We start from the raw sequence: 72,089 nt of genomic DNA, 5'->3' as shown, positions 1-72,089 counted from the left end.
CCTTCGGTTTTTTTTTTTTTTTTTACTCGGCTCACTTTTAGTTTTACATTATTCACTGTCCTTTCTTTGACCGTTTTTTGTAAATTTTATGTAGCAAAAAACATATTTATGTGGGATTTTGTTAGAATTGTCTCAATAAGTGGTATCATTATACGAAATATATAACTTTTACTCATGGAGGATTAAAGTTGTTGATGGTTAAAGGTTTGCATCGGCAAGCGTGATAGAGTATTGTAGGCGTCGAATGAATTGATCTTTTAATTGCTTAACAAGTGTGAATGTGCTTGGAAATTGTAGGAAGATGTGGAATCGATATTGAATCAAATAAGACAAAGGGCAAAATAGGGAGTCGTCAACAAGTCTTTTACGGAACTTGTAAATTAACCGTTCATGGATCATTAAATGAAAGAAAAAAAACAACTATGAGTAGGGATGACAAATCCGAAGGCAACAACGATTTCATCCATGAAAGTTGCAACCCAATCTCAATTCATGAAATTGTTAACTCCATGTGGTTATGAATGAAACATGGGGGGGGGGGGGTTGGGGTGATAGTACGAAATTAAATTAAGAATACAATTTTACCCGTATTGGCCTTTATTGCAACATGTATATTTGCAATTGAAATACATACAAACAAGTATTCAAAGTTTCAAACTGCCTCAAACTAGATTAGTTTAAGTTGGTTTAATATTAATGGACATATAGTTGTTAATATTGTGATCACTTTGTTAAATAGCATATTTAATGAGATTTTAAACCGGTTGTCCATAATTTTCTTATAAATAATTAGTTTTAAATACCGGATAACATGCGATTAATATTATTAGAAGCTACCTAGCAATGATATTACAATTAAAGCATTAGGTGATCATGCAATTAAAGCATTATAGCAATAAAATCATGGATAACAAATGAATAACATGTGACAAATAATATTGGAAGCTACCTAGCATGATACTAGCAACAATAAAAAAAATCCTAACAATACACCCCAAAGCAATAAAAATAATTAATGTAAATAAAACCAAAAGAATTAAATAATACTCATTTTGATGGCGCAACTTTTAGTACTACTTCATACATCAAATCATTAATAAACTTCTAAATAATTTAAATCAAAAAGAAATAAATTAAATTACAGAGTTAGAAAACTTAATATCACCTTGAAATTATACCTTTACGCCTTAATCTAAAAGAGAACCTTCGAATCTTGTTTCGAAAATCAGATTACGTATTTGAATAAGGGTTAAAGGAGGGAGCCTAAAACAATTCACCGGAATTGTCACGTCTAGGCTCAGAATATTGAAGGTCTTGAAAAACTAGCCGTCAGATTATTCAAAATTAACCCAAAGTTGTTTCGAATTGTCCTTGATGATTATCAGAAAATAGCTCGGTATTTATATACTAAAGAATGCAAAACGATAGAAATTTTTATAGTGTTGCACATGTTGGTGCAATGCGTCATGGTGTACTTATGCAGTGCGCCACACTGGAATTAGTGTAGTACCCTGCATTTTTAAGCATTTTATAAATTAAAATGTATTTTCAAGAATTATTGAGCTTATATTATTTTTAAATGGGGCAAAAAGTATTAAAATAACGATTTTAAATTAATAAGTGTGACTTACTTAAAATATTACAGAAATAGTGAGTCCTTATGTTTCCTAAAGTTTGAGGGACGAGGGTAATCTTGTCAATTTTATCATTAATGGCAAAGTAGAAATTTGGATAAACATAGGATTTGAAAGGCTTATTTTTTGACTCAATATCCCATGCTCAGTTTGTATCTTAAAAGGTACTCCCTTTGTCCTATTTTTTTGCCCAATTATAAATAAATGGGTCAAACTTTAAATATTTTGACCATAACATTTCATTTTTAACAAGATATAATATAGTCATGTGGGGTCTTATTAGATTTGTCTCATGCATTGTATATTTTATTTATATCAAGTTGTTATAATTTTTACACGTATAGAAATAAAGTTATTTACGTTTTAAAACGCATCTTGGATATTGTGAAAATCAGATGGGGCAATAAAATAGGGACACATGGAGTAATACCCTGACTTTTACTATTTTCTCTTTACTTTTGAGTTTTGGCCAACCACTGACACCACCATCGGCACCATCGCCCGGTGGCGACTACAGCGGCAGAATCGACCACAATTTATTGGAGTTTTGTAAAAATAATTTTAGTTCAGTAGAAATAAGTTTAGTTCACTAAAAAGAATTTCAATGTAGTAAAATTCAGTAATTTAAAGAAGATATATATATATATATATATATATATATATATATATATATATATATATATATATATATATATATATATATATATATATATATATATATATATATATATATATATATATATATATTAGAAAAATCAGTAAAAATAGTTTCATTCAATAAAAATAATTTCATTTGGTAAAAATAATTTTAGTTTAGTAAAATTAATTTTAATTTGGTAAAATAATTTAATTTCAGTAAAATAATTTAAATTCAGTAAAAAAAAAAAAAGGTAAGATAACAAGGTTTTAGAGTTTACACTTGGTCTGCAAATTTAGTCGAGCTCATTTATTACTAGATGAAGCACGTGCGATGCACGATTTGTTTGTAATTTTTTAAAACAATTTTTTTTTTGTATTTATAAATTGTGAATTTCCATTCATTGGTTATATATTTAGATAAAATTTCTAATTTCAAAAGATATTATATTATATTTAATTAATTTAAACTTTAAAATCTCATTCACCAATTTTCCTTATGTGGCATTTGAATTATTTAATTATAAAAGAAATTATAAATTTTTATTTGATTGGCTATCACTAAAATTTATAATCCTACATGCCGTGTTAAGAAATTTAAATCCTATATGGCTCTCTAAAAAATCGGGAAAAAGCTCCCCTTTATATATATACTAGTTTTGTGCCCGGGCAATGCCCGAATTGTTGATAAATTTTAGGATAACTTTTTTGGTTTGAATGTTAAATATGGTCAAATAATTCTTTTGATGATGCATAATAGTAGTACATTTTACCGTTTATTGCTTCCATTGTTCTTAAAATAAGCTGAAAAAAATAATAATATGATTAGCATAATAAAAAATTATTGAAATGCTTTTCTAATGAAAAACCCGTAAAGTTCTAAGACCTTGTTAACATTGATCTGAATTCACTTCAAAATTCTCTTGTACCGTACGGTTTCTGTTGTGTCCTAATTTTAATAATTTTTTACTTCTTTAATTTCATTAACAAAATCACAAACATATACAAAAATATTACAACCGAATATGAAGAATACCTGATTCTAAAGCTTTAACGGTAAATCAATGGTAGACTTAAAAAAAAGTAATGATACATGAACATATTTATAATTGTAATTACATGGTTATTCGTATAAGTGTAAAATTCTATTGTTAATTGGATATTCATATTAATTATAATATGTGGTGTGTTACGATAAGTAAAATTCTATTGTCAATAAAAAGATAAATTTTTTTTAAGAGAATTATAAATTATTTTATGTATATTTTTTTATCCTAAACAAATCTATCCAATCTAATCTAATGTAACATCTAATCTAATCACACTAATGTCTATTTTTCGCCTACATGGCTCGACACTTGGCGAAAAACTGAAATGCCAGTTGTCGCTGTCTCAGCTTGGCTGCGAGACCGGCTTTATTTATTATTGATATGATATTAGATTTGTAAACTAGTTTTATGCCTGGGCGATGCCCAAATGGTTGATAAGATTTAGGATAAACTTTTGGCGCGAATGTTAAATACAGTCATATAATCCCTTTTGATAATTTATATAGTAGTGTATTTTTTGTAGTTTTGTTTGTAAATATATATCTACTATTGACTTGAAATTATTATTATTATTAGACTTAAATTATTTTTACTGACTGAAAGTTTTTTTAGCAAACTAAAATTATTTTTACTGATTAGAACTTATCTTTACATATTCTCTTTTTTTTAATAAATTAAATATACCTATGTTATTATTAACTTGAAATTATTTTTATTGAACTTAAATTACTTGAAAGTATTTTTACTAATATTCACTATTATTTTTTAAAAATAAATTAATGTATTATAAATGGATCTTATTTTAAAAAGCTTTTTTAAACGAATTTTATTATGGAAATAGAACCAAGTTATAGGATATTTATTAAAAGTTATGATTAATTTAATTTGTATATATGAAATATTAGAAGTGTATCGATAATAAATCTCTAAACAACAATTTTATTTTAAAAAATCTATCCAAAATTCATTTACTTAACATCATATGTGTCACAATAATACCTAGTTTTCGTCTGACACTTGGCGAATAACTAAATGCCAAGTGTCGACGTCTCGTGACCTGGCTGCAAGACCGGTTTTATTTATTAGTGAAGTGATATGATATGATATTAGATTTGTAAACTTTGTTTGTTCAATATATAGTTGAGTCCATGTCAAAAAGAAAAATGAAAAAAAATTTGTATTATCATTTTAAGAAAGTATATAGAATTAAATTGTATTTCATGTATCGGGAGACGGGGAGAGTTATACCGGACAAATAACCTATACAAAATACAAATTCAAATATTTAAATATCACCATTAATACAATAAACTAAATTTAGTTTAGATTAGTTGTAAAAAAAATAAAAAATAAAAAATAAAAAATAAAACCCTTAAAATCTTAAACTACTCTAATCAATTAAAAATTAAAAATGACTCTTATAGTGTGAGAATCAATACCACCTATTCTGGTATCCAATAGCCGTATCTCAATCGGAGAAGGAGGAATTGAAGAGAAGCAAAGCTATAAAATATAAACAAATAATAATATAATAATGATAATAGTCGGTGTTAATTGTTAAGTAGCTAACCATTGAATTTGATTGGCAGAAGGGGTACGCATTGTTAATATTAAATATATCTTTTTTGGCTGAGAAAAAATTAAATATTCTGCCTACTGTAATATATTAAAATTTATTTTTCATTACATTGCGATCCATAGGTTGGGACTTCATAAAGCCAAAAGTCATTTAATTTCAAAGATTTGCATATTAAATGATATTGGATTTTTTTTTTTTAGGAAATTTATTGATATTGGATTATATTTATATTTGTTTTTTTCAACTATTAAATACTTTGTAATTTGTATATTATAATTAGGGGGTGTAAATGAGAAAAAACACTAAATTATAGCATGTGTTAGGCAAAATGTAATTGTAGAGGTAGCTGTTACTTGTGATAGTAGTTATTGGCTGTATGTATAGTTTTTAGCTATCAACTAGATTTAGTTGTGAAAATAAATAATTAAGTTGAGTGTTTGGTAAACTAACTGTGACTGCAAAATTCTACAAATATAGAAGTAAAATTCCAACAGCTACCTACCTTTTCACAAAAGCTGATATTATTAACTTTCACAAAAGCTACTCCAACCTACTCCCACCAGTATACATTGCCAAACGCTCATATTTTTTATTAAGTAATGGTTTGAAACCACTAAAAGCTACTTAAAATTTAGTGTCGAACACTGACAACATTAACATAAATATAGTAGTTAGTTAATGGAAAACTTGTTTATTTTTGTATATTAATAAGCTCGTTAATTAAATATACTAGATTAGTGCCCGTGTGATGCACAATAGTAATAATTTTTTCCCATAATTAATTTGTGATATAATATAAAAATGATCCAACTCATGTAGAATAAACAAAAATGCAATGCATATAAGAAAGATGAAGTATAATAATAAGGTAAAAATTATTAAAACTACAATTGAGAAGAAAAAAAATTATTGTTGATTAGTTAGGTTGAAAGTATTTAAAAATAGTATACATAATATTACATTAATGATGCATGTTATTCCCAATAAAGCTATACTATGTAGATGCCTTATGGCTTTTCATCAATGAATTAATTTAGTTCCAAAAAAAAAAAATTAAAACCTACACAATGTACATCATATATTGTATTGGCGGGAATTTTTTAATGATAGCTTGACATATGTCCAAAATGATCGATGTAAGCATGGCCTGTTTTAGTAATATTTAATAGATTTTTTCAAGGAAAAAAAAGTTTTAAGTTAGTAAATTATTACAGAAATATTTAACATAAAACTAATTCAATTATGATTGGTTCATAAGATTTCAAATCAACACCATGAATAGAATTGTTTTTTTTTTCTCCATTGAACACCACTATTGTACAACTATATATATAAAATGGTAAATTCAATGTTAATATTGTATTTTTGGCTCCATTATTTTATGTTCTTCACCATATTTCAACCTTCCAAATTATAGCTTATTTTCCCTTAATTAAAAGGTCTCAAAATCTTGTGTAACTATTTTAAGTAAATAGAACACGGAATAAAAAGGAATACAATCATAATAAAGATAATATATAAGATTAAAAATAATAATATTACAGTTCTATTATATAAATATTCCAAAAATAAAAGATTTTTGATGAAAAGGAAGAAGGAATTTTGGAGGGAAAAAACAACACCAAGAAGTGACACGTGTCATTTCTAATGTCTGTTTTAGTATTATGTTATTGATAAGCACTAAAATAAAAGATTTTTGATGAAAAGGAAGGGGGAATTTTGAAGGGAAAAAACAGCACCAAGAAGTGACATGTGTCATTCCCGGTGTCTATTTTAATATTATGTTATTGATAAGCACTATTGAATTATTCACAATAGTTTCTTTTTTTGGTTTGTTTAACGAATAAAATCAATATTTTATGATTAATATTTGATGATTTTGCTTGACTTTAAGATTCTCAAATGTTAAAAGCACAAAGCTCATTTGTAATACTTTGTATTTATATATATATAAATTATTTATTTTATTTATAAATTAAAATGATTCATTTCATTTTAAAAGAATTAATTATTTAAATATAAAATAAGTGTGTATAAAATAATATGAGTTATTCATTGGGGCAATAAAGTGTTTTAATTTGGGTCAACATCAATTAAATTGTTGGATCAACTTGTTGGAAATCAAAGAACACGAGCCCAACAAGTTGGCCTCAAAGGAGAATTCAAGGAGGAGTGGGATTAGTAATAACAGTTTTGTAAATAAGTGTTTTTGTTTTAAAAGGGGGATATAAATACCCCAAAACCTCAAGAATTTCACACTAAAAAATTATATTGTCAGATTTTACAAAATCCCAAATTTTTCCTCTTATTTCCTCTCTCCTTTTTCCTTCCTTTTTTTTCCTCTTTTTCCCACGCCTCTCTCTCTTCTCTCTTCCTCACGGCCGATGACCTCCACGCCGGTGACCAACGGCAGCCACCACCGGTGACCGTCTCTCCTCTCTCTCTCCTCCCTCCTTAAGGTTTGGTAAAAGAAAGAAAGAAAGAAAAAAAAAACTTTTTTCTTCCTAATTTAATTTCTAGCTTGTTTTAATTAATTCAAAGCATGATTTTGGTTATATTTTGATGTTGATTTTAGGTAGTTGATGTTGTTAATTGATTCTTATAATTTTCAGATTTTTATTTAATCAAATACCCCAATTTACAAACCCTAGAATTTGAGAATTTAATGTTTATGATTAGAATTTGATTTTAGGTTGTTGTGGTTGTTAAATTAATGATTAGAACATGTTTCTAATGAGTTTTAAGCCCTCAATTAATGCTGAAATTTAATTATACACACTACTTTTTAATTATTATGTTAGGGTTCGATGACCCATAAAAGGAAAAAGGTTTTTGATTATTTAAATATGATTTCCTAGTCCATTAGTGATGTTTTATATTAAATAAGTATGCTGAAATTTTATTTAAGTCATGAAAACTAAGTTTTTTTGAAAGGATTTTAAGTACCCACTTAAAGAAAAGGTTTTAAGGCTTTTAAACCATTAGATTGGGTTAATTAGTGAGGTTTAAAGTACGTTATAGTTGTTGGAAATTTGGGAGAATAGTGGATTGATTGTGGTTATGTATTTTTATTTGTAGGAAGCTTTGAGCTAGGTGATTTCTAGCGAGTGTGGCCGAGTTTAGGCATTATTCAAGGTACGTATGCGCATAGAAATATTTACGTATGCGTAGTATCATGCTAGGAATGTAAAGTATGTTTCAAGTGATAGATTAGTAGCATGTTTAGTTGATTATATGCTTGAATTTGATGTTGATTGATCATGAATTATTATGCAAGCATGTGAACATATTATTTGAGGCATGATACAAGTTGAATATGTATGAATCATGGAAATATGTTTTATTTTCAAGTATCAAGGAAGCATGAATTTAATATGCCTTGCTTATGTATGTTTGAAAGAGCTTTAAAGTTAAAATTATTAAGCATGATTCATGATTTTATTTTTCACCCATTTATTATTGGAGTTGTGTCAAGAAGTTAGTTTATTTATTTACTCACTCATATAAGTTGAGATTGAGTCAGGGAAGTTTATTAGTGCATCTTATGCACCAAGGTAGTAATAGTGTAATTTTGTGCACAAAACTAAGCAAGGAACCTTAATTAAAATAAATAGTAGGTGCTCACTAATTAATTCAAGAATTAAATTGGGGTATGTGTTGTTGATGATTGTTGTATTGTATTCTTGATTAATTGATTGGAGTCATCACAAGTTAAATTGGTAAATTACGTAAAGTGTAAGAGGATACACATCAAAACTCTTAGAACGTATACACCTGGACTATGAACATATGGGGGAAGTTATGGGGTTTTATATTTAATCATAGCTTCTACAGGGGTAAAAAACGGTGTACTTTCATTTATTATTAATGCGCTAGAATTCCGTCACAAGGTGACATAGTAGGTGACAATTGGGGTAGCTCCCTAATTGGAAGCTCAATATTTAAATGGGCTATTTTTAAGGAAGGAAACTCGTTCGATGCGTAATCCAAAGCTATTTATTAATAATTAATTCTGTTAGTTACGAGTCAAAGGTAAGTTGACTTGTGAATTGTATGGAGAACATGTTTTATTATTGATGCTAGGTGTAGACACCTACTTTTGGCCTCCTGTCCCAACGGGAAGTGCGATTATGTTACAAAAGCTTGTTCTTCATGCTAGATCAAAGTTAAAGTGTTTATGGACTCCGAAATGCATTATGAAGTAAGTTAAAACCCGTATCTAAGACCAAGTTATCTTAGAGCCTAGTCTGATAAATAATTAGGCCTAAAACGTATACATGTTTAATCTTGATTAATAACAGACCTAAATGCGTCATATGCAATGATTGAATCAAATTGATCTTACGTTGTTGAAAACCAAGTCAATAAAATAAGCCAACCATCCAATTTCCATGAAAATCCTATACATATGGATATCCCTTTCAAAGAACTTTCCAACGGTATATTATAAGCCCAATTCCGAGTTAAAACGAATAAGTTATCATCAAAATACTAAACTGGGCCTAAAACCTACACCCTTGCACTCAAACGACCATATCTTTTGAACCATAATAGATTTTAACCTAATTCCAATGGAATTGGAAAGTAGACATTAATATATTTCCAATGATATCTTATTTGCCTTAATCCAACTTTGCAATCAAAAGTTATGAAAGTTTTAAAAACGTGTTTTCGTATAAGGCAAACCGCAACGCGCGCAAGTCACAGAGTTGCGCGCACCACTCCAGCGCGACTTTGAGAGTTATGCGAGCCTCCTGACGCCATGGCTCTAAACGCTAAACCTAGATTCCTACGCCTATGATAGGGGTCTTCGTTAACCCTAATGACAATAAGAAAAATCAGAATAAAAACCCTAGAGTTTTAGAAACCCTAATCTCTCAAGTTCTCTATTACTATCATACTACTTTTCCACTCTTTTCCCAACTACCCTTCAACCCTAATCCATTCCATTGAAGTCCTTGGAGGTACGAAGAAGGAGTGAAGTCCATAAATGCCTAAAACGAAGATCTAGCAAAAGAGGAGAATAGTTAGTTTCCTGAGCACTTAGTTAAATCACTTTTTCATTCTAGTTTAAATAACTTTAATCAATTAATTAGTGTTGTTTAATTACTTTAAATAAACTCTAATTAATTAATTTCACATCGTATCTTGCGTTAATTAAAGACTAGAATTGAATAATTAAATTGTTGTTTTATCACCTAAGACAAGACAAATATTGTATTATTTCTTGTTGCTTTTACGAATTTGAATTAAATAAGAATAACGACATTCGTTTCAATGTAGAATTTTTGTGATTAAAGCTTGTAAATAAAATCAACTAACTTAGTTTTTAGGAACCGCGTTGCATATATTATTTGGTAATGAAATTGTGAAAAAGGAAGAGTTAGTAGAGGCCGCACTAGGGCTAGGATTGCAATTCTCAAAGAGAACGTTTTTCTAGTACCCTCGCTCCCGAACTCATTTCTGGTTTTGTAGACCAATTTGGGCATGGGTAAACTTATAATTCGTGCTAAATATCCCTTGAACTTTACTTGGGAGGAAGGCATGAACGAGGTTTATGAGTTTTCCTAAACTCATTAGCGACTCTCTATTGGTTTCTTATAAAAAAAGCGTAATGATATGATGGAATCAATTCTAATTCAAGATCCCCCAATCAGTCAGGAATTTAAATATTAACACACCTTAAAAAGTGTAAAGTCCTAGGCTTTTAAAGGGTCATTGGCATAGAGGAAGTGAGATCCCCAACGACGAGCTACCCTCCTCACACAAGGATATTCATGTGTGGTGCATATGTAATAATTAGCTTTTGCTGATTCGTACTTTTGTGTTTGTGTTTGACTTTCTTTTGGATTAACCCTACTATGACCTATTCATATGGTGAGTAGAAGGGTTGAAATAAAGAGAAAGTGACAGGTACTTGAATCATAAAGAGCATGAAGGGAATGAGTGCAAAGAGTTACTTGTTATGCTTTCTTAGTTTTATTTATTGAATTGTTAATTATTATGTATGGACTAACATTGTTATGTTTTATTTTTAAGTTGGTTTTTGAAGGGCCATAATTATATTGGTTCCAACTTGTGGATGTATTTTTTATTTAACTTATGTTTTGAGGTTGTGAACTCAAATTAGTTATTTTGAAAAGTTGATTTTTAGTTTTAGACTTCCGCTGTGTGACTTTGTAAATAGTCTTAGCCGTTATCACGGTGGCAGTAATATTTAGGTTATTTCCTAAAATGAGTTTTATTTAGAGTTAAAAGAATATTTTAAAATGAGGAAATTTCCAGGGTATTACATCATTTGTAAGAAAAATCATTTAAATAAAGAGAAGGTAATGAGTGCGGACTGCCGCGCCCAAATTATTCGTGCGGCAGGCTGGCTGATATATTTTACTTGTTGGCTGATATGTTTCATGTGTTGATTTATATGTTTCATTTATTGGTTGATATGACTTTTGTATTGGCTAATATATATTCCTTTTGTTGGATGATATATATTTTTTTTTGATATGTTCCATTTGTTAGCTGATATCAGACATCAGTTGGCTGATATATTTCTTTGGTTGGCTGATATCTTTATTTTGTTGGCTGATATGTATATTTTAATTGTTAGCTTATATGTTTCATTGTGTTGGCTGATGTGTTTATTTTGTTGGCTTACCTGTTACTTTTGCTTGCTGATTTCATCGTTTTGTTGGCTGATATGCTTCATTTGTTGGCTGATATGTTCCTTCTGTTGGCTGATATGCATCTTTTGTTGGTTGATATGTTCCATTTATTGACTAATATGTTCCTTGTGTTGACTGATATCAGACATCAATTGGCTGATATGTTCATTATAATGGCTGATATGCGTTATTCGTTGGCTAATATGATAATAATATCTTTATTTCCTTCTTTCTCCTCTTTCCCCCTCTTCCTCTCTTTCTTTCTCATGCCACCACCCAACAACCCACGACCCTAACCTCACGCCACCACCCAACGAGCCACCACCCTAACCCATGACCCTAACCTTACGCCACCATCAACCAGCCACCACCCTAACCTCACTCGTCGCACCATCCCACGACCCCTAAACACCATATGTAACACCCTAGAAATTCCTTTCCTTTAAAATACCTGTTTTGCTCTTTTTAAAATACGAAATAGGAAAATCTAAGACATTACTGCCACCGTGAAAACGGCTAAGACAATTATCCAAGACACACACTGGAAGATTCACTTTAAAAACCATTCAAAACAAGTCAACTCAAAATGTTAACCAACGAAAGTAAAGTCAAACCAAAGTAAAAAAAAGTCAACCTACAACTTGGAACCATTGTAGGCCCTTATCAAACCCAAAACAAATATTAAAACCTTTGTGTTATTCTCACAAGCAAATATATAATAATCAAAGCAAATAAAACACATCATATTCTTATGGAAACTAAATAGGATTCGCTCTTCACCCATGCCTTCGTGAATATGCTTCATCACCTGAAAAGCTTCTCTTTACTTTGTCCCCACTACTCGCCATTAAAAATGGGTCATCGTAGGGACAAGATAAAGACAAGGCCAAACAAACATACAAACACACAATCAGCAATGCTGAGCACATAAGCGTAAGCAGTACACATGATATTTTCATTTTATATAGAGATTTACCCCCGTCCATTGGTCATATTTAGGATTATTATTGGCTCTTTGGAGCCACTTTTATTACTAATATACGTTTTCTAGTGTTTTTGTAGTTTTTGGTATTGTTTTATAGGAAATTGCGTATTCGAAGCATTTTTCCGGACTTATTTGAGCCACTACGAGCATTGGAGTGGGATTGCATTATTATGACCATATTCCGTAGCCCAAGACCACGTTGGAGCAATAAAACCGGTGATTAAGGGCTCGACAGTTGAGAAGAGACCGAGGCAATGGACCAAGTGTTAAGGACCCAAAGAAGAAATCCAGTTTGGGCCAAGAAAATAGCCCAATTGAAGAAGTCTTAGTTGCCCGGATGCTCGCCCGACCGGGTAAGCCCTTGCCCTGAGGCGTGCCCGGTCGGGCAAGGCATATAGTAGAAAAGCACGTTGTGCCTTGTCTTGCGCTCAACCGGGCGCAAGTGAAGAAGCCACCAGCAAAAAGGCGGGCCCGGCCGGGCGAAGCTCCGCCCGACTGGGCGCGTGTTTCTAAGAGGAGTTTTGACGATTTTTTGATTTGTTTTAAATTAGGATTTTTAAGCTTAAGTATAAATACGTTTTTTTAGGAAGTGACGATTACATTTATTCATCAGTTAATTTCCAGATTTTAGTTTTAAGCTTTTGGTAAATACTTTTGTTTTCTCTCTCTACACTTTTGGTTTATGCAATTCATCATTTCCATTATTTTGGTAACAATTCCTTTCCCTTTTATTTTCAATAATTTAACTGCTTTGATTAATTATGTCTTGTTTATTTGCTTTGTTAGTTTAGATTTAAATATGTGTGAGTAGTTCTATTTCTAGGGTTGTGGGGATCCATAAATAATATGAAGAGGTAGTTTATTATTGTTGATTGTCAATGCTTGATTGATTTTCTATTGATTGATTTAATGCTATACAATTATATTTGGCCAGGTTTAATTGTATGAGTTATGCAATATTGATTCGAGATTCTAGAGATGAGAATTGATGTTTAGGCTTAGTTTCAATAGGTAGGTTAATTTATAAATGGTTAAGTCAAGATTCGAGATATGCGATTTAATACCGGTAGATTAATTATGTGATTGTAATACGTAGCGAAATCCCTTTATGATATGATTAATTGATGCATTATGATTGGTTATTGTGTTTTACCCTGGAATATTATTTATTGGTGAACCTATATGTAACACCCCCAAATCTCCCTCTACGGAATATGTAGAAAATACATATAAATACCGTAGAGATAGACTGGGGCGTATTACCGCCGCGTGATAACGCAAGGATTATACTTTAAAATACTTTTGCAGCGGAAATTCTTTATTCTTATTAATAAAACTTTAAAAAACTTGTTCATAATTTGTGACACAAAAACGACTCCAACTTTTCCTAAGCTAGGTGAAATTCCCGTGGACTCCCGTATGCATCAATCAACTTCCACCTGAAACATTCACCTGCTTACCATAAATGGTAAACAGGGCAAAGCCAAAACAAAAGCACGTATTAGAAAATTATGCTAAGTAGATTATGTGTAAGATAAGTAAAACATAATTTAAATCATTTAAGTTTAATTCATAAGAATTCCAATGTCATACTCATGTAAAAGCTTTTCCAATTCGATTCTTTCAAGACAAGTTTAAAACTCAATCGATTACGTTCCAAAACCAATTCCTCACTAAGTGTGCACACCCCCCAAGTGGTTTACTTTATAAACAAAGGCCAATCTTGAGGAAAGGCTAGGTCATGCAAAGTCCATAGCCTTCTCTAATCCATTCCCTAAGTGGGATTCATAACCATATCGATTGATGGCTTAAAAACACCTTTTAAAATCCGTTATACTTGAATAACAATAAACTTGTAAATCGTTTTTAATCCAATCCTTTTATAATAATTTCAATCACGATTCAAAGTCTTTTTTGTTTTAATCAAAATCATTAATTTCAATCCATCATACAACATAATTTCATAAAACATAATTTTATACGGAACATAAAATATAATTTCATACGGAACAATATAATATAATTTCATACGGAACATAATAAAATATAATTTCATACGGAACATAATAAGAAGCATAACAAGTCATAATTTCATAAGGGTTGTATTAAAACATAATTTCATAGTCAATTTTCGAAGGTATCAAACTACATAACGTACCTTAATTCCGAATATCAATCAACACTTCGTACTTTCAAAGTTCAATCACGAATACACCTTGCAATTAACATAACCAGTCGGAGCAGCCCAGCAGCCGGAGTCTCAGCAGCAACAAGCTCAGCAACAACAACAACCTCAACAACAACCATAAACAATTTTTTCTATCTTCTTTTCCGGCCTGCGAGCCGAGTATCTTTGTATGTATCTTTCCCGGACGGGGGTTCGGTTAACATTTCTACTTGGTAAATTTTTAATCTACTAACCGACGCAGTCGGTTTTGCTATTCTACTATTTGAATGCATTTTTTTTTATGCATTTTTACAAGTTTTTACATTGTTTACTACTCATGCGGTTAACATAATCAGCAGTTCTATATATGCCGGATGAAGTAACGATACCATGATATGCCCCTGAAATGGCTAACTGTTTACTCCAACAGTAGACAGGCAGCCGTTTCATGGCAGCCGGATGGGTGATCATTGATCGATCTACTCCTGCCCCGGCTGGGACTATAAAATATCGGATGGGTTGTAAAACCATTTGGGTGGCTTTTAAATAATACCCGATTGTAGTAACCCAATAGGAATTTCATATTGCCGGATGGACCACTTTTGGGTCCTTGCCGGGTGAATCCTAGATGTGAAGGATCATTTCTAACGGCTGTAAGTTTCTTTTAAGAAAATGCCGTTTGAGTTATTGGATTGCTAGAACAATGTACCACCCGAAAGGGAGCTGTTCTCTTCAACGATTTCACCCGGATGGGTGTCGCCGGATGACTGCTCTTTTTGGAGCAGTGGTTTTAATAAGTGTTCTTCCGTCTGTGATCTTGCACTAGACAGGTGCTAATACAATTGTATGAATGGAAATTATATGCTTTCACATTTCAATACTATTTACAAAAAATTACAAATTCCTTAGAAGTAGTACTTTTTCAAGTTATCTACATTCCAGGTGCGAGGCAGCCGCCTTCCGTCTGGGGTTTCCAGGCGGTATGTGCCGTTTCTAACTTCTTCAAAAATCCGGTAGGGTCCTTCCCAGTTTGGGGTTAGTTTCCCTTGTTCGTTTGCCCTACCGGTTGCTTCAAGTTTTCGTAACACAAAATCTCTTACTTTTAGGGGGCGTTTACGCACCCTTTTGTTGTAGGCCCTTGTCATTCGCAGACGGTAGATTTCATGACGCAAGGTGGCATTGCCCCTTCGTTCAGGAAGAGTATCCAGAGTCAGGCGCATGGCTTCCCAATTTGCCTCTTCATCATATAACATGATTCGAAGTGTTGGCTCATACAATTCAATGGGAAGCACCGCCTCTGTTCCATATGCCATAAGAAATGGAGTTTCACCGGTTGACCCCTTCTCAGTAGTTCTGATAGACCAAAGAACATGAGTCAATTCCTCAGCTCAAAGACCGCCTGCCTTTTCAATTTTTTCCTTTATGCCGCCTGAGATGAGCTTGTTAAAAGCTTCAACTTGACCATTCGCTTGAGGACGGCCAACAGATTCAAAGTAATGGGAAATCCCTTGATCTTGCAACCAAGTCTTTAGGACAGGCGTTTCGAACTGGTGGCCATTGTCAAAGACCATTGACATTGGTACACCAAACCGGGTGATGACATTTCTCTAGATGAAGGAGATGACATCCTTAGTTTTGATGCCCTTTACCGCCTCGGCCTCAACCCACTTGGTGAAGTAGTCAACAACCACCAAAATGTATCTTTTGCCGCCTGGAGCAGGAGTGTATGGCCCCAAAATATCCATGCCCCATTTGGCAAAGGGAATTGGGCTGTGAATAGCTGTTAAATCAGTGGGCGGCTGTCTGATCAGCCGGCCAAACTTCTGGCACTTATCACACCTTTTTACCAGATCTAATGCATCCGCCTCGAGAGTGGGCCAAAAATATCCTTGCCGCCTGGCTCTCTTGGCGAGTGTCTTTCCGCCAATGTGCGATCCACAGAAGCTGGCATGAAGATCTTCCAATATTTCCTTTCCCCTTTCTGGGGTAACACATTTGAATAGCGGCTGCAGGTAACCCTTCCGAAAAAGTTCACCTTTGTGCATTACGAAGCTTAATGCTCGTCTTTTTTGAGCAGCCGCCTCTGATGAGGCACCTGGTAGGGTGCCGTCTACTGGGTAATCCCGGATGGGGTCCATCTAAGTGGAGCTTCGATCTAGAACTCCAATGGGGTCATGTTCAATGCTTTTCTTCTCCATGACCTCCCAGAAGACTGACCTAGGCGTATCACATGTGGCGGATGATGCGAGTTCTGATAGTGCATCCGCCTGATTATTCTCGGACCTGGGTACTTGACTTAGATTGAATTCATCAAATGCCCCAACCTCCTCTTTGACCGCCTGAAGATACTTAATCATCACCGGATGGGTGGCCTCATTGTCACCATTGTACTGGCTAACGATGAGTTGAGAATCTGAACAGGCGTCAACTTTCCTTGCCCTGGCTGCCTTACACATGCGGATACCGGCTAGCAGGGCCTCGTATTCAGCTTCATTATTCGAAGCTTGAAATTTGAATCGTAGAGCATATTCGTATTTGTCCCCCTCTGGAGAATGACAAATTACGCCTGCCCCACAACCATTCAACGTAGAGCTCCCGTCTACATAAACTTTCCAAACTTGATCAATTTTATCCGGCTGTATCGGCCTTGTCATTTCAACAATGAAGTCGGCAAACGCCTGACCCTTCACTGCCCGCCTGGGTTCGAAAGTGATTTCTAGACTTTGAATTTCCACAGCCCATTTAATCATTCTTCCGGATGACTCTAAAGTGGTCATAGGCCTTTTGAGCGGCTGGTTAGTGTAAACGGTAACCGGATGAGACAGGAAATATGGTTTCAACCGCTTGACTGCCTTGAATAATGCCAGACCGAATTTTTCAATCATGGGATATCGAAGTTCAGCATTCCGGAGGACGTGGCTTATAAAGTAGACCGGGAGCTGGTTGTCGTCTCTCTCAGCAAGGAGAACGACACTCAAGGAATGATTGAGACGGCCAAGTACATGTAGAGAGCCTCCTGGGGTAGGGGACTCACTAATCTTGGCAAAGAATGCAAGTGTTGCTTTAGCCTTTGAAATGCCGCCTCAGCCTCTTCACCCTATTCAAACCTCGACCTCTTTTTGATTGCTTGAAAGAAATACAGGCACTTGTCACCTGACCGGCTGAGGAATCTCCCCAATGCCGCAAGGCAACCGGTAAGCTTTTGAGCCTCCCTGACGGTACGAGGCGACTGCATGTCAATCACCGCCTGTACTTTGTCCAGATTAGCCTCTATGCCTCTCTGATCAATAAAAAATCCGAGAAACTTCCCAGACTCAACTCCAAAGACGCATTTTTTCGGGTTTAACATGACTTTATGCCGCCTGAGGGTGGTGAAGGTTTCTCGGAGGTCGGCTAGATGATCCGCCTGTAGCTTTGACTTGACTATCATGTCATCGATGTACGCCTCCACGTTCCTTCCAATCTGATTATAAAAGACCGAGTTTATCATTCGTTGGAAAGTGGCAGGCGCATTCTTCAACCCAAACGGCATCACCGTATAGTAGTATAGCCCTTGATCTGTGACAAAAGCCGTCTTCTCTTGGTCTTTCTTCCACAAGGGTATCTGATGGAAGCCGGAGTAGGCATCCATGAAACTCATCAGGGCATGGCCGGCTGTAGAGTCTACCAAATGATCTATCTTTGGAAGCGGGTAGCTATCTTTTGGACAAGCCATGTTCAGGTCCGTGTAATCTACACACATCCGCCGGGTTCCATTCGGCTTTTTCACAAGGACGACATTGGCTACCCAGTCCGGGTAGTAACATTGCCGGATGAACCCAGCATCTAAGAGTTTCTTGACCTCGGTTGCTGCCGCCTGACCTTTCTTCGCCATGGTTCCTTTTCTTTTGCCTGACCGGCTTCTTCTTAGGATCCACAGCGAGTTTATGAACAGCGAGATCCGGACTTACACCCGGCATCTCTTCTACTTCAAAGGAAAACACATCTTTGAACTCCTTCAGCAAAAGGAGCAAGTCAGGTCCCAAGCTTTCAAAAGCAACTGTTCCAATCTTGACGGTTCTGTCGGCTGGCTGTCTTCAAGGACAACGTCAATTATTCCTCCAGCCGGCTGGGGGCGAAGGACGTCTGGCCTCTCCCCGGACAGTGATTGCTATTGTTTCTCCTTTACAGGCGCCAGTTGGTCCGTCTTCCTCTTTTTACCGGCTGACTTAGTAGCCGGTAAGCTTTGATCACAGTCGTCAAGTTCAACTATTTCTTTCTCTTGACCGTCTGTGTCAAGCGTTGGTTTGATGTCCGAGAGGTAACACTCTCTCGCCATCGTTTGGTCCCCACTTAAGGAACCGACTGTGCCATCATCCCTTTCAAACTTGATCAACATTAGAGATGGGATGATGACAACCTTTGAGATGTTAAGGGTTGGGCGGCTAATAATCAAGTTATAGGCAGTCAGCTCTCCTACAACAAGGAACTTGACAACCATGTGCCGGCCCTTTCCCTTTTCTCCGAACCGGATGGGTAGATCAATCATGCCCACCGGATGTACTACTCCTCCCCCAAAACCTACAAGAGGGTATGAGGCCGGATGCATGCTACTGAGCTTATACTTGAGTTTTTCCAAGCACCGGTAGCTTATGAGGTCAGATGAGCACCCGGTATCAATCAAGATCCGGCCAACTCTTTGATTGGCAATTTTGCACTCGATGACTATGGGGTCATCATGAGGCCGCCTGACCTCTCCTCTATCTTTCTCGAAGATGTTAACTTCCGGAAATGAATATTCAAACGACTGGCCCTCATCCACTGAGTTGACCAGTTTCCGAATGTTATCCTTCGTGCCCCGGATGGTAGGCCCACCTCCCGCAAATCCACCGGCTATGGTCAGGATGGTTTCCTCATCCGTATCCGATTGAATAGACGGCTTCTTTGGGGGTGGTCCTTTTACTTGTTTGGGAGCACCCTTTGACTTGGATAGGTATGATTTGAGAGCCCCCTCATCAGCCAGCCGGTCAAAGAGCCGCCTGAGGCTAAAGCAACCCTCAGTGTCATGGCCAATTTCTTCATGAAAAAGGCAATATTTGCTCTTATCCCGGGCGCTTAAAGGACTCTTCATGGGAGCCGGTTTTTCAAGATTCAATCGGTCCTTTACTTCGTTGAGGATGGAGGCACAATCCTTGTTGAATTCGTACTTTGGCACATACAGATCCGACCTCTTTCTTTTCTGGAAAGGTTGTCCGGATGTGTCTGCTGCCCATACCCCCTTTCTCTTGTCTTCCTTTTTGGCCGACTAGGTAGGCCGATTCTCTTTTTTATCGGATCTTTTGTAATCCGTTGGAAGTTTCACAGCACACAATTCCATTGCCTGAATGTAGGCCTCCGTCTTCATAAGCGCCTCGTGAAGAGTAGAGACCCTCTTCCTAACCAAGTCAAACTTAAAAGTTGATCCGTCTTTTAAGCCTTTAAAGAAATCAGTGTAGGCAACGTCATCAGACAATCCATGGATTTGGATCTTCATCAGGTTAAACCGCCTGACATATGACCGGAGCCCCTCTTTATCTCCCTGCTGGATTGCCCCTAGATCAAGGCTTGTTTTCTTGGCAGGGATGTTCATAGAAAAGTTGGACGTAAACCTGTAGGCCAAGGTCCTGAAATTATTTATGCATCCGGCTGGGAGGTTACCAAACCAACGTTGAGCAATCCCTTTCAACGTTGCCGGAAAGCACCTACACCATGAGGCGTCATCCAAACCCTGCAAATACATCAGGTTGGTGTATGCCATGAGGTGATCTTCCGGGTTGGTGGTACCGTCATAGGCACCTACCAACACGTTTTTGATCTTAGCCGACTAGGTCATCTCGGTGATTTCCCTGGAAAACGCCGTTGGTTGTTCCCTAAGGTTGAGCAGTCGTAGCTGCCAGTCCATAGGCTGGAGAGGCGGCTGCTGTTGTCCTCCGAAAAGACCCGGCTGTGTATAGGGAGATCCAAAAGGCGTGTATGGTGGTTCATGCAATGCCGGTTGGATCATATGAGGGCCGGATCGAGCGGAAACCTCGCTCGTCCGGCTGTCATTGTTTGTTCTTGAGTGCCTCCCTGATGTGGTGTTGAAGCTGTCTCGAAAGGTCGACGTTGATGCCGACTCGGAGCGCTGCTGAGTCTTTTTATCCTGAATGAGCGTCCGGGCATCAGAATATACTTTTTTGGTTCCATCCGGCTGAATGTGCCGGATGGGTTTTCTGACTCCATCTATGGGAGTGTGTATCCTTGAAAAATCAAAGGGCCTAGCCGGCATATTTGACTTCGGATGCGGGGTAAATGCTCTACCCTTTACTGTTTTGGCCATCTTTTTTCCAAGACGCCTTTCTTCCGCCTGACCCTTACGGGTGCCGGCTGTATTATCCAGAAGGCCTTTGATCTCTCCTTTGAAGCTCATCATTAGGTTCATGAGTTCATCTCTGGAGACTTGGGTGGCTCCCTCTGAAGCAGGAGTCAACCCAAGCGGTCCCCTGGTAGGATGGTTTGGGCCTGCCTGCTGCTCTGCCCGTTCCCTCTTGTATTTGGAACGAGTATGCTTGGTTCTGAAGGAACCATCGGCAGCTGTGTAGGTCTCAATCTCATGATTATCGGCTGTATCTTGGTCCGAGTGGACCTCAGCCTCACCAGCAGGTTGACTACTTTTACCCGCCTGTACCGGTTCTGAAGTCATCTAGAAAGTACTCTCCCCACAGACGGTGCCAGATGTTTGGGGGTTTTTTATGTGTCTTACGGGAGAGTTACAATTTCCTAGTATGCTCCTTCCTTCGCCTGTACCTGCACAAATAACGGAATACTCCGGCTGGGGCTGGGGTGCTCCGCCTCCGAAGATTAAGTTAGTCTCTGTTTCTAAATGAGGAAATAAGACAATAAATGCTTCTTAATTTGAGAGCGTTTGCAAGGGGATTTGTGTTTTGTTGGTTTGTGGGAAAATGTTTCGATCCCCATTAATGAGGTCTGCCCTTACTATTTTTAGTAGGGGAGAGCTGTACCTCAATTAGGGTACAATGACACGTGTCGCAAAGGGATTGGGCCTTTGCTGACCGTTGGAAGTTTGACACGTGGAAGGTCTTTATTGGGCCACGTGTCTTAGGGGATTTTTACCTTAAACACTAATAGTGTTTATATAGATGAGGTCGAAATTTGTGTAAAATTGATTTCCATATTTTAGAAAAAAAAATCCCAATCTTTAATGAGTAATTTAGGTTTAGTTTGTTTCATCTTATATTAACTTATTTTAGAAAACATAATTTTATATAAATAAGTTTAGACTAAATAAGTTAAAATAAAATTAGTTCAAACAAATAAGTTCACTAATTCATAAAAAAAAAAAAGTTTAGACAAAATAAAATAAATTCAAATAAGTTCATTTATAATAAAATAAGCTCATATAAAATAAATAAGTTCATTATTTCACGTCAAGATCCGTTGCTCAAACCGAATCACGCCAACGTTATGGACGTTCCTGGTTTGTTTCAAAAAAAAAAAAAAAGTTTATAGTTCCTCTTTTTTTTAATACTTGCAATACATACATAAAATGGAAATGTCACATTACTTACAACACACTATAATTGAAAAAATTTCTTTGGTTAAAGTTGTATTATTACTCTTATTTAATGCTCATGACCTACTTAATTACATTCTAAATAATCTCTCACTCCTGTTCTAAGTGTATTAAATCATGTAAGAACCACTGTTTTTAAACATCGTGAAAAAACATATGTTGCAAGTATTAAAAAAACAGAGAAAACATTAAATAATTTATGACAAAATTAGATGAACTAAACACAACCTTAAAGGGAAAAAGTATTCCAAACATTATGACGACTTACATGTATTATTTTATTAATTATTTATTATTTTTTGTCAATTAAGCTCTTAAATATACAAAATGACTCCAACCAGTCATGAGATGAGTCGAAGCAAACTCTTATAGTCGAACATGTCTCAAATTGGTTCAATTACATAGTATATATTCCCTTTCGTCTCTAAATCTTCTTCTCATTTTGATTATACACGTTTGCTAATGCAAAATTTAGACCATAAATATCGTTAGTTGCTCATTGGGAAAAATGTAACAATTGAATATTAATAAATTATTCATTAAAACGAATAAAATAAGACCCGACATGATTATATTATGTCATATATTTAGAGTAATTTAAAAGATTCTCTCGCCTTATGAATTGTGTTAAAATACCAATCGAGAAAAATATTTGGGGACTGAGGGAGTATTAACAAGATCAAACTTGAGCTTGCCTCAAACTTAAAACTAAGGCCATTGTTTGGTTGCACAAACAAAAAGAGGGAAGTGAAAAATCATGGGAATTTGAAAATTGTTGAGTTGTTTGGTTGATAATAAAATGTATAAATGTGAGAATTGCGAATTCACGAAAGTTGTGACTTCCCATAAAACATGGGAAGTTAATTACCCAACCCTCTATTGGTAAGTCAAATCCCATAATTTGCAACTTCCTTTATGCCAACCAAACAATTTTAGGCAATTTCTATAAATTAGATGTAGGTATTTAATTCTTATAAAATACAAGTTCATATGAAAAGTAAATAGTCATATCTTACAAGCAACTATTCATATCTTACAAACAACACCTAAGTTAGTTAAATGTTTTTGTTCTCATTGTTTTTTTAAGTACCTTATTTAGCTTTTGCCCAATCAATGTAAACCACTTTGACCCCTATTTTACACTATATACATAAGATTAATTATAGTCATTTGGGTAGTTTTCAAATAGTAACCTTTTACTATAATTTAAATCAAATGAGAATTAACGATATTACTTGTCAAAGTTCTGGTTGACAAGGTTAAAGTAGGATTTAAAATAAAAGGAAGTACTTTGTATTAAATAAAAAAAAAAAACCCATTTTATTTCAGGTGGAAAGAACAAAGTCGAAATATCTTACATACTTACTTTCATTTTTTTTAATTCACACGTATTACTTTTTAAAAAGTTTATTGTTAGTTGACACGTTTCCGTTTTGAACAAGTTTTATACCTTGGATTCACTAGTGTATCTCACTTGCATTATTATTCTCTTTCATTCTCTCTCCTCTCATTAATATATGTGTCTAAATTAAACGCGTTAACTTAATTAGATAGAAATGGAGAAAGTATAATACTTCTTCCATTCTTTTAATATCGCATCACCTGTCTTTTAGGCAAGTTTCACAAATATTGCATAACTTTCATTTTAGGACAAAAAATATCTACGTTCACACTGCAAATACCCAACATACCCTTACTTTTTTACACTTACTTTTTATTTTATCTTTACAGTACATGAACAACTTTATATTTTTACGTTTCTCTAACTTACTTTTTCCCACTATCAAATTTTGTCTCCAAAACCTCTATAATGCAATAAAAAAAGAACGGAGGAAATATTACGAAATACTCGTATAAACAATCAAATATAATTGGGGAAATTAGAGGCGGTGGGTGGATAAAAGAAAACGAAAACTCATACGAAAACGCACCTTTAATTAGCTACACTTCTACACACCTGCGTTTTATATACTGTACGTCTGTACACAATAATCCTCAATTCCTCGTAACTCAACAACACTCAAATTTCAAATTTACCCTCACCGCCTTTCCGAACGTTAATCACACATCCAATCAAACCCCTCGTAAAACTAAGAAAACCTCAAGGTTAAAATCGTAATTTCATCCACACAAATTGCCCTGTAATATTGACCAGAACCTAAGCCCCTTTTTTAATTCCCCAATCACCCCCTTCTTTCTCTCTGTCCAAAACTTTTCTCCGCAAAAACACTTCCTCCCGCTCTCTCTCTCCTCTAATCTCCGCCATTTTTTCTCCCTCCTCGAGCTCGTTACTTTCTCTCTCTAAAAGCGTCGAAACTGTTCAAATTATTCCTGCAGGAAATCGATATTTTTTTTTTGTGAAGTTGATTGAAGTTTGTTGAATGTTCATCCGATTTTGCGTTGATTAATTTGAGGGGGATGAAACATTCGCAATTTAGGGTTGGTAAAACATCTGAAATCAAAGTCCGTTGAATTTTTCGTTTTCGACACTTCACCAAACTGTCGACAAAAATATCTTCATTTTCGGTAAGGTTAACGACATTGTGTTTACTAAACTTTTCCGTAATTTTTTGAAATTTTCTTTTCTTATTTTTATTTTTTTCCAGCAAATTATTCGCCATTATTGCAGCATTTAACTCGCTTTAATCTGCATTTTCTCACTTTCGGCGCTTTTTTCTTCGAATAATAATCTTACGTCAGTTTAATTTTCTTTTTAATCAACATTTGAAGTCAAATACTATCGAATACGACGTTTTTGCAAATGTCATAAATAATTTCATTTTCGAAATCCATTAAAAAAAAAAAATTTCATTTTCGAAATTGCTCAAATTTTCAAAAACAAGTTTTCAAAATTATCAAATTAATTCCAAGGTAAACTTTTCATTTAATTTTACTGTTTATTTATTTATTTTTGGTAGATATGTCCCTTTTTTTAAAAAAATAATTTGTATTGATTAAAGTGACGTCGTTTTGTAAGGTAAAACTGCTGTAGCTGAATTGTTGTTTTTGTTTGTATTTAGCAGGCGCTCTGCATAAGAGACAGTGAGAGAGAGGGATGTTGAAAGGCTAAGTTAAGGCAGAAACCACGCGCAATTTATCGTCACATTTTTTCAAGGTGAAAGGACGAATTTCTTTCTCTATCTATTGTTTTTAATATATTCTGAATTTTTTCTGAGTAATATAAGCCGTACACGTGTCCGCTGTAATTTATTGGCCGTATATGTACATGTATCAGAACATATTTTTGTTCACACGCCCAAGTTTAATTCGGTTTTTTGAGATGAAATCTTGACCGTACATCAGGGTTGGGTGTTGCCACGTGGAGGAATCGTGGGGTTTTTATAGTTGCAATCGTTGGATTTTGATTGATGTGTATTTAAAGCATATTTTATCATGGTATAAATGAATCTTGACTATGTTGTTCTAAATGTAATGGTCGATTGAAGAGTTTTGTTTTTTTGAAATGTGTTTTGGGGAAAAATATGTATTTGCAAGAAAACTTGAAACATTAAGCTTTGACCGTAATACCACTAAATTGGACACATAATATTATTATTATAAATTTCTAAACTTATACTACCTCCGCTTTTATTTAGTTGACCTCACGTTTGCCAATACACTATTTTAATGATTTATATCTCCAGTTTCCGACATTGTAAAATTATAAAAATTGGATATAAATAAAATATATATTAAGACGATTCAAATAAGATCTCACTTGACTATATTTTATTGTGGCTATAAATCATGTAAACTAGTCAAAGTATTGTTTGTGAATAATGAAAAAGTCAAATGGTGTCAACTTAAAAGAAACGGAAGAAGTACCATTATAATTTTTTTTTTTTTTTTTTTTTTTTTTTTTTATATGGAGTAGTACTTCTCAAGGGTAGCTTATATTAAAGTGTTGGTTGGTTGATGTGGGAATTTAATTCCCATAGGAATTTTTACTTCTTGGGAAGTTAATTTCTTAATAAATTCCTAGGAATTTTAAATTTGTTTGGTTGGTAATAAGGGAAATTGAAATTCCCATGAATTTTGATTTACTTAGGAGGGCTAGGTAATTTACTTTCCATGTTTTGTAAGAAGTTGAAATTTCCATGAATTTTCACTTTTCTCATTTTTTTTGTCTATCAAACAACTACTGATTTTATCAATTTTCATGAATTTCAAATTCCTCCATTTTACAATGTCAACCAAACAAAGCCTAAGAAACTTGGAATGTAAAGCAAATGACAAAGTTGTAATTAAATCACGCAATTTAATTACAACTTGCCATTTGATAAACACTTATGCATTGACACATATGTCTAGTCAAACCGTGTTAATTACTGAAATGGAGGGAGTTTATGATATATGAATACGAGTTTTTCGTAGGTCTAAAGATTAATTGTACTCCGTATATATGTAGATATATAATTTGTCTGTGTAGCTATTTGTAGAAATATAATTTGTCTGTGTAGCTTTATGATCAACATTTTATAGTTTTTGTCAATATGTTTAACGTGATTAATGATATTGATGGCTTAAAGCACATCTTGGTCTTAGTTAAATTATGTGATAAAATCACGGTAATTTGTTTAGTTAATACGGATTACTTAATTTTTAAACTCAAAAAGAGTCCTAACTTGTAATATACGACTACTTCACAAGTTCACATCATTTTCTTTACGTTGGGTCAAATATAAATATGGGTCCCGCGTGAACTTGACAAAAATATGATAATAATTATATTCAGATGCAGTATATATTGTCCATGTACAGAAGGGAATCCCTGACGAAATTTGGGGGGGGGGGGTAGGGGGCTGAGGGGTCCTGCTTTTATTAATGCAGAAGTGGGTCACAATGACTCATAGTGACACTATGACAATTGACGGACCAAAAATCCTAAATGCATGCATGTTTTATTTTGCAATTTTTTTTTTATTTTTTTCATGGGATAATTTTGGACGTATGAATGTATATGGGTGGGATTTTACATTACAGGAATTTTTTGAGTGCGTCAAAGAATCCTAAATAGATCTATTTTCTGAAGCTATTAGACAAAGTTATATAACATCCAGAAAATAAAGTTTGTAGTAGTACCGAAAAAGGTAAAGCTAAAGTTGGGGGTGCACTGCCTCACATTATTTTAGATCTACCCTTATCTTTGTTTATTGCAAGTTGTCTTTCTCTCTCTATAATATACTCGGGGTAATCATTATAATAGTCATTTTTTTATGCTTTTTCTTTCGAGTACAGTATTTTACTGTATCAATTAGTGGGAGTGAAAATAAACAGTAGTGAGCTAAAATCATTTCATTCCCCAGTGGTTTTAGTGTAAATTTTGTGTTATAGTAATAAATTTTGAATTATTAAACTTAATTTAGTGCCTTTCAATTTACTGTTGAATTTTTTGACCTTCGAAATTTTTTAATGTGGGTTAATGGGAGACAAGTTTTCAACAAATTCTCAAATCTACGCTAGTGATAAAATTGTGCTCATTTAGACTATTTTCGGCGTAATTGATGCCAACGGTGTGATCATATTGGATGTGGAATGATGATTGCACTATCATGAGATTGGAGAAATACTCACTCGGTATGCTGGGGAAACAACCTTTTACTAGTTAGATTTGATTTAAGTAATATGATCTTGAACCCTACCCTCTAATCGGACAGAAGCGACACTTGATGGTGAGTGGCAACTGTGATCACTGATCAACACCAAATTAACAGCTTGCATTCATTAAGTGATTATAGGAGGTAATTAAGCAATTAATCTAGTGTAGTATGGATCCTGTTGATGCTTGTTTTTTTGCTTGCCTACTTGTTTACTCACTAAACATTTGAATATTCTGGGTATTGTGTAGTGTTTTTTCTCACAAAAAAAAATCTTTCAACGGTCAAATAAGATGGTGCACCTATGGTCCTCTTGTGCTTTCCTTACCTAATTTCTCCTTTTTTATCCCTTCGGAGGATGGCCTCTGTGTGTTTTGTGATTTCATAAAATGTTATTATATGCTTGTGAAGTGGGAATCCTTCACTTTGGAAGGCCAAAAGTTGGAATGTAACACTAGCTTTTGTTTATTCTTCACTTGCCATTAGAGTTTAGAGGGATAATTTAAGTTACAGGAGGGTTAGGGATTGAAGGTCGAGGTTTATTGGCTTGTAATTTGTGCTTGGTGCATCATTTGCCCCCACAAAGTTATGATAAAAACTGGCACATAAGAACAAATATAATTGTAGGCTGATAATTTACAAAGTTACGAGTCACTATGAGGCTTGTTGTCTCTTTTTGATGTTTGTACTCAAAGATACATGTCAAAGAATCCATTATTCATCCTTGGTCTTGCAGTGTCATAATAATTTACTGATTCTAAAATTGCTTTCATAGGATTCTATTATTTTGTTCTTAAACCATGGCCTTGTTCTTTTTATATGAACACACGGTTCAAGGAATCTTAAATTATAAAATAGTCAATTTTTTGTTTGCTAGTTTGTGAAATCGACAGAAATGGCAATAATCGAGATGTGCTCATCTTGTCTTAATACTCGAGCTGCTGCGAAATTATAAATAGTAATGTTTAAACTATGTCTGATCTTGGAAACTCAACCGGCGTCCTTCCTTTTTCCAGATTGGATTTAGCTTGTTTAGGAAGCATTGGATCAATTTACAAATTATATACGGGTCAAGCTTTGCCATATGTGCTATCTGTGTGCATTGTAGTGTGGAGATTGATAATTAATGTTTATGGAAGCTACAAGTACAACTTGTATGTGGTTGATATCTCTGGTTAATTTAATCTGTAGTCTTGCATAGATTATGTCAATCTAACCAAGGCACCTTCATGTTCTTTGGGCTAAATTTTTGACACACTTTTTAGGAGGTATCTTTGTGCATATGCACTTCTGAGCTCTGTTTTTTTAGTTTGTTCTGCTCTTCTTGTTCCTCTTGTCTCCATGTTCATTTTCCTTTTGCCTGGTCCTAGCTTCCACCTTTTTTTGTGCTTTATAGGAAAGCAATTGTGAACCCTCAAAGGCTAAATAAAGTATGTATATCTTGTGTAATGGCTTCGATCTAAGTATTAAAGCAAATCTTACTTTTTCTTTTTGACATATATTCTCATAACTATAATAATTGCATCTCCTTTGCGGTGCTTGGTTATTGATTTTCTTGCCCAGTACTACTATGCAATTTTAGTTTTAACTCTGTTTATTCTGTTCCTTATTCCAGATGGATTCAGTCAAGCGGCCAGCAACAACTCCAAGTAAGAGTAGGATAGCTCGAGCAATCTCAAAGGTTCTGCATGTTCGTGCAGTCACTGGAATTACCCCATCCGATGGACTGCAAAGAGTCAAAACAAAAGAAAAGATCCAGGAGGTAAAATCGCAAGAAAAGATCTGGGAGTCGAAGCCTCATGACAAGTCCAGGGAGATGAAGCCTCAGGAAAAAATCAAGGCCGAGCTAGTTCATGTTGTTCACTGCAAAATGGGCGAGAAACAAGATGAAGAGGTTGCCAATAGGATTTCTCGCGAAGCTGTTCTTGCTAAAGTATTTGCCAGCATTTCATCTATCAAAGCTGCCTATGCTCGATTACAATTTGCACAATCTCCCTATGATGCTGAAGGAATTCAATCTTCTGATGAGATGGTGGTCTCTGAGTTGAAGACTTTATCAGAGGTAAAGCAGTGTTTCACAAAGAAACAGTTCGATCCACTCCCTGAAAAAGGTTTACTCACATACGAGTTGCAAGAGCAGAAGAACATGGTGAAAACTTATGGAATTACGGCAAAAAAATTAGAGTATGAGGTCAAGCTGAAAGAGTCCGAAATCACATTTCTAAAGGAGAAACTAGAGGAGTTCAAGAAAGAGAACAGGTTGATTGAGAAAAGACTAAATGCTAGTGGCTCACTTGCTGTCCTGGACAATCTTCACATGTCAGGATTAAGTCCCAACCATTTCATCCCCGTTCTCAGGCATACAGTAAGATCTATTCGAACGTTTGTGAAGCTAATGGTCAATGAGATGCAGTCTGCCGGGTGGAATTTAGAGGCAGCGGCCAATGTTATCCATCCCAGTGTTTCATACTGGAAACAAGAGCATAGATGCTTCACATTCGAGTCATTTGTGAGCAAAGAAATGTTTGAAAGTTTCCACATTCCTAACTTTGCACTCCCTAATGAATCTTTACCAGAACATAAGCAGCGGCGAAGGTTGTTTTTTGAGAGATTCACCGAGTTGAAGTCTGTTAAAGCAAAGGATTATCTATGCCAGAAGCCCAAGTCAACATTTGGAAAGTTTTGCCGAGCCAAATACTTGAGGCTAGTGCACCCAAAGATGGAGTCATCCTTCTTTGGAAACTTGACCCAGAGAAACCTTGTAAATTCTGGTGAGTACCCAGATACTGCCTTCTTTACCTCATTTGCAGAAATGGCTAAGAGGGTATGGCTCCTTCATTGCTTGGCATTCTCTTTTGACCCGTGGCCTCAATCTTCCAGTTCAAGAAAAGGTGTCGGTTCTCAGAGGTCTACATGGAAAGTGTCTCAGATGAGGCTTTCTTACCAGAAGCCGAACCATGTGTTGCCTTCACAGTAGTACCCGGGTTCAAGATCGGTAAAACTATAATCCAGTCTCAGGTGTATCTCTTTGGTGCGTGACACACACACGACATGCTGGTGGGAGGGTCTTTTGAGATCTGATCGGACAGTGTAGATTCGGTCGAAACAGGAAAGCGGTGTGGGGCCCACAATACATATAACTGGAAGCCATTGATGTTGGGTCTTGTAGATCAATTATGGAGAAATGAAAAGATTACGGTGTCTCCTTTTTTGTTGCGTGGTTGCTGCAATGCTGAGTGTGATGTGGGGACTGAGGCTTGCTGTGCAACATGGTAACTTGGGCCATTTTGTCCCTCAATCTGTGGCTTTTTAAAAATGTTCGAATGCAAAAAAAGGCGCATTGGACCGTTGTGGGCATTGGGAAGATATAATGCAGGAATAGTTTAAATTTTCCTTAAAAAAAATTATCATTTTGCCCAAATTTTGTTAATATCTAGGTCGGAAATGGGCTCCTTACTCTTCGTTGTACTCGTAATATGTTGGCACCAATTTAAAACATGCTATGTTTCCTGTAACCCTGTATATGAAAAAGAAGTTTTAGGAGTTTATTTGAATGTGCATATCGCTTATTTTTATGGCACTGCATGTGCATCTTCACTTGCCTCTATATACGAAAGCCCCTCGCCCCGCCCTAGACACAGATTAATGATGCCTCGGTCGTCGATATGATCTTGACTTGTTTTTGGAAGTTTGAAAATTGTTGGCTTTGAGGCTAGATCAAATACTAGGTGTGGTGTTAGATCAAATACTAGCTTGTTTTCCTTCAAAATAAAGACATAGTTTTGTTACTGAGTGTGGTGTTATGGTTGTTATCTAAGTCATCAAGGTTTCACTGACCAGTAAGACGTGGTGTTCATATGTGTTCCTAAAAAATCTCTTAAAATAAAATGCATTTAAATATTTACCTGATGATACCTAATATAATAATAACCATAATATTGCATAATGATGTATGGTATTCCAGCCGTTACTTAATATAGTTTTCGTTTGCGGTTAATCTTGAGAAAAGAATTTCCTAACTTCTGTGTACCTTTCCTTTCATATATATATATATATAGTTTCCGCTTATCAAATTTCACCGAAATAAAGAAAAGGGAGGAGCAAGTACATAAAGTACAAAAAAAAAAAGATGAAAACAACTATTTCTAGTTTTTTGTTTTAAAAATAAAAAAGAAAAATAAAAACAAAAAACAATCCCAAACAAATTTGACTTTTTTAGTTATTGCTTCCCAAACAAGTAAATTAAATTTATACTCTCTCCGTCCCTAATCTACATCTTTTTTTTTCTTCTTCTTCTTCTCATTTTTCACGAGAATTAAGGAACTTAAAGTTTCCTTCAAACACATGATTGGGAAGTACAAATATGCATGTGAGGTTAGAGAGATAGAGAGAAAGAAAAGACAGTTGGTAATTATTGAAAAGATATAGTGAGAAAGTGTTAGAAAATGATGTCAAAAGTACAAAAAAAAAAAAATGATGACAACTCATCAAATAGAGGAAATGTTGTCAAAAAGTACATTTTTAAAATAGAATTAGGCATGTAGTTTTAAAACTCTCAAAAAGGAAAGTAGGCGTGTAGATAAGGGACGGAGGGAGTAGTAACTATTACGTGTACGATAATCAATTGAAATACCGATGCTTCTTAGCGAGCAAGCTAATATTTCTTAGGAGAGGGGGGGGGGGGAGAGAGAATTTTTATCCGCAAGTTGTCTTTAATAGGGATTGATCCCACAACCTCATGGTTTTTGAGTGATAACAATCTTTAAGTCTACGTTAACTACTACATTTTTTTTGAAAGAACACAGAGGAGTAACAAATTAAAAAGCATCCAATTCTGCAAGGGCTAAGACACCTTGCGAATATGGTTCAAAAGTTACAAGCTCCTCCACATTGGGGGGACAAGATCTAGCTACCAAGTGAGCTACAGTATTGCCCGCTCTGAATAAAACAAAATGATATTACATATTTTTCCAATTAATATATTGATAGCTATATTTAAAAAAAAAAAAATCCTAATAACATATACTTGTATATGTATATAACAAATAACAACTTACAAAAGAAATAAAAGTAAGTGCTTTAATTAAAAAAAAAAAAAAAAAAAAAAAAAAAAAGTGCCAACTTTTTGTTTGTATACAAAAGGCTAGAATTGGCCCAAAAGGCCCAAAGCCATAGGTAACGTGGTAGCCCTTGACAATAGGCAAATTGCCAAATTCTATTGTATGGAAGGTATGCTGCCAGAGTAATTTTGCGAATTCATATGTTGATAAATATAACAGTTTAACGGTCTACATTGCCAGATTGGACGTTTAAGGTTTAAGGTTTGTGGTTAGTACACTAATAGGCCAGGGCAGTACCTTATGACCCGTCATGTAAAATTGGGATGTTCTTGGCTTGCAATTCGAGCCGTAAAGTCCATAATAATTTCACTACAACACCTTGTAGTTTGCATACTATACTTAATAAATGACGCTTTTATTATATAAATCAAAGTTTTACAGTAGTGTAGTTTGTTTGAGCGAGTTGTTTTTTCCAGCTACGAGTAAGTTTTATGCATAGTCAACCACACACTCTTATTACTATTACTAAATACATATATCAACTTGTATATATAAGCTCACATAGACTGGATACTCTTAGACAGTAAGGCAAACTTCAAGCTATATATCCTAACAAACATATAAATGAGTAATAATGTAACATTGACATCTCTTGTGATGGTAGAGATTAATGATGTCCAACACCAGGACTAGGGACAGACTGCAAAACCCGATCACGGTTGCTAGTACGATACATAGTCATGAATAGCTTCTTCATGTTACTAAGCACGACTTCATCATCGCCTTTATCACTTGGGGCAGAATGCAGAATGGTGCCCTTAGGAAGGGCATTTGTCAACAAGCTAGCTTCAAAATGAGGTATCTTTTTAGTCTCCTTAAACATCATCCTTGCTGCTTCAATGTGAGGCGTAAACATGGTTAATCCCACAAGTACGAATGCAAGGATAATCGCGGTTGCACGAGCCATAATGAGTATTTTGAGCTATAAGAATAACAAATATGTTTATGGTTTGTGTAAGAATGTTTTGTGATGCTATTTATTTAAACTTGGAAGATTAAGAAGTGGTACTGAAGGTGTTTATATAGGTGTAGTTCAAGGATGAATTTGTTGTAAAAGAAAGCGTAAGAATGTAGTTAACCATAAGGTAGTAAGAGTAGTTGTTTTCAAAGAAGTGCCTTGTGGAAGTAAGCCGCCGGCCCATATTGTTTGGAGTAATATGCTAATTGAACAAATTAGAGTCACGTGGTTACTTGTTAAAATTAAGCGGTTATTAACTCATTTATTTAAGTTGAAATTTGGTGATTCGGTGTTAATATATACTTCATTCATTTTGTAAAGATTATATGGGTAACATTTACTATTTGAAATTTAGGCAATATGAAAAATGCAAAAAATGGGTCATTGAATGGACACACTTGACAAATTGGTGAACTTGGTGATTATTTATTTTTAATATTTTAAAAAATAATTAGACCGAGACTTGAAATGATACAATCTCACACTAAAACACATTAAATGTCACTTGGCCAAAAAATGATTAGGCACATGACCTTGTAAATTATAATGGTTAGTATGTTAGTCACCTACAAGTGCAAGACTATTATTTAAATTGACCATAGTATTCTTAAAACTTGTAATGTAAAGAGTATATGTCAATTTTAATATTGTTTGGTTACCACAATTCACATTGTATGCTCGAGTACACTATACTCATTGTGCACCCGATAGAACATAAGAGTTAAATTAAAGATCTTAGATAAAAATTTAACGGTAATATGGGCTAAAACAAAATAACACGAACCTCAAAAGATATGCAAATTAGGCATTTGTAAAGATCAGTGTGATACAGTGACTCACATCAGATGCTTCTAAAACCCTCCAAAATTTTGAATGGTTGAGACGATTCTTTACTAACTGCAACTTTCAACAGAATTGTTAATCAATTAACAGTTCACAGTTTAAGAATTGGGTTATACCTAAGCAACAATCTTTCATAAAGTACAGCAAGTAACTTATGAAATAGACTAAAGGCAGTACTTTTTGCTTTGAAATACTGCACAAACAACAAAAAGACAATAACAGGAAAAAAAACTGTTATGGAAAAACTGCAGTTAGAATTCCACATTCAACGATCTCTAACTCATAGATGATCACTCTTAATCACTAGAAAATCCTCGATAACACGATACCTTTGTCTAATTTTGGCAAAGATTATGAATGTAATTTAGTTCAAACAAAAGTTCAAAATATTGGCTGAAATCAACACATCAATAACTTGTAGAAGCCAAAAAGATGCATGAATCTTGGTTACAGAAAAAACGTATTACCTCTGTACTTGGTCTAAAAGGCCAATGCAAACGTGAAGTAAATCAATTTCCTCTGCCTAATTTAGGCATATGCATCCTGGCTCTTTCACATGATTAAAACATCCAATTTTGTTTCGCATGCCTGTTAACTATTGATATAGGTATAATTAGATCAGTTAATCATATACGAAGTATATAATTCTAGAAGAAAGATTTGTCTTCAGTAGTTCTCGGTTGAAGGTAAATGGTTTGTATGCCAATGGATCAAAAGGTTTCTATTCAACACAAAAACAGAAACTTAGATTTAAACAATACTTGATCAGTTGATCGCTTGTCCTCTTTTGAAGTAACAAAGACATGTCTTTATTTTTTCCAAAAACTTATTCAGGATCATTAAAATAGAAACATATTCCATCTGTTTGTGATAGGCATAATCTATTAAGATGAGTGAAACCTAAGGACATGCATGCTTAATCCTTCTCAGCCTGTATTTTCTTGTTATTAGTTTTACAGCAACAGAAAACACCTACTACTTGATCCTTATAGCGACTAGGGCATGAGCTGCAAGACATAAGGACAGACTAAAGGCATGGAAGGGCTGCACACTTATACAGCGCGCATTAGACAGGCAAATTACAGAGCTCAAGGCCTGAAGATATAGTAAAAATGTAGTTAGAAGAAAAATGGAGCTTCAGGCACTCGAATGATGTAGAGCAAGCAATGCCTGTATTTTCCGTCTTGATGTGCCTAGCCTCAATTCAGTGATACTCCTTTATCCATATTCTCAGTGGCGTATACAACTACACACTTTAAACATAGGCAGTTGAAACTGAGACAAAAACAGAATGAATTTGGCCTATATTTCAATATTGGGGTTCACTGTCAGATAAATTACAAGGAGACAATCGTGAATTCTGGATCCTGGCAGATGGAACTAGCTAAATGTAATATTAAAGGAAGATGAAAGCAGCACTTAAATTCACATACAAAGTATTATATCACTCGGGCAAAAGGATATATTTAATGCACACAATAGCCATTAACAGTCAAATGAACAATAGCATTCAACTGAAAAGTGCAGTTTTGATGCAGTATACTTATCAATTGTTATGGTAATTGTTAGATTTGACCTAGACAATTCAACAGAAGAAAATGTAAAAATTCTACCCTATAGTACTGATTTCAAACCAGCGATAACACAATTTAAAACAGAAGCTAGAGACATTTCCATATAAGAAAGTGATACACTTATTCAGATACAACCATTATCATAAGTGATGCACTTACTTAGATACAAAAAAGGTAATATGATAAAAATCAGGTAGCATAATTTATACTCCGTATTTAAATTTTTTGCAGTTAAAGTATATTCCTACGAGGGTTGTAAAATTGTTAATAGCGCAAGGCCTCTAGATTGTTTAAGACAACCCTGCTTGTTTTGTTTCTCTCTACGTCACCTTTTTGATAGGAGTTAAGGACTTGTTCTCTTCAACTTGCTTCAGATAATTATTACTTTATCTTAATAAATTTAGATACAACAACTTTTGTGTGTGGCTGGCCATCTACACCTTGTATCTAGTTGACACACACCAAGTAACCCCTGATCGACGAGTAACCCTGGACCGATTAACCCATGACCGACTAAGTAATCCCTGATCGAATAACCCTTGACCAACTTAGTAACCCCTGACCGAGTGAGTAACTCCTGACCGGAGTAACCCCTATAATACTAACAAAGTAACCCTCATAATGATTGGTCACACGGTGTGACCAGCCACATATAAAAGTTTGTGATTTAGATCAGATCAGACCAGAAACATTCAGATCAGATAATAACTTTTAATTATCATTTACTTATTGCTAAATATCTTTAAGTGCGTATTAATAAAATTATGAAAATTACATTTCTGAAAAGACGAATTTAATAAAATCCAATATGATAATGTTTTTCTTTATAGATAAGTAATAAAATATGGTCAAAGTTTAGTCAAATTAAAAAATCAGATATTAGACCAGATTAGATAATGAAAATTTTAATCAGACCTGATTAAAATAGACCAGATTGTTAAAGATATGAGATATATCGGAAAATATATGTGTGATATATTTTCCTATTATATTACCATGAAAATAATATATTTAGGATTATTTATGTTAAGGTATTATTTAGTGAATATTTCCTCCTTTCTATTAATATTGCAACAAGGATGAAATTATGCATCCCAAAGCACAATTTATATGCTAAATATCTATAATTGTGTAAGAGTAAAAATTATAAGAAGTTGATATTGTGAAAGTATTTTATGAGACGAATCCAACAAGATCCCACATGACTATATTTGGCTTAACCTATAAATAATATTATATGGTCAAACAAGAGTGATGAATAGTGCAAAAATCCATTGTTGCAATATTTATAGAATGGAGGAAGTATATCTTTAGGATATATGGTTATGATAGTACGAAAACTTTTGTATACGTCCGATATACAATAATAATATTGTTATATATCTAGGTAACTTTTATTGAATTCTGGGTAACTTTTAGAATTTTTTGGATAACTTTTATCAATTAAGCAAAAATAACTTTTTATTTATTATACCAGGGTAACTTCACAATTTTTTATATGTCGCTGGCCACACTGTGTGGCAAGGGTAACTTATTCAGGGGTTACTCGTTTGGTCAGGGGTTATTTGTTTTGGGGTTACTTGTTCAAGGATTACTCATTTGGTCAGAGATTAATTATTCAGGGGTTACTCGTTTGGTCAGGGTAAATTATAGGGGTTACTTATTCACGGGTTACTTATTCAAGCTAACTGAGTAAGTAACCCTTAGAAGTAACCCCTGAATAAGTAACCCCTAAATAAGCAAGTAACTTCTGCCACATACTGTGGCCAGCCACACAGAAAAGTTACTAGAGTAATTTGTATATACTCGATACTTTCATTTATTATAGGGTAATTTTTGATCATTTTAAGAAAACTTTATAACGGATGTACTATCTAATATCATATTACTAATAAAAAATATAGATATTTATAGTGTCCAGGCGATCCCCAAATGGTTGATAAAATTTTAAGATAATATTTTTACTTGAATGTTAAATACGGTCAAATAATTCTGATAATGTAGGATATTTAGATATACGATATCATATGGAGTGTACTTTGTGTAATTTTGTGTGTAAATAGATATCTATGTTATTATTTTTTGGCTTGGATGTTAAATCTTATCACATACGAAATACTCTATAAAGAGCATATAATAATATCTTTGATAATATAGGATATATAGACATACGATATCATTGATTGTACTCATTGTATTATTTTTATCTATGTTTGTAACTATAATACTCAGTTAGTATTACAGGGTCGGGGTTACTCGGTTAGTTTTATAGGTATTATTTTGTCCGGCCAGATGGTGTGGCTAGCCGAATACAAAATGCATTGTGATTTAACTTATTTAAGAAAACATTAGAGTATCAGTAAAAATAAGTTTTAGTTAGTTAAAAATAATTATAGTTTGGTGAAAATACTTTCAATTCAGTGAAAATAATTTAAGTTCAATAAATATAATTTCAAGTTAATAATAACATAGATATCTATTTACAAACAAAACTACAAAAAGTACACTATAATATTAATATAAGCCATATGATATCGTATGTCTAAATATCCTACATTATCCGAACGAATTATTTGACCATATTTAACATTCAAGTAAAAATGTTATCTTAAAATTTTATCAACCTGGGCATCTATCGAGTACAAAAAGTACACCCCATATGATATCGTATATCTAAATATCCTACGTTATTAGAACGAATTATTTGACCGTATTTAGCATCCAAGCAAAAATGTTATCTTAAACTTTTATTAACCTTCTAGGCATCATTCGGGCACAAAACTAGTATATAGATAAATGAGAGTTTTTTCTCAAGTTTTTAGAGTGCTACGTAGGATTTTAATTTTAAAAAAATTATTAGAGCACCACTTAGAATTAATATTTTTATAACGCTACAATAGGATTTTGCCACGTAAGATTAGTTTTTTTTAAAGCACTACGTAGGATTATAATAAAAAAACATCACGTAGGATTAACAATTTTATAACGATACAATAGGATTATACCACTTAAGTTTAATTTTATAGCATCACATAGGAAAATGTTATATTTTAACCAGTAAAAAAATAATTGCAATTTATTTTAGATCACAAATTTTATATTAATTATAAAAATAAAATCAGCGCGGTCGGCTGAGACACATCCAAACACTGACCGAGTAACCCCTGACCGTTCGAGTAAGACATGATCGATTGAGTAACCCTTGACCAACCAAGTAACTCATGACCAAGTAATCCTGACCACACGGTGTGACTAGCCACATATGAAACTTTGTAAAATAAAATATTATCTTTTTATATTACGAATTTTATCTAAATATGAGAAACAAACTTAATAATTCATTTTATAATAAAAAATTCAAGTTGTAAGCAAGTGAATAGCACAAAGTTTATTAGATAAATATATCTTAGTAAAATATTTTATTTGAAAAAATACAAACAAACCGTGCATCGCACGAGTTTCATCCAATATTTTATTGTAAATATTTGTCATGATAGTATATTGTTTAAGGAGTATTGTTTCTATTTTATGATCTTAGATTTTGTATAAGTACTATATTTGATTAATAAAAATCAAGTCATACTATTAACTCTTTACCTTAAAAATCATTCAAGTGAAGAGAACAACTGAACAAGTCCTACGTAAGTAATTATTCAAGTGAAGGGAACAACTGAACAAGTCCTACGTAAGTAATCAAAATCAAGAATTGGAGAAAGTTAGATACAAAACAAGCATGTATTATAACATCACTAAAATTAGACTAATAATTCAAAAGTGCTGCAGTAGATAGCATGAACACAATTATTGCAGTGAATTGGAGAAAGTATGTGCTTAGTACACAATATTGGAAATATTTGTCAAAAGATCGAAGAAAGTTTGTCCTTGTTCAAAAGCATCTACTCCCTCTACTCGTATTACATAATAATTGAAACACTTGAACATTTTTCACTTTTCATATTAATTACTTACTATTATCTTTTACTAATGTATTATAATTTTTTTAATCATATATTTATTAAAAAAAAAACATCAGCCTAAATTCAAAAACTTTCAGATTTAATATATTCTTTACTTGTAATCAAACAATCTACTATTATCCTTCAAAAAAAGAAAAAAAAAAAACAAACTCTACTATCTTATTATTTTATTTACTTTACTAAAAACTTGAGCAAAAGAAATTAAACTTCTTTTGGAGTCGATGGAGTACGAATAAAATAAATTAAAAATTGTAAAAAAAAAAAAAAAAGCTCAATTCTTTGCGAACAGCTAGAGAGCAATTCGAAAGCTTCATTCAACTGACAAAAGGCTTGTTTCGGCATTGTGATATATCTAGGAGGGTGTGGTCAGCTTCCCCTCTTGGAATCAACTATACTAATCCTAACCATTTGTCTTGCAGGGAGTGGACTACGAATTTTATTAGCTATTGTATGAATAATATGCAGGGTAGCGCTGTTACTTTACGTACATTCGTGGCAACTCTAGGGCAATGTGGTTACATTGAAATGAAATTATCTTTAGAGGCGTGAGTGTCAATCCTTCCAATTCTTAGAAGTGGCACAGTTACACGTTGGAAACTGGGTAAGAGCTCAAAGAAAAATGGAGTGCACGCAGAGAAAGGAGCAGCAAATCCAGGGAAAAGTCAACCTACCATTAATCTGGAAGGTGGGAAAAGCTTCTTCCAAACCGAGTATTTCAATCTGTGTAGATACGGCATGGTAGGAGAAGCAAACAAGAAAAGGGAGCTCTTGGAAGGCAGCAATCGCCTGGATAGCGGAAGAGGAGCAATTAAGACAAGTGCAAGGAAGATCGCGTATTTTCGCAGCCACACCAACTCAAGCAGAAGGCTTAGCCATCCTTACAGCAGTCCAACAAGTACCGGACTGTAGGGATCGCAATTGGGTCACTACGACACTCACTGAATCACCAACTCAAGACAACCAACCAAATATCCGAACTAATCAACCCAAAATATCACACAAGAAGAATATGAAATATGGACAACAATATTTCATTCATAAAACATCAATAATAAGCGGAATAAAATGCAAGCAACACACACGAATTATACGTGGAAAACCCCTTCGATGTGAAGGATAAAAACCACGGGACCTCTTGAGGAGTCCACCCTTAATATTCTCTTATTGATAATAAAATTGAGGGTAAAATGAACCCAATATAGTACACAATAATTCACAACCCACCACCAACAACAAACAATAAGAGATCGAAAATTAGAGAGCAAAAGAGTAGAATTCACCCAAAAGACGACTGCGACTAAACCAGAGCTCAAAACGACGATCCAACCGTCCAAAATGAAGCCCTTGATGTTGGAACAAGCTGCCAAAATTTGAGCGCGATCCAACGGTGAAAACTCCGGCAAAAACCAGTTTTTGAAGGCTGCACAGAAAAACTCCGAAGTTGAAAAACTCTTGTCAAAGAACACTAACTCTCTCTCTATTTTTGTGTGTGTATGCTCAGCTACTAGTTGCCTCAAATTGGTCACTTGTTTTCCACAAGATCTCCCATCTAAAGCTTCCAAGAGAAGCCACAAAAGTCATTCCAAAAACTTCTAGAAGAAGCCACAACTTAAGTCCCTAAATTGGACTTAATTCAACCTAGTAAAATGTAATAAAGATGGACCAAATAAATGGACCAAAACAAGATACATTTTACTTTAATTGGACTGGACCCATAACAATCTCCCCCTCCAGCCCAAAACGTGGAAGACGAACACACTTCAACTATCACTTGAAGTTCATTCCCGCAAGCTTACTACAAACTTCAAGCTTGCTTCCGGGAACCATTTTAGTCAACATATCTGCACCATTCTTGTCGGTGTGGACTTTCTTCAGTTTCATTTTTTGATCTTCGATCACATCCCGCAACCAATGATATCTAACATCAATATGCTTGGTGCGGGCATGGTACATAGCATTCTTGCTCAAATCCATAGCACTTTGACTATCACAAAGTACTACATACTCACCTTGCTTCAAACCCAACTCTGAAGAAACCTTTTCAACCAAAGCATTTCCCTACCTGCTTCCACAACTGCTATATATTCTGCCTCAGCAGTCGACAAAGCCACACACTTTTGTAACTTGGATTGCCATGATATGGCTCCCCCTAAAAATGTGAACTCATAACTTGAGGTAGACTTTCTACTATCGAGATCACCAGCCATGTCTGCATCTGTATACCCCTCAAGAACAGGTTTTCCAACCTCCATAACACAAACAAAGTTTAGAGGTGCCACGCAAGTACCTAAAGATCCACTTCACTGCATCCCAGTGAACCTTACGCGGATTGGATAAGTATCTACTCACAACTCCAACAGAATGTGCAATATCTGATCTAGTACAAACCATAGCATACATCAAAGAACCAATAGTAGAAGAATATGGAATAGAAGACATACTTGCTTAGCTTAAAATGAGCAGCTAATGGTGTACTAACCAACTTGGCATGCTTCATATTAAACCTTTCAAGAACCCGTTCAATTTACTTTTCCTGTGATAACCACAACTTTTCATCCTTCCTATCACGAGCAATCTCCATGCCTAAGATTTGCTTTGCTGGACCCAAGTCTTTCATGTCAAATGAACTGGAAATTTTTTTCTTCAAATTGCTAATCATATCTGAATCTTGCCCAACTATCAGCATATCATCTACATACAAAAGAAGGATAATGAATTTGTCACCAGGAGACCTCTTAAAGTACACACAAGGATCTGCAGAAGTCCGCTTATAACCATTACTTGTCATAGACGAATCAAATTTTCGATACCATTGCCTTGGTGTCTGTTTAAGCCCATAAAGACTCTTCTTTAACTTGCAAACAAGATTTTCTTTCCCCTTTTCTTCAAAACCTTCAGGTTGCTCCATGTAGATTTCTTCATGCAAGTCACCATGTAAAAAATCAGTTTTAACATTAAGCTGCTCCAACTCAAGATCAAGACTTGCAGCTAATCCTAGCACAATTCTAATAGAAGTCATTTTGACAACAGGAGAGAAGATCTCATCAAAGTCAATGCCCTTTTTCTGGTTATATCCCTTTACCACCAATCTGGCTTTGCGCTTCACTATCTTCTCACCATCTTTCTTGTTCTTGAAAACCCACCTATTTTTCAAGACTTTCTTACCCTTGGGATGCTTCACCAACTCATAAGTTTCATTCTTCTGTAAGGACTCCATTTCTTCCTTCATTGCATTGAGCCACAGATCTTTCTCTTCAAGAGACAACAATTCTTGATAATTTTTTGGCTCTCCATCCTCGGCGAGTAGAATGAACTCTGAGCTTGGATACTTAGTTGAAGGCCTGCGTTCTCTAGTTGACCTTCTAACCTGTGTATCCTCAACATGAGGGGTAGGTTGCTCCCCTTGCTCATGAACCTCTTCATCATGTACTTCTTCCTCATCTGTTGAAGACTCATCAAGATCAACACCATCATCCTTATGAACACCATCATCATCATGAACTGGTACATCACCATCAGGTTGTACCTCACCAACATCTTCATGATTCTCCTCAACATTCTCATTTGCTGGCTGATTTACAGGAGGTGTAAGAGAAGAAACATCATCAATAGTATCAAAAGACAATTCTGAAGTAGAAGTATACCTTGTACTCAGAAGATCTGCACCCTTCTCATGCTCAAAGAATACTACATCTCTGCTTCTCATAACTTTTTTTTTTTTTTTTCAGGATCATATAGTCTGAAACCATACTCTTCATCACCATAGCCAACAGAAACACATGGGTCATTCTTGGAATCAGGCTTCAATCTCTGATCTTTCGGCACATGCATGAATCCTTTGCATCCAAAGACTCTCAAGTGTGAATATGAAGGATCACACCCCTTCCATGCTCTATCAGGAATGTCAAGACCAAGAGGAACTAATGGAGAACGGTTGATCAAATACATGGCACATTGAACTGCTTCAGCCCAGAATGTCTTAGGAAGATCAGACATTCTAAGCATACATCTCACTTTCTCCACAATGGTTCTGTTCATCCTTTCTGCAACTCCATTGTATTGTGGTGTACCGGGCTTTATCTTCTTATGTCTTATGCCATGCTATGAGCAATAATACTTGAACTCTTTCGAAGTATACTCACCACCATTGTCAGTTCTAAGACGCTTCACCTTTCTTTCTGTCTCCCTTTCTACCATGGAATGAAATTTCTGGAAGACCTCGAACACTTGGCTTTTTGTCTTCAACATATACACCCAAGTTCTTCGAGTAGCATCATCGATGAAAGTGACAAAATATCTATTGCCACCAAGAGATTCAACTTCAATGGGACCACAAATATCGGAGTGTACTAACTCCAACTTGGCTTGCTTTCTAGTAGACTTCCTGGAAAAGGAAGCTCTATGCTGCTTTCCTGCCAAACAATGATCACAAGGGTCAAGAGAAACAGTTTTATCAACAGGAATCAAAGTTTTACCTGCTAAAAGTTTTAATCCCTTGTCACTCATATGTCCCAATCTTCGATGCCACAAATTAGGAGAGTTCTTCTCTTCCATTGCATTAAGCTCACCAGAACATACACTCAAATATGTCTTGTACAAAGAGCAACACAACTCACCCCGTGTAACTGTCATAGACCCTTTGGATAATTTCCACTTACCATCTCCAAAGTGTGTTGAAAGCCTTGTTGATCAAGGACATTAGCAGACAACAAATTAAGGCGTAGATCAGGAATATGGCGCACACCCTTCAATGTAAGCGTGCATCCAACACTTATCTTCACACAAATATCACCTAACCCAACAATGCTTGCCGAGCTCTGGTTACCCATCTTAACACTACCAAAATCACCAGCTTGGTAGTTCATGAAGTACTCCCTTCGAGGAACACAATGGTAAAAAAGCACCTGTATCTACTAACCACTCTGTGTCTGAACCATCAACATGATGACACTCACTATTTGCACATATCAATGTGACCTCATCATCACTTTTAGAAGCGATTGCTGCGGTATTTTTATCATCTCCCTTCTTTTGTGAATTGTCATTCTTTTGTCTTTGTTCCCTTTTGAAGCGGAAACAATACTTCTTGATATGACCAGGTTTCTTGCAATAGTTGCATGTAGTCACATTTCTCCCATAACTGGATTTGGACCTATTCCATGAGTTATTATGACCTTTGGGACCCTTACTCTTGCTTCTTCCTCTGTTCTCAACAACAAGAGTATGTAAATTATTAACTCCCATCTCCTTTCTTCTGATTTATTCATTAAACATGCTATCTTTGATCACATCCAAAGATAACACACCATCCGGAGCAGAGTTATTAATAGTCACAACCAAGGTCTCCCAACTATCTGGCAAAGAACTCAACAAGAACAAAGCTTGCAACTCATCATCAAGAACAACTTTCATAGTAGTCAAATTGTTAATAATATCCTTTCCACTATTCAATTTCAAATTAACAAGTCTTTTAATCAATGAAGCTTTATTATGAGCGGTCTTCCTTTCATAAAGACCTTCCAACTTCTTTCATAATTCATAAGGGTCGGACTCTTGTGACACATGGTTGAATATGCTAATATCAACCCATTGCCTAATCGTCCCCAAAGTCTTCCTTTTCAACTTTTCCCAATCTTTAACTTCCATTTTATCCGGTTTAGATGGTTTGGAAACACTACCATTTGGATTAGTGACAGATTCAATTGGGTCACTACGACACTCACAGAATCACCAACTCAAGACAACCAACCAAATATCTGAAACCAATCAACCCAAAATATCACACAACAAGAATATGAAATATGGACAGCAATATTTCACTCACAAAGCATCAATAATAAGCGGAATAAAATGCAAGCAACACACATGAATTATGCGTGGAAAACCCCTTCGATGTGAAGGATAAAAACCACGGGACCTCTTGAGGAGTCCACCCTTAATATTCTATTATTGATAATAAAATTGAGGGTAAAATTAACCCAATATAGTTCACAATAATTCACAACCCACCAACAACAACAAACAATAAGAGATCGAAAATTAGAGAGCAAAAGAGTAGAATTCACCCAAAAGACGACTGCGACCAAACCAGAGCTCAAAACGACAATCCAACCGTCTAAAATGAAGCCCTTGATGCTGGAACAAGCTGCCAAAATTTGAGCATGATCCAACGGTGAAAACTCCGGCAACAACCAGTTTTTGAAGGCTGCCTAGATAAACTTCGAAGTTGAAAAACTCTTGTCAAAGAACACTCAATCTCTCTCTATTTTTGTGTGTGTATGCTCAGCTACTAGCTGCCTCAAATTGGTCACTTGTTTTTCACAAGATTTCCCATCTAAAGCTTCCAAGAGAGGCCAAAAAAGTCATTCCAAAAACTTCTAGAAGAAGCCACAACTTAAGTCCCTAAATTGGACTTAATTCAAGCTAGTAAAATGTAATTAAAAATGGACCAAGTAAATGGACCAAAACAAGATACATTTTACTTCAATTGGGCTAGACCCATAACACGGACACCTTCTCAAATGTAATCATCAAGACAGATTCCTACCATGTGGTTAATGCACTCAGACATCCAGAAAAAACAGAAGAAGAGATCAAACATATCATAAAAGACATTCAATTTGAGGCAACCAAAAGAGACTTTCTTGTATGCATAAAGATAGATAGAAATAATGTGCTTCCAGCACATAGATTAGCAGTATAAACTAGGAAATTTGGGTAGTGGGGGTTTCAACCCTCTTTAGCTCTCTGTCTACAAAAAAAGTAAAAAAAATAAAAACTGACAAAAAGGCTAGTCCTTCCGGCCAGTCAATGAATGACTTTTCTCCCACAAAGAATTTACAAAGTCTTTCCGGTCAATGAATTCTTTATTTTTATAAATGGTTATTGTATTAATAAGTTATGTAAAAACATCAATCATACATACATCTAAAAATAGTTTCGACTCGAAAATTTATAACAAAATCACGTGTCAATTCAATACTTTGTTACTACTTTCAGTAAATTCAAATCTTTCTTACTACTTTCAGGAAAATCAAAACATTAGATGTTGCATGGTGTTAGTGTAATAAAACCTGCTTAAACAGACAAGATGATGGGTGCATTCCGTTTTTATTTATGTTGCTGTATTGTGGATTCTAACAGTATGGTTGTGAATTCTACCATCTTGATCAATTCATCAGCAGCTGTTGGTTTTTCAAGGTCCAGCAGTCGAACGGGTCGTGATACTTGGGAGGATGGCAATAATCCTGTTTATAATGCAAAGGTGTTGCTGTCTACTGCGGGAGGATGCGCTTTCACTTCCCACCATAGGGAGGACAATTTCAGCATACCCAAATTTCACTTTGGTTTCATAGGAAGAAAGAAAATGGCTTCAAACTACGTACTTGGAATATTTATGAGCTCAGGACTTTCTAGTGACCATGCTGTGGTAGTTTGGTTTGTCAATGGAGATCAGTCCGTCGGACAAAAGGCCACACTTGACCTCACAATGGAAGGGGATTTGGTTTTAAGGGATGACCGAGGGCAACGTGTTTGGTCGACCAACACCTCTGGCCTATTTGTCAAGTCTATTAATCTGACTTGCGACTGAAATCTAGTCCTTCTAAATGAGAGTGGTAGTGTTGTATGGCAGTCATTTGATCACCCTGCTGATACATGGCTCTTTGGCCAAACCTTGCAAGATGGCCAAAGATTAAACTCCAAGGCATCTTATGATGACTTTTCTCTTGGATTGTGCTATCTTAAGGTAAGGCAAGATTATGTGCAAGCTTCTGAGAATTCCAATCCTGCTTTTCGATATGCTTATAGTAAGCTTAGCCAAAACATTTCTATGATTAAACCTGGAGTTTTTGACTCAGCTGAATCAATTCATCATACATGGTACGTTTTTACTTATTTTCAACTTGAACCAAACAATCATCTTGCTCAATTTTCGTACAATCAGACCGAAACACTAGTTTATGATCTTCTTTCCCCAGTTCTTGACAATGATTGTTTTTTTCCTGCAACCTGTGGGAGTTATGGGATTTGTAGTGATAACGGTAGTAGTTAAATGTGCCCACAAGACATTAATAACGAGACATGGAATGATTTTAAACTAGTAAATCAATCAAATCCCAAATTGGAATGCATTCCAATTGTACCACTGTCATGTCCGGATGCGCATAAACTCCACATTATGATTGCCATTGAAGATGTCTTGTATTTCGACTTTAATACCTCTTTGGCTGGAGTAGATGTTGATAGTTGCAAGCAAGCTTGCCTAGAGGATTGTTCTTGTAAGGCTGCCCTATTTTACTATGATACTAATGTCTCATCAGGTAACTGCTGTTTACCGACCCAGCTACACGTTGAGGAGTACTTCTATTGAAAATGCAGATTATGGACCTTTCAATTTGAATGCTTTTGTTAAAGTGCAAAGGCAGGCTCCCATGGCTAAATAGACACCTACTTTAACTTTCTCGGCAGAAAAAGGGAGTTCTTCCTCATTAGTAATGAAATTGGTAGCTTTTCTGCTTGCTAGTCTGATAATCATCTTCTCTGCTGGTGCATGCTACTATGTTATGGTGTCAAGACGTAGATTCAAGCCTAAAGATTTCAACAGTCTGTCAGATCTGATTGACAATGTCACCAGGTTCTCCTTTGAATCTCTGAAATTGGTAACCAAGACTTTGAAAATAGGCTTGGACGTGGAGGATTTGGGTCTGTATTTGCAGGCACCTTAGGAGATGGGAGCAAAGTCGCTGTTAAAAGATTAGATTCTGTTGGGCAAGGGAGGAAGGAATTTCTAGTAGAGGTAAATACCATAGGTAACCTTCACCATTTCAATTTGGTGAAATTGATTGGATTTTGTGACGATGGATCTCACAGGCTTTTAGTTTATGAATACATGGAAAACGGGTCGTTGGAAAGATGGATCTTCAACAAAGACTTAGCTCAGACACTCACCTAGTCCCTAAGGCGGAATATCATTGGTGGCATCACTAAAGGGTTGGAGTACCTGCACGAAAACTGCAGTCAAAATGTAATCCACTTTGATATCAAGCCTCAGAATATCCTCTTAGACAAGGAGTTTAATGTGAAGATTTCCGACTTTGGATTGGCAAAAATGGCAGACCGAGATTAAGCCAAGTTGTGACAATAATGAGAGAAATTCAGGAAGTAGATTTTGAGCCACAGTCAGAGAAGGATGTCTGTTATCTGTTGTATTTAGTTTTACAGCAACAGCAAACACCTACTTCATCCACATATTCACAAGGGATTTACTCACTATTTCAAGCATGAATAGCAGGACATTGAGTCAGACAAAAGGCATGGAAGGGATGCATACTTGAACAGCAGACATCAGACAGGAAACTACACATATTTATTTAACAGAGATATATCAAGGCCTGAACAAATAATAGAAAAGTATATTGAAGAAGAATAGAGCTCTAGGAACTCGAAATAAGAAGGGCAATATTTAGAAGGTTAAAGAGCCTGCTTTTGCCGCCTTAGTGTGCACTTAATTCATTGAGACTGGTTTATCTATACTACCAGTTACATACACTGTAAAATATAGGATGTTAAAAATGAGATAAAAACAGAATGAATCAGGCCTATATTACCATATTGGGGTTCTCTGTCAAAGAATTACAAGTAGACAATCGTGAATTCAGGATCCTAGCAGATGGGACTAGTCCCATATAATACTTGCAGAAACTGAAAGATGCACCTGAAAGTATCAGATTACATGCTAGTACTGAGCTGCTTTCACAGCTCAGCTAGCATAATATAGGACATTACCTATCACCACTAGGACAAAAAGAATAATGCAAAACAAAATAAAATGTAAACTACAGGCTGCATCAGAAAATAACATAGAAAAAACAGAACATTTCCCACACAACTTATTACTTACTTCAAAAATCTGGAGTCATAACTGACAGATCTTCATATTGTAGAATTGCCACATCCAGCAGTTTGCAATCCTTCTATTCACAATTAATAGGCTATCAGATCTAATGTTGGAGCATGGTACCATTGTGCCAGTGCACAAGAATGTAGGTCTGAGATTGAAGTTTTTGTACCACTGGGGCTGCATCCTACTTCTGTTCAAAACTTGTATTCGCCAAGTATAATGACCATCATTACTATTTCAAATGCATAATTTGATTTATTCCTTTCTATCATGCAGGATTACCGCATGGAAGATGAGTTCATTTAAGTAATCCAGCAACAAGCAAACAAATAGGTCAGTGTTAGATGTATTTGAAAATGAGAAGTGCCCAAATTAGGTTTGCTAAATTATAAAACTTGTAGTGTTATACTTCAAGAATAAGATGATTAATGGGAACTTTATATCCTACCCAAATATAAGTAAAGATCCTTATGGCAGTCATTTAAGCATGTTTAGCCTAAATCTAAAAAACTTCACTCCTTTTGTCCAGGGATGTACGCAAAACCCAAAAAGTATGTGTGTAATGAACAAATTATCAGTTAGCACTCTAAAATTGATCAATTGCAAGCTTCTCCCCCCTCCAAAATTCACATGTATCTAGTTCATCTAATGATAACATGTCTATGCAAATGATGTTCTTTGATATGTGCGGTTGTGATGATCATACTCCTTCCAAATGCTATTTGTTAAATGAACCATGTTCTCCATGCCCTTTCATGGAGCAGGTTCATAATGTGCAACCAATCCTAGGTTTGACCCCTACTCTAACACCTATAATGAGGGTTTTAAACATCAACCCAACTTTGGTTGGGGAGAGGGCCAAATGGCCCAAATCCAAGGTAGTGGTCAAGGTCAATCTAATGGCTAAAGAAATGTCCAAAACCAAGGTCATGGAAACTATAGAGGTCATGGTCCAGGTTACTGCGTGTCCAATAATCAAGGAAACTTTCAAAATAACAATAAATAACAACAAAGAGGTCAACATTCTTCTAATCATATCCCACTCAGTTTTAATGGAAGAGTTAGACTGAACCTTGCTCCTATCCCTCGACAACCCCTACAAATTCAAGCTCCTCCTCCTCCTAAGTCGAGACAACCATGGAGCAATTTGTTAATGCTCAAACTAAGAACAATGACTTAGAGGAATGTCTAAAACAAATGCAAACACATAATTAGATGCTAGAAATCAATTGGCCCAAATTGTTAATGCTATTAAGGGTATGTATAGTACTTTTTTACCGAGTCAAGGTATAGACCCTAGGAACATGTAAATGCAATTGTGACTAGGAGTGGAAGAGTTTGTGGAAAGCGCAAGGGAAAAGTGTAGACAAGTCTTAGATGGTGAGAAGTCAATAGATGAGATGGTTGAGATGAGTGAGTCCCCTTGTGAAATGAAAATTGAGAAGGTTGCCAAATAAAAAGACAAAGAGAAGGAACATGACAAGGAAAAAGAGAAAATAAAAAGTGAAACCCCACTTCATGTGGAAAAACTTCCTTTTCCAGGAAGGTTTACCTAGTCAGTTGGTCTAAAATTGATGAACAATTTGCAAAAAAATTAGAAGTCTTGAGAAAGTTGTATGTTAACATCCCATTCACTGATGCAAATAAACAAATGCCCCACATATGCTAAGTTTCTCGATGAGTAACAAAAGAGATGTTGATTTTTTGGAAACAATAAACATGTTGGACAATTGTACAATTTTTCAAAATAAGTTGCTCACTAAACTTAAGGATCTAGGTCGTTGTTCTATTCTATGTGCTATTGGTGATATGATTATTGATCGTGTACTGTGTGATCTTGTGCTAGCATTAGCTTAATGCCCCTTTCTATGTGCAAGAGACTTGGCCTAAGAGAATTAAAACCTACCAACATTTCCCTTCAATTAACCGATCATTCAGTTAAGATGCCTTTAGGGAAATTAGAGAATGTTCGTTTAGGTTAAGGTGGTGAAGCTTTACATTTAGGTGGATTTTATTGTGCTCGACATGGATGAGGACTTGAACGTCCCTATAATTCTAGATAGGCCTTTCTTAGCCATAGGCGGGCCTATTATTGATGTGAATAATAGAAAATTGTCTTTAATTATCGAAAAAGAAAAAGTGGAGCTCAAAGTTATGAAATGTCCATCCAACATAAATGATTGCATGCATATTGATGTTATTGAGCGTGTTATTCATGAGACTATGCATATACAATTAATAACACTAATGATCCACTAGAGTATTTTTTGACAAGTAAAGATAGGTTGTATAAAGAGAATACGTAGATGGAGGCATTTGAGTAGTATCTTGACTTCACTCCTACTATTGAAAAGAAAGAACAAGTGAACCTAGTGAGCGGCGAAGAGGTAGAAGAGAAATGCAAGAAAGGAAATGAAAAGGAATCTCCAGACGTAGAGCTAAAACCTCTACCATCAAACTTCAGGTATGAGTTTCTTACTTTTTTGGTCGTTGTTAGTGCATCATTGGATAAGGTTCAAACCTTAAAATTGTTAATGCTTTAAGAGGGAGAAAAAATATCCACACAACGCAACATCATCTTCTCATTAACACTTTCAAATCACAAAGAGAAAAACACATAAACCATCAAGAATCAATATTCACTCATCATCACATCACCACGCCCCAAGCTAGCAAAAATCCAACCCTAGGCAAAAGGAAGGAAAATGGGAAAGAACCTACCCCTAGTCACCACCACGACTCTCAACCTATACAAAACATGCACATAAGCCCCTAAATATACAAATAAACACACATACCCCAAGCTAAAATAGAGCACCGTTCTTGGTGTGAAGCAAAACAAATAAGGGGGTAGGGGCAAAGAATGACCCTAATCTTCTTCGGGGGGTGGGTTAGTATCCCACCCACCAGTATAATCGAGTAGCCAACCATAATGGCCATGGTTCATCTCATGTTGCCACTTAGGGTAAGATCAAACCTTTCAGGCAACTCGATAAGTTGGTTTGAGTCATAGTAGTAGTTAGGGTTACCCTTATAGTCACACCCACCGGGAACTTGGTAGTTATAAGGAGGGAAGGAACGAGGGTTAGGGTTTAAGGGCACTTGCCACTAATGTTAGGTAGGGTTATTTACGGGGCATTGTTGGGGAGGCCATAACGGATAGTTCACATAAGGGTCAAAATCTTGGTTTGCATGAAAGTCATAAATTTATGAATATTGGACCATCACCCCACTTCTGTTAGCTTCCATGCTCATTTGTAATGGGGCATTAAGCTAATGTTAACAGTCTAGCACAAAATCACACAGTGCACAATTAATAACCATATCGCCAATAGCACATGGAATGGGATAGCGACCCGGATCTCTAAGTTTAGTGAGCAACTTATTTTGAAAATTGCACTACAATATCCCGGCATGCTTATTGTTTCCAAAAAATCAACATCTCATTTGTTACTTAAGATATCCTTGAGAAACTTAGCATACATGGGCATTTCTTTATTTGTAATTGTGAATAGGATGTTAACATACAACTTTCTCAAGAATTCTAAGTTTTTTGCAAAATTGCAAATTGTTTATTAAGTCTAGACCAGCCGACTAGGTAACCTTCTCGGAAAAGGAAGTTTTGCCACATGATGTGGGGTTTCACTCTTTGATTACTCTTTCTCTTTTTTTTATTCTATTTCTTTTTCCTTCTCATTTTATTTCTCTTTGTCTTTCTCTTTGGCCCCTTCTCATTTTCACCTCACAAGGGGACTCACTCATCTCAACTATCTTACATATTGTCTTATCATCATCTAAGACATTCTACACCCTTTGCAATTCCCACAAACACTTTCAAAGTTTCAATTCTTAGTCACAAATGCAGTTACATGCTCCTTAGGGTCTATACCTTGACTCGGGAAAGAAGTACAAGACATACCCTTAAGAGCATTAACAATTTGGGCCAATTGATTTTCTATCTTATTATACGTTGCATTTGTTTTAGACCTTCCTCTAAGTTATTGGTTCTTTTTTGTTTGAGCATTAACAAATTGCTCCATAATTGTCTCTAAACTCGACTTAAGAGGAGGAGTAGCTTGAATTTGTAGGGGTTATCAAGGAATATAAGCTAGGCTCAGTCCATTTCCCGCATTAAAATCGGGTGGGAAGATTGTTGACCTCTTTGTTGTTACCTATTGTCATTTTGAAAGTTTTCTTGATTATTAGACACGTATTTACCTAGACATTAACCTCTATTGTTTCCACGACTTTGGTTATGGACATTTCTTTGGCCACTAGATTGCCCTTACTAATACCTTTGGTTTGGCCCCCTCTCCAACCAAAGTTGGGGTGATGTTTTCAACCCTCATTTAGGTGTTAGAGTAGGGGTCAAACCTAGAATTGGTTGCACATTATTAACTTGATCCAAGAAAGGGCATAGAAACATGATTCATTTAACAAATGACATTTGGAAGGAGCGTGATCATCATAACCACACGTATTACAAAACATCATTTGCTTAGACATGTTATCATTAGATGAACTAGATACGTGTGAATTTTGGAGGAGGGGAAGATGGGACGGGGAGAAGCTTGCAATTAATCAATTTTAGATGGCAAGGCGACAACCTTTTAGCTAAGCACGTTAATAGCATTAACTTCATACCTCCTACCTTTCTTTATAATGCTTTCTTATCGAGGTTCCAATTGGCGTAGTTTTGAGCTACATCCTCAATCACCGAAATCGCCTTTGTGGGTTGCATTTTCATTATTGGCCCACCCAATGTCAAATCCAAACACATTTGGCTTCTCTTGATAGGCTTGTATAGAACCCATGCAACAAGAGCCAATCCTCCATATAGTGGTATGGGCATTGTTATTGGTAGCTCTTAAATCTCTCTCTAACATCATAGAACGACTCGTCCGGTTCTTGTTGGAAGTTTGCTATTTAAGACCTTAACTCCGGCTTTTTTTTCAAGAGGCATGAATCTCCCAAGAAATACCGAAATTACTTTGTTACAAGTTGTCAACAAATAGGGAGCCAACCTATTAAGCCAATCGCTTGCTTTTCAATTTGTTGCACTGAGTTCTCCAAACTCTTCGTTTGGAACTTAGCTCTATAATCCTCTCCTCTAAAATTTCAATGCATTGAGTGTTCGAACTCGAGGCCATAGTGTCCTTCTCTAATACCAAGTGCAACACACTACAGTTTCCAAGTACAACAAATTCATGCAATATCAAGAAAGAGATGATAAAGGATGACAAGATGATTAATTGATAGACAAAAGTTAAAGAGAATACAAGTCATTGTTAATGGCTTTATAGACAAAAGTTAAAGAGAATACAAGTCATTGTTAATGGCTTTAAGTCATAACTCTCCAGGGGTTCCAATTACAAACTTTCTGAATGCTTTATCTTTCCTACTCTCTTACTACTTGGCTAAGGTCATACACTTCATAATTGCATTTACTATATAACTATTACCTATGTTACATTGACATGGGTACGGGTATCCAATATTGGTACGAATCCGAGTATCCGATACGTCATTTTAAAAAATTTAGGACACAGGGACGCTGGCTTAACTTTTGACTCGGGTACGAATACGACAATAAAAGGAAAAAAACGGATAACCCAAGTACCCATAAAAGATGTTAACAAGTTTTGTTTTAAAATATTAGATAATATGATGTACTGATGTAGTACTACTTACCTTTTTTTTTTCCCTGTAATAGTACTACTTACCTAATACTGTTAAATTTAATGCAACTTGCTCTAAGACCACTCTCAATAGTGAGCAAAAAAAAATGCCCACCCACTATCTCTTTACCCACTTTCTCTCTCAATGGTGAGCAAAAAAAATGCTTGCCCACTACTCTCTCTCTCTTACTTTTTCAATACCCCACCATTACTTTCTCTCTCCTACACAACACTTCTTTATTTATTAATTTCAATTATATTTTAACAATATTACTCCAAATAAATAAAAACTAGTCTAAATTTGTGTAACTTATTTTTTTTTAATTGTGTTGTTTTTATCGTTAAAATAAAGAATATGGAGGATTTATGGTATTTCTGAAATTATACCAAAATATACCAAAATGCATGTCTATTTATAGAGAATTAAATTTTATGACCGTTGGTAATTTTAATTTTTATTTAATAAATATTTATTTCAGAATTTGCATTACAAAAAATATAACCATTGCAAATTGTGGGGCCCACCAGAGCACTATTCATCCTCAAATTTGCCCAAGTCTTGGGCATTTTTAGAAATGCTCATGAGCATATTTTGCATTTCTTCATTTGATCACCATTGTAATACATGAGCATATTTTTTGCCCACCCAAAATGCCCATGAGAGCACCCTTAAGGGTGAACAATTAAATGGTTCACAATGAGTGAACAATAAAATAGTTGGCTTAATGGCAAACTCTAAGTTTGTTCATCTTGAGTGGTTGCAAGTTCGAATGTTGCTACAATCAGTCAGAGGAACAAATTCGTTGTGGGCCCCACCCAAATTTTCCACTCAACTAAAAGCAGCGCCACTTGGCCCAGCCGCTGCTTGACACGTGTTGTCAGTTTTAAATATATCCGTTGTAATTTTACAACGGATATATTTTACAAAATACAAATAAAAAAAAAAAAATTACCAACGACTTTCTTTTTTTCCCCTCTATAAATAGACACCCATATTGATATACTTTCTTCAACTTTAAAAATCCATTTTCTTTTCTATTATATTTTTCTCTTCAAAAATCCCCTCACTAATTACCAATATTATTATTATTTTTACCAATATTAATATTATTATTGTTATTATTATTTTTATTTATTATCATTAATATTATTATTATCGTTATTATTATTATTATTATTATTATTATTATTGTTATTATTATTATTATTATTGTTATTATTATTATTATTATTATTATTATTATTATTACTATTACTTTTACTATTATTATTACTATTACTACTACTACTATTTCTACTACTACTACTACTACTACTACTACTACTACTACTACTATTATTACTATTACTATTATTATTACTACTATTACTATTATTACTACTACTATTATTATTATTATTACTATTAATATTAATTTTTTTTTTCCAATTATAAATTATAATTATGAATGCTAATACCAACCCCAAAACAAATAGAAAGCAGAAAAAAAATTTGGGTCAAAATATTATCCCAAATCAAGCCAATTTCTATCCAAATCCCCCTAATTTTTCACAAACACCCACAAATATTCCCCATAATTTTTCTAGTGTTTATCCTCAAAGACCCCAGTCAAGTTTCCCATATAATCCACCTAATTTCCCTCAAAATTTTAATTTTTCTCAAAGCAGTTCAAATTTCCCACATCCATCCATGACACCAATGGGTTACGGTGAATATGGTGCTGCATCTGGTTATTTTCCGTCACAACAACCGAATCCCAATATTTGGGAATCGAGCAATGTCTTATCTGAAGAAGATGAGGCAAATGAAGAATGCGAGGATGATGGTGAGGGAAATGAAACTCCTTCCCTCCATCAAAACTTCACTCAAATGTTACAGCAACCACTCCAATCAACTCCGGAATTTCGTGTTGGTTGTTCAAACAATAGAAGTTGGTCACGATCAGAAACTGCGGCTCTTATATCCGCCTACATGAACACCAGCACCAACATAATTATCGGCACAAATCAAAAGAAGGGTCAATTTTGGAACAGAGTCTTGGACGCATACGATGCTGCCAGGGTATCGAATCCAGTTGAAATATCCCTACGAACTATTAGTAGTTTGAAGGGAAGGTCGATGCGAATCTCTGAAGCCGTGTTAAAGTGGTGCGGAAGCTATGATAAGGCCCGGAAGCGAAAGGGAAGTGGCTATAACGAAGATGATGTTATCCAAGAGGCCCACAAAATCCATGAGAACTCGTTCGGACGATTCACCTTCTACGAGGAATGGATCCAAATTAGGAAGTTTGACAAATTCCGGTCTTTCTTGGACCAACAAACATTCAAGCCTTCGGTGGGACGTCCACATTCAACTCCACTGACGGATGATTCTGTAGGGAGCGGAAGTAGTGGGAAGAGGACACGGGATGAGGGTGACAATTCCTCACCTACCACACCGACCAGCGTGGGTGTCGGTGATGAGAGAGTAGCTCGTGCTGAAGGAATTAAAAAGGCTAAGTCGAGGTTGAAGGGTAAAGCTCCATCAAGTGAAGCATTTAAGGAATTAGAAACATTCAACACCCGATTGCAGCTATTTGGGGATTCGATGAATGTGTCAAACGAAGCAGAAATGAAGAGGCTTGAAATACAGGAGCGCAAGGAGGCAAGGAAACAACGGAAAATTGAGCTAGAACAACATAGGATCCACTGGGAGCAACTAGCTCGTCTAGAACAGAAAGTAAACCGAGAACAGTGGGAAGACGAAATGATAGTAATACTTCAGAACAAAATTAAAAGTTTCACTAATGATGCTTAGGCATTGTAATCTTCATTTTCAGTAGTGATAAGTTTTCAATTCCAGTTCAACCTCTTGTACTCATTTCCAATTATTTGTATTTTATCAGTTAATTAGTAAAATGGATCTTTTCCACTATCCCATTTTTATAGCCCATGTGATCTTTGTCTCTTTATTCAATTATATCAATTTGTCTCTTTATATATAATTGTGTCAGTATCTTAATTTCCCCTTTGTTAGCCCATGTGAAACCCTTCTTCTCCATTCAATTTCTGTGTGGTTCTAATCCAGTGTTTGTCATAACCCATGTGATCTTTGTCTCTTTATATTCAGTTATTTCTGAAGAAGAATTACAAATTAGTTCACTATAAATAAACACCATTCTTTCATTTATTTTACACACAAACACATAAATCGTTTGCAGTTATTATTAGAAAACCTCACTCTATCTTACATTTCTTACGTAGAAAATGAATTCAAACAGTTTCAACTTAAGCTCAACCGATTCCTCTTCATCTTCATCTAACTCGGATGATGAGGGAAGGGAGCTTAGAGTTTAACAACGTAATGAAGTGTGTCTTATGATACAACACGTAATGCATGAGTACATTCCACCAATTATTCAAGCTGCCACTCAGCAACGCCGACACAAATCTACTGAGCCCCGAAAGGATAGGGGACGCGAAGAAGGTCATGCACGGTTATACAATGACTATTTCGCGGAAGTCCCAGTTTATCCAAGTTCCTTGTTCCGGCGCCAGTTTCGAATGCGTAAACATGTGTTTGAGCGCCTTCTCAACGCAGTGACCCAACATGACCCTTGGTTTCAACAAAGGCGAGATGCGGCAGGTCGTCTTGGGTTGTCTCCACTTCAAAAGTGCACTGCGGCCTTTAGACAACTAGCTTACGGGTGTGCTTCAGACGCTTGTGATGAGTATGTCTGTATAAGTGAGGCTACTTCACGATTGGCACTCCAAAATTTTACAGAAGGTGTCATCAACCAGTTCGGTCCAAACATCGTAGATATGGAAAGATTGCTACGTATTGGGGAAGAACGTGGATTTCCTGGCATGATAGGCAGCATTGATTGTATGCACTGGGAGTGGAAGAACTGTCCACACGCATGGAAGGGGCAGTATCAAGGAAGAGCAGGAGTTGCAACTCTCGTACTGGAGGCAGTTGCGGACAGAGATCTATGGATATGGCATTCGTTCTTTGGGATGCCAGGTAGCTGCAACGATATTAATGTGCTTCATCGATCCCATGTGTTCGAAGACGTCTTAGAGGGTCGAACACCTGCTGTGAACTTCGTAGTCAATGGTCATCATTGTACGAATGGGTATTATCTTACTGATGGAATCTACCCTAGATGGGCTATTTTTGTGAAATCCATTACGAGGCCACAAGCTCGTAAGGATCGTTTATTCGCAAAACACCAGGAAGCTGCAAGGAAAGACGTTGAACGCGCATTTGGGGTCCTTCAAGCTCGTTTTGCCATTATTAAAAAGCCGTCTTTGGCGTGGGATACCGACATACTCCACAATATCATGCTCGCCTGCATCATAATACATAATATGATCGTTGAAGATGAACGAGAGACGTATCAAAATAACGTTAATACCAATGAGTTTATGAATGCTGGAGGCAACGCTAATGAGGACACTACCGAGTACCGTACTGATCGTATTGTGGATATTGACTTATACTTGACTCGTAGAACAGAGATTGAGGATCAACAGACTCATTTGCAGCTAAAAAACGACTTGGTCGCACATATATGGAATAAATTTGGTAACAATGAGAACTTACGCAATTAGGTTTACAACAAATGGTTATCCCTAACGACATCTTACAGAACGATGTGTAGTAGTTCTTTTTTTTTAAAAAAAAATGTACTTGATTATAGTTGTAGTACTGTAATCACGATTTGTATCTTTTTTTTTTAATTATGTTAATTAAAATTAGCTGCGTTGTTTAAAAATATTGGTCACAAGAATTAGTTTTTAAAAAAGCTGATAAAAAAACGCGATAATTTCTTAATTAGTAATCACGATTAAAAAATTAAATACGTCAATTAATTACATTGACATCGAGTTAATAAATTATAATTATGAATTAAATAGATTATATTTACAAAAATAAAATAAGGTGGGGTAGGGAGTATTGATAATGAACCATTGTTTAGTGTTCATTGTTAAGAGTGAATATTGTAAATGGTTTGTTGGGTTGATGTGGATGAGAGAGAAATGGTAATAGTGACCCATGAACCATTTTTTTTGTTCACCAATAATGATGCTTTGAGCATATTTTTTGATCACCATTGGAAGTGCTCTTAAGACTCCACTTTTTACTCAAAAATATAAAATATTCTTATTCATAGTACTACTACTTCAAAAAACACACGGTCAAATTTTTTTTAAAAAGAGAAATTAATGAGAGGGGGTCCAAATTAATTCTCCACCATAGTTTTTATTTCTCTCTCCTCTCTCTTTATTGTTGAACATGTTTGAATGTCCGCCGTATTTGAAGCTCCAAGACTCCACCTTCAACCTCTTCTCCACCATTTTTGAAGCTCCAAGACACCATTGCCATACCGGAGAGCCAAGTGGTATGTCCGGAACGGATTTCATACCCGGATCCGTGTCAAATCGTATCGACCCGGGTATGACGGCAAAATTGCCACGTCTGTTACACATTGTCTTTTTCCCTAAACGCCAAAGTGGCAGCTAATGAACCAAACATAGCACTTGCAACTATAGGATAGTGCTACCCCATGTTGTGAGTGGTGGTATCTCCCATTTGTTGTTGTTGTTGTTGTTGCTGCTGCTGTCCCATACATCCCTACCTTGTCTCCAGCTGTAGGTGTAGAGTGCGGGTAGTGTAGATTAGTTCATTGCATATGTACATCTTTGAAATGACCCTAAAGAATGTCATATAAAGACAGGCCCAACAATCATTGTCGGCCTAAGGCACGCATAAGAACAAATCCAGCCCATTTGATGATTGTGGATTTCTTATCAAAGCCCAATATCCTTCAAGCTTGGCACCAAAAAGCGGCAAAGGAAAAGTGACAATTAAAGGGCATGGTTTGGGGCCAAAAGCAGTTGAAAGAATGCATGTGAGAACATTCAGCACAATTGAGGGATATACTTAACCCTAAACGAGGAAGACTTATAAAAGCAAAGACATTTTAAAAAAAAACAACTGTTTTTTTTTTTTTCTGTACTTAGTTTCTTTTGTTCTTAGATTTAGTTCTAGTTTACATTTTGTTCTTAGTTTTAGTTCTAGTTTACATTAGCTCTTATACTAACTGAATTATCTATCAGTAGCACTTTCATCTTTACAACTTGCTACTATCTCCAATCGAACTTAGAGATGGAGGTAATTATGTTCCCAAATTCAATTGTACAGCCTGACTATTTTAATGTATCTTTCACGTTATGTATATTGTCCTTGAGTTGATGCTTTAACGTTACTTCAATTGCTTTGTTCTCTTTCATATCTTGTTATTACTAGACTCTAATTGTCGATTGGTAATTACTCATATGCTAGCGAGATCTCCTCATAAGGACAAGTTACACCCAAGGTCCCCTCTTCGGTTGAAGTTTCATGGAAAGCAACAAAAACTAAATGGTTCTAATTTCTAAGCACCAAAGGAAAGAAACATTGTTTTACAAATAAATACAAATAAGAGACAAATTTTAAGGCAACACTACAATGGAAAGTAACATCAGTACATACATCACAATAGAAGCTACTTGAAAAGCAGCACAATGACACAGTCAGCTACTTGTATTTGATGCATATTAAAGTGATAAGGCACAGAGAGTTTTATAGTAGCATTATGTGTAGTGCATTCCCAGCTTTTGTTTCAGAAACCACATGTTGGAATTCTTAATCAAATTTAAGTAAATCAAATCAATTTTACCACCCATAGAAGAATCTGAAAGAGGTTTACAATGTAGTCACATACCATTACATATACATGTTATGCAAGATTTGTTATACTTGACAATGATCAGGCTTCAGAGAAACTCTAAATCAAGAAGCTATTAATGCAGATAAAAGGAAAATTTAATAAACACTTACATCGTACTGAGCTGCTTCCTCAACTCTGCCAGCATATACAGTGCATTACCCTTGATCATTGGTACAAAAGAATAATGCAAACAAATGAATAAACTGCAAGAAGCACCTGCAAATAACATTATTAGAGTAAGCAGAATTCAAGACAGTGCATGTCTATTATTATACAAACTTCTATTTAAGTTTCCCAACATCAGCAGTGTAGTACAAAATTTATGTCTATTATTATTCAACCTTCTTCACATTCTATTGTTAAACAGTAATCTTCAACCCTCCTTGAAACAGTTTTTCCTGACCACTTAAAAATAGCCAAGGGGCAATTTTAAAATGTAAAATGAAATAAGCAATTAGTAAATAGGAAGTAGTGATATATATATATATAAAAAAAAAAAAAAAAAAAGGTAGTCAAACATTTTAAGAACTATCAACAGGAAAGAGAATAATGGAGGAAGGGTGGGGGTCGAAATCATGAAACAAATTATAAAAAATGAATGGAAGGAGATGGCAAAACATTTGGAATACCAGAATAAGTTACATAGTTCAAAACCGGACATATTTCATTAGCAACAAGCAATGCAGACCAAATGTTATATAGAGTACAAATTTTATACAGTAACACAGGAATTATATTAAAGGAAGTTCAAGGAGTCACGGCATATGGTTTAGTCAAAGCATTAAAAACATCGTGGAAATTCAATAGCTTATAATTCGAGGAAATGGCTGAAACTGCTAATGTCCAAGAATTGCTGTCAATATAATTTCCTTTAGCTAGAACATTTACTACTTCAAACAACAATTCCAAATTCCCTTCTTCACACAGAAGGTTCATAAATTTGTTAACAGTCAAAAGATGAGGGGTGTAACCCTTGAACACCATTTCATCCAAAATAAATGCCACTTCCTTCAGTTTCATCCCAGAAAGAAGCCCCTGAACAACTATCCGATAAGACACAACATCAGGTTTACATCCTCGCCTAGGCATATCTTCAAATAAATCAGTGGCTTCTCTTATTTTTCCATCGTTGAAATAGGCTTTGATCAACACATTATAACTAATGACATCAGGTTTACATGTTTTTCCTTCCATCTCATTTAAAACCTCCAATGCTAAGTCAAAACGCTTCTCGGCACAATTTCCACTAATGAGAGCATTATAAGTCGCGGTGTTAGGCAAACACCCAATTCTTTTCATCTCCTCCAGAACAACAACAACCTCATCCTTTCGCCCAACCTTAAAAAGACCACGAATCAAAGTAGTATAAATAGCCGAATCCACTTCAATATTCTTGTCTAGCATCTCATCCTTAAGTTTAAATGCCAAATTCAACTCATTAATCTCACAAAACCCCTTGATCAATGAACCATAAACATAAAATGTAGGTTCAACATTGTAAACCCGGGTCATATCTTTCTTCAACCTAAACGCTTCCTTCAGCTTCAAACTCGCACAAAGCCCCGTAATCAACGTAGAAAAAGTCACCTCATTAGGCCGAACCCTTCTCTCACGCATTTCATCAAACACCTTCCATGCACTCTCCATATCATTCCGTACCCTATAAGAATTAATCATGATATTATAACTACAAACATCTGGGGAGGCAAACCAATCAATACCCACAAAAACCCTTTCCAATTTATCAAATTCCCGACAAATTAATAGCCATTTAACATAGTATTCAAGGATTTCACCGTTCTTGGACATCGAAACGAGGGAATTTCGTCGAACACATGGAGTGCTCTTTCGGGCAATCGAGCTCGAGCATAATAAGTAATTACATTGCAGAAAATGATTTCTGTGGGTGTAAAACGAGTTTCAAGCTTCAATTTTGACAAGATTAGTTCCAATTCATCGAACATTTTTGCTCGGCCAAGTTTGGTGATGATGATATCATAGGATAGAAGGGAATATGGGTAGGGTTTATTGTTAGAATTAGGGTTTAGGAAGAGATTGAGGGCAAGTTTTGGGTCTTTTTGTTGTCGAAGAAGAGCAGAGAGTCGAAATGGGGAGAGAGATTTCAATTTCTCCATTGTTTGTTGGTGAACGTTGAAGGCGGGAAAATGTATTGCTTCTTCCCCAAATTTGGGCTCATTAAAGGCAACGTTTGGGAAATCAGCTGATTGAGGCAAATCCACTAATCCTATCCGCTCCCCCACCAAACACTAAAATTAGCGTATTGGCTCTTCAAACCTCTAATAATTGTCCAATCCTCTAATTTTGCCACAATCAGCTGAACATAGCCTATTGAGGAAGTCTTAGCGCCTCACCGTGTGAGATTTATACACTACCTAGCAAGCGCATTTTTGTACCAAAATATTCCGGTACCAAGATACAAGTATGTGTTTTTGGTACCAATTTTTTTGTATCAAAATATCTGATTTTGGTAGTTGTTTGGTACTACGTGAGATTTATAAATCTCACACTGTGAAGCGCCTAGACCTACTCCCTAAATCACTATTGTGAACTCTCTCTTTTTAAAAATCTAGATAGTTCTTGGGTTATGCTCAATTTTTTGAAATTGAAAAGTGATTAAGATATAGAAGTCTCTAGAGAAATGTACCACAATAGTCCATTATAATAACAAGAAGACAATTTGGTTACAGCAGAAGGGCATAGTGCTTATGAAATAAAGCTAAGAAACAAAAAGTAGTCATATAGTTTATCCAATGTTGATCACAATTATTGCAAATAAAATGTAGCAAGAGGATAGTATAAGCTAAGTAAAATATGAGTTAGTGTCACTATGGTAAAAAAAAATCCTATGTATGAGACCTTGTATATTGCTCATTTTGAGGTAGAATTTGGAAATTGAGACAAAGGAAAATCATCGAGCTACATTTAAGTTCATTGCATCCAAGATCATCACAAGCTTGTAAGATGGCAAGTGCAAAATGGATTTCTAATTAAACTCATTAACCTCATGGACAAATCCTCATGAACTAGCTTATTATACAATGTACTCCGTATAATATTATTAATATAGATGAATAGCGGTTAGTTCTACCTCACATAGATAATCAAAGTGTTTTATTACCCATCTTTACCTTGCAAACAATGAATCATACCCATACAAAAGAAGTGTAAAATAGAAAAAACCCAAGTTCATGTTCATAGGGGCATTTGGAAGACCAAGCTAAGGTTGCTTGATAATGGTGAATGTTATTTTGATGAAAAACTTGGCATGTTTCATTCACCAAGAAAGTGATGTCAGAGAAAAAGTCAAAGAACATACTAAAAGAAATAGTTGAAACAAAGCTATTAAGTTTGTTAATTAAAGAAGCAACCAGGAACATGCTAATTAATCAAGTAATTTAAAATTTTGAATAATCATGGAGAAATGACCACAATGCAAACAAATAGGATTCAACCATACGTTTCTTGCAAGACAATGCTAAGGCCCACGTAAGGCAAGATGACGACCTAAAATGGCTCACAAGCACGGGGACTTTACATTTGTTTAATTCAGCAACTAGCAAATAGTCTAGATTGCAATATCTTGGATCCTTTTTTTTTCTTTAGATTAATTCAATTAGATCACACATGTATAAGAAAGTACCAAAAACAGTAGAGGATTTGTGTGGCATTTTGAAGGAAGCGTTTTATTAATTACACCCAAAAAGATTATCGAATGTGTTGATGTCATTGCAGTATACTTTCTCCGTTCTATTAATATTGCAACAAGGATGAAATTACGCATCCCAAACACATTTTATATGCTAAATATCTATAATTGTGTAATAGTAAAATTATAAAAAGTTGATATTGTGAAAGTATTTTATGAGACGAATCCAACAAGATACCACATGACTATATTTTACTTAACGTATAAATCATATTATATGGTCAAACAAGAGTGATGAATAGTGCAAAAAGTCCATCGTTGCAATATTAATAGAACGGGAGGAAGTATATGGTAGGAATGAGTTTTGAAACATACGGGAAACAATAACCACCAACTTCCACAAAACACAACAAGAAAAAGATTCTAGAAGATGATGGTCTGCTACCAAAATAAGTAGACACTGGGGCAGTCACATAAAGCATTCAGATATATGATGCATGGGCAGATATAAATTTGCAATGAAAGACGAACACATTAATGGTGATTTGCAATTTCGTTTCTTTTTTTCTCGATCTTTTGATTAGGTTAGTTTAACTATATAAAGCATCAATGTAATTAATTTTTAGAAGCACATATGCATACATAACATAGGCAAGTTAATCAACAACAAATGGTCTTAACACCCTTAACCTATACTCATTCAGGAAACTTAATCATGATTGTGCACAACTAACACTTGCAATTTATTATATTCAACATTGTACTCCTAACTTAAAAAAGGCAATTAATATATTACAGCAAAGGCTACACCGTCTAGAGGCATCAAAGAAACTATATGATCAACTTACACCAAAGAGTAATAATCCAGAGGCAACAAAGATACCATGATCATCTTATACTAGGTGTTGTTTGGTTGATGTGGGAATTTAATTCCCATAGGAATTTATACTTCATGGGAAGTTAATTCCTTAATGAAATTTCTAGCAATTTCTTAAATGTGTTTGGTTGGTAATAAGGGATATTGAAATTTCCATGAATTTTGGTTTACCTGAGGGGCTTGGGAATTTACTTTTCATGCTTTGTGAAAAATTAAAATTCCCATGAATTCCCTCTTCCCCCATTTTTTCTTTTTTATATCAACTAAACAACTACCCATTTTATCAATTCCCTTAAATTTCTAATTCCCCCATTTTATAATGTCAACCAAACAAGGCTAAGATTAGAACGACAATTAGAGGCAACAAAGATACCATGATCAACAACCACATGCAAGAATGACAACAAAGGGCAATAATAACATGAGAATTATATAGAATCATGATCTTCATATATAAGTATTTCTAAGTTTCGAACAATCAACTATCAACCCCCCTAAATAATGAAACAAATTCCATGCACCGTCAATATATTAACAAAAAAAGCATCAACAAACCCTTTTACATATCATAGTTGTAAGAAATAAAATTAAAATATATAGCCCAAGAGGGCATCTATAGTGTTATCCCTTAGGTTGAGTTTAGGAGTTCTCTCTCCCGGGGGCAGAAGCAGCAGAAGATGTTTTTGCTTTCAAAAATAAAAAAACATACTCCCTTAGTCTCTTAATGATATTTCTTTTTGGCTAAATTTTAGTCCTAAAATATTCACTTCATTTGCTTTTTCTAACAACCATTAATTTTCTTACCAAAATGCCCTCCAGTTTGCAACAATATTTGTGTAAATTTGGCTTTTCCACATATTTTTATTACTTTCTCTCTCTACTTTTTTGCACACCCTACGTAAATTTACCTTTCCAATATACTTGAACTACTTTTTATTTATGTTTATTAATTCCCGTGAAAATTGCCTACAAAAAGCAATCGTTAAGGGACAGATGGAGTATTACACTTTACTTTTTCGAATTTAAATTTTTTGAAATCTTTAATTAATTGATGAATACTGCCACTTAAACAAATATCAATATGTTATATGCTGCTTTTGTTTGATTTGTCTTAATCAATAATTTAAGAATCAATTTTTTATACTCCAATATTTTAATGATATATAATTAAAGATACTATTAGTATCATATCATATCGTATCTCACTAATAAATAAAGCCGGTCTCGCAGGCAAGTCACGAGACATCGACACTTGGCATTCAAGTTTTTCGCCAAGTGTAGCTCCACGTAGGAGATAAATAGGTATAATTGTGACACATATGATGCTAAGTAAGCGATTTTTGGATAGATTTTTTAAGATAAAATTGTTGCATAAAGTTTTATTAACGATAAAATTCTAATATTTCATATATAAAAAATTAATCATAACTTTTAATAGATATCCTATAACTCTGTTCTATTTTCATCATCAAATTCGTTTTAAAAAGTTAAAATAAGATCCATTTATAATTATTTAATCACAAACTTTTATACGTAACTGGCCAAACCATGTCACCAACTATTACAAGATCAGAGTTACTTCATTAGTGCTATAGGGTTACTTGGTCAGTGTTATAGTGGTTACTCAATTAGTGTTATAGATAAGGGTTACTTAGTCAGTGTTAGAGGTTACTCGGTTAGTATTACAAGGGTACTTACTTGATCAGTTTTATAGGGGTTACTTTGTAAGGCCAGATGGTGTAGTTAGTCGCATACAAAATGCATTGTTATTTAATTTATTTTAAAAAATATTAGAGAATAAGTAAAATAAGTTTTAATCAGTAAAAATAATTTTAGTTTGGTAAAAATACTTTCAGTTTAGTGAAAATAATTTAAGTTCAATACAAATAATTTCAAGTCAATAATAACATAGATATCTATTTACAAACAAAACTATACAAAGTACGCTCCATATGATATCGCATGTCTAAATATCCTACATTATCAGAACGAATTATTTGACCGCATTTAACATTTAAGTAAAAATGTTATCTTAAAATTTTATCAACTATCTGGGCATTGTCCGGACACAAAACTAGTCACTAATAAATAAAGCTGGTCTCGCAGCCAGGCCACGAGACAGCGACACTTGACATTCCAATTTTTTCGCCAAGTGTTACGCCACATAGGCGACAATATGTATTATTGTGACACATATGATGCTAAGTAAGCGAAATTTGGTTAAATTTTTAAAGATAAAAAAAGTTGTACAGAGTTTTATTATCGATATACTTCTAATATTTCATATATATAAAATTAATCATAACTTTTAATAAATATCTTATAATTCGGTATTATTTCCATCATAAAATTTGTTTTAAAAAGTTCTTTAAATAAGATCAATTTATAATATATTTAATTTATTTACAAAAATAATAGAGAATTAGTGAAAATAAGATTTAATCATGAAAAATAATTTTTGTTTTGATAAAAATACTTTTAGTTCAGTAAAAATAATTTCAGTTCAATAAAATATATTTTAATTCAGTATGTCTAATTATCATGCATTATCAAAAGGGATTATATGATCGTATTTAACATTCAATCCAAAAAGTTTATCCTAAACTTTTATTAACCATCTAGGCATCGCCCGGGCACAAAACTAGATGGTCTCGCATCCAAGTCATAAGACAGCGACACTTGGCATTCTATTTTTCGCCAAGTGTCGAGTCATGTAGGCGACAAATAGATATTATTGTGATTAGATTAGATGCCACGTTAGATTAGATTGGATAGATTTATTTAGGATAAAAAAGTATACATAAAATAATTTATAATTCTATTGAGAAAATTTATCTTTATATTGACAGTAGAATTTTACTTATAGCAACACACCACATATTAGAATTAATATAAATATCCAATTAACAATAGAATTTTACCCCTATACGAATAACCACGTAATTATAATTATAAATATGGCAATTTATCAGTAATTTAGTCTACCATTGATTTACCATTAAAGCTTTTGAATTAGGTATTCTTCATATTCAGTTGTAATATTTTTCTTTATGTTTGTGATTTTGTTTATGAAATTAAAGTAGTAAAAAACTACTAAAATTAGGGCATAACATAAACTGTACAATACAAGAGAATCTTGAAGTGAATTCAAATCAATGTTAGCATGGTCTTAGAAATTTACGGGTTTTACAAAGGCTCTGTAGCCCATTTACTTGTCGTATATTACAAATGGTCCAATTAGGCCAATAATATATTCTGTTGATTTTACGTGTTAAAAAATATTAATTACTTTTAACTTTTTATTTATTTTGTTATTTTTTACTGACGCACTCTTCTTTTCACAAAATTATACTCCCTCTATTACTTTTGTGTCCTATTGAAATTTAGCACATATGTCGACATATAACTTTGATAAACAATATCTTAATTATATATATATATATATATATATATATATATATATATATATATATATATATATATATATGTATTTTTATGTATAATTCACAAACTTTGGTTGTAGTAGACCAAGTGAACATAGTACAACTTACAAAATAGAAAATAATAACAAACGTAAAAAAAGAATAATAGGTAGTGTTTCTACTCTATTTTTGAATCTAACAATTAAAAAAAATATAAATATAAATACTAATACTTATAATTATTATTGTTATTATTATTTATAATTATAATAATAATACAAAACATGCCCACAAATAAGTACACTCTTTAGGCGGCAAATAGATATTATTGTGACACATATGCTGATAAGTAAACGAATTTTGGATAAATTTTTTCAAGATAAAAATATTATAGAGTTTTATTATCGATATATTTCTAAATTTCTAATATTTCATATATACAAAATTAATCATAACTTTTAATAAATATCTTATAACTTGATTCTATTTCCATCATAAAATTCCTTTTAAAAAGTTCTTTAAAATAAGATCCATTTATAATATATATAATTTATTTAAGAAATACGGAGTAATACAGAATCAATAAAAATAAGTTTTAATCAATAAAAATAATTTTAATTTGGTAAAAATACTTTTATTTCAGTAAAAATAATTTAAGTTCATAAAAATAATTCCAACTTAATAACAACATGAGTAGATATCTATTTACAAACAAAAATATAAAAAATACACTATTATATAAATAAGCGATATGATATCATATGCCTAAATATTTTTTATTTTCAAAATGGATTATATGACTGTATTTAACATTCAAGCCAAAAAGTTTATCCTAAAATTTTATCAACAATCTGGGCATCGTCCGAGCACAAAACTAGTCTATATATATATTGAAGAGTATACAATAAATATCGTGAACAAGTATAACCAATTTTTTATGAAACAAGGTTAGTATATATCCCTACTTTATAAAAAGTATAAGATTACTCTTATAATTAGTGTGATGCCAATTATACCCTTTAAAATGTGTATATACATATAAACCCTCATTAATATGTACAAGTTTTTATTAATGAATAGTGGTTGGACAATTATACCCTCAAAATTGTTTATTTACTTAATTTTAATAATTAATGTTAGTTGCCTTGGATATTTATACCTCTAAACATAGTTGTTTACATATCAACAACTAAATTTGTGATTTAAGGCCAAACTGAAATAACTTCTGGATATGACTAGCTATGACGGGCAAATCACGCACGTTAGCTGCCCTAGTTATGAAATGAATGGAGTATTACCAATAGGGGTGTTCAATTCAAAAACTGGTCAAGACCAAAAAAATGACCAAAAATCTTTAAAAACCAATTTTTGGTCCGATTTGATACAAAACCCGTTACAAACAGTCTTATACTGA

The 72,089-nt window shown here is 34.7% G+C and overlaps 3 protein-coding genes and 2 pseudogenes across 3 annotated transcripts; 3 read left to right on the top strand and 2 right to left on the bottom strand.

The window, feature by feature from the left end:
* Positions 1-25,906: 25,906 nt before the first annotated feature.
* LOC110737808 lies at positions 25,907-31,488 on the top strand (annotated as a pseudogene).
* A 2,142-nt stretch (positions 31,489-33,630) lies between these two features.
* Positions 33,631-33,930, bottom strand: LOC110737562 (precursor of CEP13-like). The gene has a single exon (XM_021917903.1). It carries the CDS (start codon positions 33,928-33,930, stop codon positions 33,631-33,633), a length of 300 nt encoding a protein of 99 aa, XP_021773595.1.
* Positions 33,931-57,653: 23,723 nt separating this feature from the next.
* LOC110737561 (glutathione S-transferase T3-like) lies at positions 57,654-58,751 on the top strand. The gene has a single exon (XM_021917902.1). It carries the CDS (start codon positions 57,654-57,656, stop codon positions 58,749-58,751), a length of 1,098 nt encoding a protein of 365 aa, XP_021773594.1.
* A 575-nt stretch (positions 58,752-59,326) lies between these two features.
* Positions 59,327-60,547, top strand: LOC110737560 (putative nuclease HARBI1). Its single transcript, XM_021917901.1, has one exon. It carries the CDS (start codon positions 59,327-59,329, stop codon positions 60,545-60,547), a length of 1,221 nt encoding a protein of 406 aa, XP_021773593.1.
* Positions 60,548-62,680: 2,133 nt separating this feature from the next.
* On the bottom strand, positions 62,681-65,322 carry LOC110737807 (annotated as a pseudogene).
* Between the last annotated feature and the right edge of the window lie 6,767 nt (positions 65,323-72,089).

The sequence above is a fragment of the Chenopodium quinoa genome, unplaced genomic scaffold (genome assembly GCF_001683475.1).
Source record: "Chenopodium quinoa cultivar QQ74 unplaced genomic scaffold, ASM168347v1, whole genome shotgun sequence".
Classification (NCBI taxonomy): Eukaryota; Viridiplantae; Streptophyta; class Magnoliopsida; order Caryophyllales; family Amaranthaceae; genus Chenopodium; species Chenopodium quinoa.
Note: the sequence above shows the minus strand (reverse complement) of the source record. Positions and strands in the feature narration are given on the sequence as shown.

Coding starts and splice junctions, on each gene's coding strand:
- LOC110737562 (XM_021917903.1), bottom strand. CDS start 33,930: ATGGCTCGTGCAACCGCGATTATCCTTGCATTCGTACTTGTGGGATTA.
- LOC110737561 (XM_021917902.1), top strand. CDS start 57,654: ATGGGTTACGGTGAATATGGTGCTGCATCTGGTTATTTTCCGTCACAA.
- LOC110737560 (XM_021917901.1), top strand. CDS start 59,327: ATGCATGAGTACATTCCACCAATTATTCAAGCTGCCACTCAGCAACGC.